This window comes from Cervus canadensis, chromosome 32 (assembly GCF_019320065.1).
Source record: "Cervus canadensis isolate Bull #8, Minnesota chromosome 32, ASM1932006v1, whole genome shotgun sequence".
NCBI lineage: Eukaryota > Metazoa > Chordata > Mammalia > Artiodactyla > Cervidae > Cervus > Cervus canadensis.
Window position 1 is genome coordinate 30,183,978 of NC_057417.1, and position 60,948 is coordinate 30,244,925.

General features: G+C 41.9%; 1 protein-coding gene and 1 non-coding gene across 2 annotated transcripts; both read right to left on the minus strand.

Moving 5' to 3' along the window:
- Positions 1-9,068: 9,068 nt before the first annotated feature.
- On the minus strand, positions 9,069-45,179 carry LOC122432817 (cytochrome P450 3A24-like). Its single transcript, XM_043455035.1, has 13 exons — positions 45,017-45,179; positions 41,098-41,191; positions 39,200-39,252; positions 36,780-36,879; positions 33,154-33,267; positions 32,816-32,904; positions 29,649-29,797; positions 25,778-25,905; positions 22,840-22,906; positions 19,111-19,271; positions 16,503-16,729; positions 12,029-12,191; positions 9,069-9,282 (listed from the first exon to the last, which is right to left on the minus strand). The coding sequence occupies exons 1-13, from the start codon at positions 45,085-45,087 to the stop codon at positions 9,187-9,189; spliced, it is 1,512 nt and encodes a 503-aa protein (XP_043310970.1). The 5' UTR covers positions 45,088-45,179; the 3' UTR covers positions 9,069-9,186.
- Positions 45,180-59,069: 13,890 nt separating this feature from the next.
- LOC122433699 lies at positions 59,070-59,178 on the minus strand. Its single transcript, XR_006267181.1, has one exon. It is a non-coding gene; the product is annotated as a U6 spliceosomal RNA (small nuclear RNA).
- Positions 59,179-60,948: the final 1,770 nt, after the last annotated feature.

Below are 60,948 nucleotides of genomic sequence, written 5' to 3' on the forward strand. Positions count from 1 at the left end.
AACTATGTGAGATACGCAGTGCTGGGGTTATTTGATTCCCACTTTACAGATGTAAAAACAGAAGCTCAGGGTAGGGAAGAATCTTGTCCAAGCATTAAACAATACATGTAGGGTGTGGAGCTAGATCTCGTAATTCTATATTGTGCCAAGTGACATGCTTGCCTGGATTCTGAGAGGCCTCTGGAAATAACTTGGCAGGTTGTGTCAACCTCTTATGGGATAAATATCTCCATCATGCTTCTGCTGTTGTTATAAATGCTAGAGCTGTTTGTGGCCACAAAAGAGAGAGCAGATGACTAAATGTATTCATGACTTATGGTGTCAGCAGATAAGGGATGTTGTAAATAGTCCTGATGTGTCACAGTCAGAATCATCTGGGTTTCCAAGAAAGCAGGAAGTAAAAGATCAATGAAACCAAGGAGTGAAAGAGGAATTAGAGGAGGCAGGCAAGTTTCAGAAGACCACAAGGAGGGGAATTAATGACACAGGAGGTGTAAAATGAAAGAAAAGATCAGCATCACAGGTTAGCTGCAAAAGAGGAGCAAAGGGTTGGCCGTCTCTCCTAATCAGCACAGTAACCTCCTAAGGAGTTTTATGTGACCCTAGACTGGCCTCACCCAGGAAAGTCCCTACTCTGCCACCTGACAGAGCCTGGTAAAACATGAGTCATGCATCATTCCTCTATTACTCAAATCTCTCCAACCACTTCCATCATCCACTGAATTAAACCCAAATGCCATGGGGCAGCTATTGAAGACCCATGTTGGATGTTTAGGTCACTTTCATATCTTGACTATTTCAAACAGTGCTGCAATGAGCAAAGGGCCTCAAAGTAGCCCTTTCTTGAGATAAATGGCCAGAGGTAGAACTGCTGGATTTTATGGCAGTTCTCTTTTGGTTTTTTGAGGCATCTCCATGCTGTCTTCTACTGTGACTGCACCAAGTTACATTCCCAGCAACAGTGCAGGAAAGTTCCCTTTTCTCCACACCACTGCCCACATTTGTTGCTTCTTGTCTTCTTTATAATTTGTCATTTGGACAGGTATGAGGTGGTATCTCATTATGGGTTTGACTTGCATTTCCTGATGATGAGTAATGCTGAGCTCATTTTCATGTGCCTGTTGCCATCTGTATGTCGTCTTTAAAATGTCTATTCAGGTTTTCTGCCCACTTTTTAATCAAGCTGTTTGGTTTTTTAGTATTGACCTGGGGTATTACACTAAGTGAAATAAGTCAGAAGGAAAAAAAAAAAAGAAACAAATACTGTATGATTTCACTTATATATGGAATCTAAAAAACAAAGTAGAATACAGAAAAAGACTGTATTACAAAAATACAAAAAAAAAATACAGAAAAAGACTCACAGATACAGAGAACAAACAGGTGGTTGCCACAGGGGAAGTGGGTTGAGGGACAAACAAAATGGATGAAGGGAATGAAGAGGTACAAACTTCCAGAAAATATATAAGTCACTGGGATATAATGCTCATACAGAGAATATAGTCAATAATATTGTCACGAATTTATACAGTGACAGATGCTTGCCGGCCTTATTAAAATAATCAAATTGCAATGTATTAAAATATAGAATCATTCTATTGCGTGCCTGAAACTAATGTAACATTGCATGTTAATAAGAACTCAATTTCTTAAAATAATTTAAAAATAAATTAATAAATAAATGGTGTAAAAAAGACCTGTGTGCATCTGGCCACTGCTGACTTCTTCAGGCTTGTCTTAGTCCACTTCCTGTGCAAACATGATGTTTTAAGAAAATGGCATGATATGCTGTTCCGAAGCTCCCCCCCCGCCCCCACAACTGGTCTTCTTGTGTCTATACAACCGTTCTTCCATCTGAAATGGGTTCAATCCATTTCCCATCGTGAATTCCTAGACTTCCTCTGGGAGTCAGCCAGGGCACCATCTTCCCCAGTGACCCTTGTCCTGAACATGTAGGTAGTGGGGAGGGTCCCACTTCTGCATGATCACAGTTCTCACGTGGAAACATACTAACTCTCAGACCATGATATCCATTGTAATTCACGGGCAGGGGGAATGTTAAAAACTACACAAGCCTGGGTGCACCTGGATATCTGAAATTCATGGGATAAAGTCAAATACAAGAAAATTGCGTCTATTACTTTAATTGTTGCTAAGAATTGTGAAAAACATTAGTTGAAATATTAAAAGCAATAGCCTAGATCCTAGGGAACATAATTGACCAAAACTAGCCAAAGAAGAAATAGAAAGCTAAACAGCCTCAAAATTCCTTTAAAAAGTAAGTGGAAGTCAAATCTTCTTGCAAGGAAACATCACATTCAGAGAGTTTTATGGTAATCTTCAAGAAACACATATGTCTTAGCCTGCTTTCCCAAGAAAGGAGAGCTTGAAATACAGGCTTTGGTGCCACTATCTTCTGGGGAATTTGATCCAGGGGAAAAAGAGTGAAGGAAAATAGGAATATAGCATGGAAGAAGCATCTATATCAGATTCATTACCAATCTGGCCAACATTTGGTATCAAAAGCAACCAACTCTTTGATCAACTGACCATCTTCTGAGAGGTCATATGACCACTCAGAAGATGTAGCCCATCCAAGGGATTGAAGAGGGAAGAGGGTATTCACTGGTTTCCCTTTCCCTTTGTGAAAATGTTCTTCACACAGGGAAGTAATTCTCGAAAACTTCTATATTACAGAAGAATTGTTAGGTTGAGAGGCACAGTCAGGCTTCCCTGCACAAATTCAGTTGGAATCTGAGCAAAGATGGTCCGTGTAGTTGTGGCAGGAACAGAGACCAGGGCAGGTACACTAGTTCTCTATGCCGTCGAGCAGATTATTCCCAAGTATAACCCCTTGAAACAACAAGCATTTACTGTGTCACAGCTCCTTGGGCTGGGAGTCCAGGTGTGGCTTACCTGGGAGCCTCTGGCTCAAACTTTCTCATGAGGTGACAGTCTTGCTGTCAGGCTGGGCTGCCTCTCATCCAAAGTCTCACCTGGGGAAGGACCCACTTTCAGGTCCTCCAGGTGGTCTGCCAGGGTTCAGATCCTCACAAGCTTGAGGATTCAGTTCTTCACTGGCTGTGGCCCAGAAGCCCCTCAGATCTCTGCCACCAGGGTCTCTCCACAGAGCAGCTCACCACATGGCAGTCACTTCCCCCAGAGTGAGGGAGTGAGGGGGCACCCAATTAATATTCTACTCATTAGAAGCGAGTCACCTATCCCAGCCTCACCAGTGGGAGGGGGTTAAATGGGGCATAAGTACTAGGAGGCAGAGCCATTGGCAGCCAACTGAGAGGACTCCATAGCAGAGGTGAAGCTAAGATTCTGTGTTGTCACATAAAATCAATGCAATCATGGCCAGCTCACTCTATGAGGACAGTATGAATTTGACTCAAATAGGTTAAAAATGGGACAAGAAGGAAAGACTGCATTTCAGTCTCACTCATGGGCTTCAACACAAAAATCCTGAGCAAAATAAAGCCAGTCAAATCCAGCAACAATGATACACCATGACCAAGTTGGATTTTCAAGGGATGGGAATACCAGACCACCTGACCTGCCTTCTGAGAAATGTGTATGCAAGTCAAGAAGCAACAGTTAGAACTGGACATTGAACTACAGACTGGTTCCAAATTGGGAAAGGAGTACATCAAGGCTGTATATTGTCACCCTGCTTATTTAACATATTGCAGAGTAATCATGCAAAATGCCGGGCTGGATGAAGCACAAACTGGCATCAAGATTGCTGGGAGAAATATCAATAACCTCCGATACGCAGATGACACCACCCTTATGGCAGAAAGTGAAGAACTAAAGAGCCTCTTGATGAAAGTGAAAGAGGAGAGTGAAAAAGCTGGATTAAAACTCAACATTCAGAAACTAAGATCATGACATTCAGTCCCATCACTTCATGGCAAATAGATAGGGAAACAATGGAAACAGTGAGAGACTTTGGGCTCCAAAATCACTGCATATGGTGACTGCAGCCATGAAATTAAAAAACATTTGCTCCTTGGAAAAAAAAGCTATGACCAACCTAGACAGCATATTAAAAAGCAGAGATATTACTTTACCAAAAAAGGTCCATTAATTCAAAGCTATGTTTTTTCCAGTAGTCATGTATGGATGTGAGAGCTGGACTATAAAGAAAGCTGAGCACTGAAGAATTGATACTTTTGAACTGTGATGTTGGAAAAGACTCTTGAGAGTCCCTTGGACAGCAAGGAGATCCAACCAGTCAATCCTAAAGGGAATCAGTCCTGAATATTCATTGGAAGGACTGATGCTGAAGCTGAAACTCTAATACTTTGACCACCTGATGTGAAGAACCAACTCATTGGGAAAAAAAGACCCTGATGCTGGGAAAGATTGAAGGCTGGAGGAGGAGAGGACAATAGAGGACGAGATGGTTGGATGGCATCACTGATGCGATGGACATGAGTTTGAGTGAGCTCCAGGAGTTGGTAATGGACAGGGAAGCCTGGTGTGCTGCAGTCCATGGGGTTGCAAAGAGTTGGACATGACTGAGCAGCTGAACTGAGTTGGATTTTACCCTGAAACTCTTGGGTGATTAACAAAGAATAAATATTAGTATTAGCTATCAGGTTAATTGATTAAAAGAGAAAGGTCTTATCAGCCCAATAGCTTCAGAAAACACATTTATTAATATTCAATATATCATTTATGATACAAGAATGCACTCCTAATAGCAAGGAATTTCCTTAATGTGATAAAAGTATCTACCAAAACCACCTAATAAAACATCATTCTTCATAGTATAAAAGCATTATCTGGCTATGCCATTTTACCACATGCACATACAGCCTTTTCAAAATTTGTAACACTCTTTAAGTATCTAAAATGCCATCAATTAATTTTATGCTGGAAACAAAAAGAATGTCATTACTTGGTTTTTTTTCAGAAACCCAGTTTGTAGATCCCAGGTGAACAACTGAAAAAAATCACTGAATAAATTAAATATTTTTTTACCCTTTGAGAACTGACCAACATGGGTTCATTCAGTGGGTTCATTCAACTGAGATCAACTAGGTTCAAAAGCTGAGTTCTTCACCTTTAGTTAGAACATAGGCTCCTATGATAATCAGATAGAAAAAATAAACCACCTCCCCAGAAAATAAACAAATGCTACTCATTAGTGAATGCAGTTCCAAGAGTTTTCTAAGTAGACATGTCAGCACATGCCTGCCAAGCCCAGTGATTTTTTCCAGGGGCCCTGCCCAGCCAATTCCAGCCCACACCTTGGATTCAACACAAGATGCCCTGTTCTGATTGGTCACACAGTTACCTCCATGGTCATATGCCCTGTGTATCAGTCTGAGCTGGTCTTTGCTGTGCCTGGTACTACGACACAACATGGGGACAAAGTATGAACAAGACTGTCACAAAGGGCGCTCACCTAGGTAGTGTGCTCAATGCACACAGACACCTCCAAAGGCATCGGGAGGCTGGGAAAGGCAGAGTTAGGTGGGATCCAGAGCCTCTGTAGGGAGGGGTGGGCTTCCTAGAGGAGGTGACATGGATGCAGTACCACGGACAGAGCAGAATTTGCCTAAGGAGAGAAGGAGAGAGGGCATGCAGGCTGTGAGAATGGTTCATCTTATCAAAATTATCATTGCTGAGTCTGTCATTTCTCGGTTGCAGGCAGTGTCTAAATCAACCAATTTTTATTACTGCTAATAAGGAAGTGATCAGATCACAGGCCAAGTTAGGGATCCTGTAATTCTAGGACCAAGGTTCCACCCCGGATAGCTCAGCAGGGACCTGAAGGATGTGTGGGATGTCTGGGAAAAGCCACGTGGCTTTCTGGTATTACAGTGACCTGTCTTGAATTCGTTAGGGTACAGTCCTGAGATTAAAAACATTTACCGAGGTCACACTGACACGCCATGACATCAACCATTCGGGGCCATTTAGCACATTCACAGTGCGGTGCCACCACCTCCTCTAGTTGCAGCACACTCCCCTTCCACCAGAGGGCACTCCTGAGCCCATGGGCAGCTCCTCCCAACTCTCTCCTCTCCCAGCCCCTGGCCACCACTCATGGACATTCTGTCTTCACGGCTTTGCCTCTTCCAAATGTTTCATGTAAATGGAATCAGGTAATGTGTGGTCTCTTGTGTCCGAATTCTTTCATTTATGCATTTTAAAGTTAATCTCTCTTATGCCTTGTATTAGTATTTCACATCTGTGATAACTGAAGAAGCAACTATTGTATGGCTACATCACGATCTGTTTATCCATTCATCCACTGGTCTGCCTTGTGTCTGCCCTTCAGCTATTGTGGAGAGTGGTGTTATGAACACGCAGGTGTATGTCTTTGAGAATTTGTGTTCAGTTCGCTTAGGCATCTACCCAGGAGTGCAATTGCTGGTAATTCTATGCTCAACGACTGAGGAACTGCCAAACTGTTCCACACAGTGGCTGCTTTGTTACATCCTCACCAGCACCTGCTGAGGTTTCCACATTTCCTCTACATCCTCACCAACACTTTCGTTTTCCCTTTTTAAAAAATAGCCATCCCAGTGGTTGTGATGTAGTAAAATTTCTGGGATTTTGACTTTGTGCTACCAATGTTAGTTAATAATCTGTAAGAATTCAACCAGAGGCAGAGAGGGCAAGCAAAGGGTGTGGTTGGGAACCTTGTCCACCAGGTCCCGGAGGCTTCTCTGGGCTCCCAAGACACCTGTTCTCTCTACTGTGTACACAGCTGCCTAGAAGGCATCCATAGAATGTGACTGATGTGCGGGCCCTAGGTGGGTTATTTAAACCTGCTCAGCCTCAGTTGCCTGATCTGTAGAATGAGGGTTAATAATTATGTCTTTCCCTTCCTATAGGAGCCCAGGTCAGACCAGACCCTGATCCGTGACCTGAGGGGCTTGGGGCCTGAACCTGCAGGTCAGGGTCCCAGTTGTCACTGGGGGTAGAGAACATGTGACCTTGCCCATCACACACCTGATCCTCAGCAAACCCTTAGAAATGTTCACTCACAGGAGCTCATATGAGTTTAAGTAGTAGCCAAAAGGGGCCAGCATTATAGAGTAAGCACAAGTTATGAACTGTGTTGTTTGTTAGCAAAAGGAGACATGAGTTCAAGTTGTAGTTGAAAAATAAATAAAAGGCTGGGAGTTTGCTGACTGAATCTTTACCTTTTCCTTTTAACTATGTTTAGATGCCTCCTTTTCCACCTGCCGTGTGAGGAGCCACTGAGTTGTAAATGTTCAGGACATTACATCCTGGATTCTAATTGGGGCTGGGGGGTGGGTCTGCCCAGCTGTCTGAGCTCAGGGCCCTGAGCAGGACCTCCAACCCTACCTTCCCCACCCACCACACAGATGCATGTTACCTATGTATAGCTGTCATCTATCTATCTATCTATATCAGCTATCTGATATAGTGCATCATCCAACTAACTAGCTATCATCTGTCTACAAAGAAAAGCAAGGATATTCACTGATCCATGCAGTTCCAATCTCTGACTCCACAGAGTTTCTTCTGGTTTCCCCTTTCCTGGACCAGGGACTGCCGTCTCTAACAGGGTAAACCTGTCTTCCATTATCCATAATATGTTTACTTAATCAATCTCCGTTTGTGTAGCTATTGCCACTCAGCCTCTTTCCACCCCTGATATCCTCCTCACCCTCCATGGTTCTCCACACCCTTTTTAGGCTCTGGATGCCCTGGCCAGGCCATTCTTCTGGGAAGACACTATTTGCTCCTTGCCTGGACACCCACACCCATGCCTACTGCTGTTCCTGTGGACACCGTCCCCCCTCAATCTCCACCTTGGAGCCACTGAGTCCCCCTTCTCTGCCCACACCCTGAAGGGTAAGGCTGTCCACCTTCTGTGCTCCCCCATCGGCTTTAGAACTGGACTATCCAGGAAAACACTAGCAAGGAAGGGGCTATGGATGGAAGGAGCAGAAAAGGGAAAGGAAAGGCTGTGTGCAGCTTCTGATATCAACTGAAACTGGCCAGTGACTGTAGCCTTTCTCCCCAGTCAACTGATCAATCAACCATCTTTTATTCCACATTCATTATGTTAAGACAGTTGGCAATTGAGGGTGGAAAACAAAGACACTTCAAGAAAACCTGTTTCCTGCCTTCAAGAAATATCAGGGGAGATGAGATGAAAACTTTTCATCAAAACTAATAACATAATTATGTGCATCTGTTGTTATATAAAAGATGTGCTCAAAAAAAGTAGATTTAAACCATGGAAGATAGCTCAGTTGGTAAAGAATTCACCTGCAATGAAGGAGACCCTGGTTCAATCACTGGGTTGGGAAGATCCTCTCAAGAAGGGACAGACTACCCATTCCAGTATTCTTGGGCTTCCCTTGTGGCTCAGCTGGTAAAGAATCTGCCTGCAGTGCAGAAGAGCTGGATTTGATCCCTGCGTTGGGAAGATCCCCTAGAGAAGGGAAAGGCTACACACTCCAATATTCTGGCCTGGAGAATTCCACGAACTGTACAATCCATGGGGTCACAAAGAGTTGGACATGACGAAGCAACTTTCACTTTCATACATTCTAAGAAATGGACAAAACACTGTGGAATGATTCTTACCTATGTAACATAACAAACAGCAGTTTTGAAAAAGGCCCCACCCACCAGGGATTGCGACAGCCAAGTGTTTAGTCACTGGCTCTCCCTGACTCAGTTGTACACATTCCCCCTAAAGTGCAGAATGGTATCCTAACACTTTTGTAAAGAGATGTTTACAGAGTTCCTCAATAGAATATTAGATTTGAAATATATAAAATAAAACCTGTGATATATTAAAAATGTCAGAACTTTAGTCACCACGATAATTCTTGTTTCTGATAATTTGCTGATAAAACTGTTGAGACATTTTCTTTCTTGATCAGTGCTCTGGAGGAGTAGATGGTACTAACTGGGGGTGGGTGGAGATGGTCCTTTGAGAATCAGATAAGCTGAGTGTACGTATCTGGCCCTCATTAGTTGCCTTGTTCATGTTACACAACATATAACACCACACAGACACTGAGAAAGCTAAACGAATGTGCAGATACCCTAGTCATCCAGCAAGTGCAATCGGTGAAGCCCATCTTTATTTCTGAGTTTTATCACAAAGTAAATCACGTCCTCTGAAATTCTGGGACACAGCTCCTTGAAGAACAAAGCCCAGGTTCTTAGGGGAAGTCAAGCTCCACTTATGGTCTCATCTCTGAGCACAACCTTCAGAACGATGGGTTTTTCCGGTCTTAAAAGTCCTTGACTGTTTATTTTCAAGGGGATCTGCAATAGTTAAGAGAACCAATGAATGAAGCACTGCCAACAACAGAAGCAAAATAGGCAAGATACATTACGGACAATAATGCTTTGCAACAATATACAAACTACTTTTAGCATCGTGTATCTTTGATTTTTTTTAACTACCAATTCAATGTGTTTAACAGCTATAGGTACGGACAGGCTGTCAATGTTTCCTTGATTAAACTTTAACAATTTATGACTTTCAGAAAATTGGTCTATTTAACTTACACTATAAAATATATGGGCATAAAGTCATTTCTAGTACTCACTATTCACTTTTTTAAATTGTTTTAATTCCTCTTTTACTGAGATATAAATGATTAATGGCAAAAACATTTGACTTACATATATGTGAAATTACTACCACAATAAGTTTAGTTAACATCCATCAACTCATAAGAGATAGAAAAGGAAAAAATATTCTTTCCCTCTTATGAACACTTTTAGGATCTACTGTCTTCTACTATATAAAAATGTCAACTGTAATAATCATGTTTTACATGATAGTGCTAGTATTTATTATCTATAACCAGACATTTATACCTTTTGATCATTTTCATCCAATTCCCCTCTTTATCTTTGATTCTCTGTACTTTGTAAGTTATGTCAAGACTGGATAGAGAAAGCATTCATTCATCATTCATTGCACAAAATATCGATTGAGCACTATGCCTATGAAGCATTATGCCTGTTTTTTAAACATGCCCTGGCTCCCAAGTGCAGTGAAAATGGTGAACTTTTGATGACCTACAGTGTTTTGTCTGAGATTTTTAGCCCATTTCTCACCCAGTCACTCCTTCTGTGTTGCGGGAACCAACAGAGTGACCTGACCTCAGTTGACTGAAGGACAAGCAAGGAGTTGTGGAGGGAGAAGCCCCAGCCCATGGGGTACTGGGTGGAGCTTGCAGGGGCATCTGCCCTTCCCAGGGGTGCCCGAGGCCCCTTTCTCTCAGGGCTGAGTCCCCTGCGTGTACACACTTACAGGACACCCACAAGTAAAATGGAAACATCTTTATCCTCCTCTTCCCTGAGAAAGCTACTCAAAGGGAGCAGCGGCTTATTAAATGTATGACTCCTAGAAATAAGCCTTATTTTAGGGATATGCTTGAGATGAATCAATGCCAACTGTTCTGTGTGCTCCTCAGAGAGAGATTTCAATTTGTTAACTGTAACAAATTGTTATTTTAAACTTTCAAATGGTATGCATTTTCCCTGCAGGTAGATACACATAAAACAAGGAAGCATATAAATGACATCTGTTAAATTTTTAAAGTTCAAACTCTCCTGTATTTGTGTCCAAGAGTTCTAATCAACTGCAAGTCACTTCTTAAACATTTGCCCGATGACATCAAGGCACCACTGGGCATTTATGGAAGGAATAAAATGAGGGGACAGAGTTAAAGACCTTCTTAGTTGCAAAGGAAACAAAGGAACCAAACTGGCTGGTTCAGGGACAAAGTATTGTTAGGTGGTAGGCCCCATGAGGCCAGCCTGTGGTGCCTGTAAACACAGCAGAGGGGAGAGTGGGCGCTGGCCTGGACGGGCAGGCTGCATGGAGGGGCTCGGGACTGAACTGGAACTCGAAGGGGGAGAACGGACTGGAGGGTGGACAGGAAGGACACACAGTCATTGTTAGAATGTAAAGGGGGCCCAGCTGGATGGCAGCAGGATCCCTGGCAGGTGAGGGGCTGTGGGAAGCCTTCCCATCCGGTAGAAATGCTTTCACTCAGGGACCACTGTGGCTGCACAGGAGGATCAGTGGGGGTGCTCTCAACGCCACACTCTGGGGGAATTATTTTAGAGAGTCTGAGATGACCTCAGCATCGGGATTTTGCTCCCCAGTAATTTCTTTGTACAAATAGTGGCTGAGAATCACTGTCAGGAGAACTTCTGTAAGTTCCCATGGAGAAGGGCATCACTGAAAAGTCATGACATGGTCATCACTGCTCTCAAGACTTTGTACAACATTTTCCTTCCTTCCAGTGGATATGAAACCAAATTTTAAAAGTTGCTCAAATTCAGCTTTTATTTTCCATGTTTATGAACACATATGCAATATAAAGCAATGCATGGGAGATACCATCACATTCAAGGTGATATTGTCTCTAGGAAGAAGGGGACAAGAACTGAGGGGGATGTAAAAGGGATGCCTTTTGTATGTGTAGTAGTTTTTTACTGTATATATTTTTAAAAGACTTGAAGTTAACGTATCAGAATGTCTGGGACTTCCATGGTGGTCCAGTGGTTAAGAATGTCTTGCAACACAGGGGACGAGGGTTCAATCCCCAGTTGGGTAACTAAGATCCCACATTCTGGGAAGCAACTAAACCTGTGAGCCACATCTTTTTACGTGCTGCAAAGAAAGATCCTCCATGACTCAGAGAAAATCCCACATGCCACAGCTAAAACCTGATGCAGCCTAACAAATAAATATTCTTAAAATAAATAAATAAATAAAAGTTGCTCAAATTCACTGACTTTGTACAGTCGTGTTGTGTTAACTGCCTTGACTCTAGATGACCTTTACAGTTGGGTCTTTATGAAGCCACAGACTTAGCCCTCCAGGGATGAAAGACAGTTAAAGCTCACAGGTGGATTCAGACAGATTCTCTTTCTAGTAAATTAAATTATTATTTGAATAGATCACAACCTTATAGACACAGAGAGATACACCTCAGTTAAAAAATTCTCAATAAAACATTATTTATGCAAATAATGAACTGCGAACCTGTGTTTCTTTACAAGGTTTGAAGGAGAAATTCTGCAGGATTCTGACAACAGCAAGTTTCATATTCATGATGGCAAACCTCATGCCAATGCAATTTCGGGGTCCAATTCCAAAAGGCAGGTATACATAAGCATTTATGCTGTCCTTGTTCTTCTTACTGAACCTGGATCCACAACAGTAGATGAAACAAGTGAATGAAACAGAAAAATCACAGAAGCTCCAGGTGTGAGATTTTAACTTAAACCCTCAACCAGTACCATAAGGGAGACTCCTGTGGTCAGGTGACTGAATCCTGCTGTGTTGATTTTGCTGTATGAAAGGTAAGCCCCAGGGCCTTCCCATTCCCCGGACACCACAGGAGCTTTCAGTTCTGGTGAGCTGATGAGATGAAGACTGTTTAAAGAAAATGTATCTTTAAATATGAGATTAATATTCAGGGTGGTGAGATGTTAGGAAATGAGACTGACTGCAGGAAGAGTGAGTTTCTGCCTCCACGAACGCTTATATTGGTCATGTGCTCAGAGACTAGGAAGCAGGGAACGTCTCTGAATATTTAAATTGTTAGTTTTCTATTGTTTTCCCCTTCCTTGCTCTTGTGTGGGTATGTCTCTCCCTCACACAGAGGATGCTGAGGTCAGTAGATTTATGAGGGCATATGACTCAACTCAATCTGGTTCAATCACTGATTTCCTTGTCTGTTCCACAAACTGATCAAGTCCTTGATGGCTAGACCTCTGCTTAATTCAAATTTGACTCCTCAAATTTGGATTTGGAGAAGTGATAATGGCATTGTGGTTGTATATATTTTCAGTTCAGTTCAGTTCAGTCACTCAGTCATGTCTGACTCTTTGCGATCCCATGAACCGCAGCACGCCAGGCCTCCCTTTCCATCACCAACTCCTGGAGTCCACCGAAACCCATGTCCACCAAGTCAGTGATGCCATCTAACCATCTCATCCTCTGTCGTCCCCTTCTCCTCCTGCCCCCAATCTTTCCCAGCATCAGGGCCTTTTCCAATGAATCAGCTCTTGGCATCAGGTGGCCAAAGTATTGGAGTTTCAGCTTCAGCATCTTCCTTCCAATGAACACCCAGGACTGATCTCCTTTAGGATGGACTGGTTGGATCTCCTTGCAGTCCAAGGGACTCTCAAGAGTCTTCTCCAACACCACAGTTCAAAAGCATCAATTCTTCAGCACTCAGCTTTCTTTATAGTCCAGCTTTCACATCCATACATGACCACTGGAAAAACCATAGCCTTGACTAGATGGACCTTTGTTGGCAAAGTAATGTCTCTGCTTTTTAATATGCTGTCTAGGTTGGCCATAACTTTCCTTCCAAGGAGTAAGCATCTCTCTTTTTTTTTTCCATTTATTTTTATTAGTTGGAGGCTAATTACTTTACAGTATTGTAGTGGTTTTTGTCATACATTGACATGAATCAGCCACGGATTTACATGTGTTTCCCATCCCGATCCCCCCTCCCACCTCTCTCTCCACCCAATCCCTCTGGGTCTCCCCAGCGCACCAGGCCCGAGCACTTGTCTCATGCATCCAACCTAATTTCATGGCTGCAATCACCATCTGCAGTGATTTTGCAGCCCAGAAAAATAAAGTCAGCCACTGTTTCCACTGTTTCCCCATCTATTTCCCATGAACTGATGGGACCAGATACCATGATCTTAGTTTTCTGAATGTTGAGCTTTAAGCCAACTTTTTCACTCTCCTCTTTCACTTTCATCAAGAGGCTCTTTAGTTCCTCTTCACTTTCTGCCATAAGGGTGGTGTCATCTGCATATCTGAGGTTACTTGATATTTCTCCTGGCAATCTTGATTCCAGCTTGTGCTTCCTCCAGCCCAGCGTTTCTCATGATGTACTCTGCATATAAGTTAAATAAGCAGGGTGACAATATACAGCCTTGATGTACTCCTTTTCCTATTTGGAACCAGTCTGTTGGTCCATGTCCAGTTCTAACTGTTGCTTCCTGAGCTGCATACAGGTTTCTCAAGAGGCAGGTCAGGTGGTCTGGTATGCCCATCTCTTTCAGAATTTTCCACAGTTTGCGGTGATCCACACAATCAAAGGCTTTGGCATAGTCAATAAAGCAGAAATAGATGTTTTTCTGGAACTCTCTTGCTTTTTCGATGATCCAGCGGATGTTGGCAATTTGAACTCTGGTTCCTCTGCCTTTTCTAAAACCAGCTTGAACATCTGGAAGTTCACAGTTCACGTATTGCTGAAGCCTGGCTTGCAGAATTTTGAGCATTACTTTACTAGCGTGTGAGATGAGTGCAATTGTGCGGTACTTTGAGCATTCTTTGGCATTGCCTTTCTTTGAGATTGGAATGAAAACTGACCTTTTCCAGTCCTGTGGCCACTGCTGAGTTTTCCAAATTTGCTGGCATACTGAGTGCAGCACTTTCACAGCGTCATCTTTCAGGATTTGAAATAGTTCAACTGGAATTCCATCACCTCCACTAGCTTTGTTCATAGTGATGCTTCCTAAGGCCCACTTGACTTCACATCCCAGGATGTCTGGCTCTAGGTGAGTGATCACACCATTGTGATTATCTGGGTCGGGAAGATCATTTTTGTACAGTTCTTCTGTGTATTCTTGCCACCTTTCTTAATATCTTCTGTTTCTGTTAGGTCCCTACCATTTCTGTCCTTTATTGGGCCCATCTTTGCATGAAATGTTCCCTTGGTATCTCTAATTTTCTTGAAGAAATCTCTAGTCTTTCCCATTCTATTGTTTCCTCTATTTCCTTGCATCAATTGCTGAGGAAGGCTTTCTTTGCTCCTTGCTATTCTTGGAGCTCTGCATTCAAATGGGTATATCTTTCTTTTTCTCCTTTGATTTTCACTTCCTTTCTTTTCACAGCTATTTGTATATATTTTAAAGAGTCTGTATTATAAAAAATATTCTGGAAGAATATTTTGGAAGAATACATTAAACATGATTCATAAAACTTGTGCTTATAAACTATACTGTGCATGTGTCAAAAACTCTTTATAATCTGCTTTAACATTTGGATTTCTCACTCCCTCGACCAGACCCTGACACACACATGTGAGCACTAGGTCTCTGCTTGACGGCTGAGTGAATCAAAGGGAAGTAGAGTGAGTGGTCTCTGGTTTTAGGTTTCTGACGCTGCAGGAGGGGAAGTTGCTGAGCTTGAGGCAGACAGTGAGTTTCCCTGGTCCAGAACAGAGGACTTGGTGGACTCTGACTCTTCTTTCAGCAATGCTATGGGTACAGGTTATGCTAGTGCTAGAGACACCAGGGTGAACAAGACACAGTCCCTGCCATCACAGAGCTTATAGTCAGGGGCTCATAAAATGCTAGATCCGAGATAGTGCCTAAAATGTTCAATCCAAACTTTGCTCACCATAAAATAAATGGGAGAGCATCAACTCTCTCCAGAGTCCAATGTGCCCAAACCAGACCCTGACTCTGAATTCCCAGAAGACAATGCTTAACCTCTCCAAGGCAGGTGTCTAGATGACTAGACAGCAGAGGACTTCTCTTTGGAAGGTCAAAAAACATGGAGGCAAAAGGGAGCTGGCCTAGGTCTACAGCCACAGATGGAAGAGGCCACCTATGTCTCCTCCATCCTCACCAAGGCTCCTGGAACCACTTGGGATGACTACAGCCCCACAATAATAATAGAGGAAACAGCAGTCAATGTTTAAAGAAATGGAAATGTGGGAACATTAGTGATGAATTCAAAGAGCTAAAGAACAGACAGGAAGATTTAAAAGACATAGAAACCAATACACCTAAAATAATATAGCTGTTAAGTAAATTATAGCAGGTGCAACAATTAAATATATATTATATATATACAAATTATATATATATATATAACACAGAATTCCATTTATACTTTACTGTTAAATATAGTAAGCAATTGAAAAATAAACTATATATAATGACATTCTAAGTTTTAACAATCTGTATATGCATAGAGAAATGTCCACAAGACTTACATTGCACTATTAATGAGGCCTATCTTAAGGTATTGGACTTCCCTGATGGCTCAGTGGTAAAGTATCCACCTGCCAACGCAGAAGACATGGGTTCGATCCCTGGGTCAGGAACATCCCCTGGAGAAGCAAATAGCAACCCACTCCAGTCTTCTTGCCTGGAAAATCCCACGGACAGAGGAGACTGGTGGGCTACAGTTCATGAGGTCACAAAGAGTTGGAAACGACTTAGTGACTAAACAACAAATAAGCTTAAGTTTTTAGGAATGCACACAACTAAAATTTTCTGTTTTTTTTTTTTTTTAGTTTATGGTTGGTAAAATTTTTAATCAAATAATATCATTCTTGGAAAAAGTAAAGACATTTAACAATAAAAGATGTAAAATAAAATGATTGTACAGTCACATATTTGTCACCCATAATAAGGGTTGTCAGAATACGCTCTGAGCAACTGGATCAGAGAGGGTCCCCTTCCCTGGGGTCTTGTACCTTTCAGGACAGAACTCCTCAGGCTCTGGCCAGAACTCTGGGTCTCTGTGAAGCACGGAGATCGGCACTGTCATTGTTGTCCCTTTGGGAATGGACACCCCATGGATTTCCACATCCTTCTTACAGAACCTATCAATCCTAACAGCAATTGGGAACATTCTGAGAGTCTCATTCACCACCATGTCAAGATACTCCATCTGTGCCAGGACTTCGTAGGTCGGAGGCGCCTGGGAAGAAAGAAAGAGATTTTGATAAATTAAGATATCAGATCAACCTTCAACTCCATCTATGTAGACCTATTGGAATGTTAGGAGCTCCAGGAAATAATTTAAATTGGTAAAGGACCTTAGCATTTATAGACATTACTATCATGTCCTTTGACCAATGCCCATTGAGATGTACCTGGTGGTGATCAAGTAGTCGTGATAACAGAAGAAAATTGGGACAATCGTCTAAACAGTGTGAAACACCACAGGTTATCAGGGAGTGTATTTTCTCTCTCATGAGAACAAACATGACCAACAGACTAGGACCCTTACTCTTAAGTGAAAGTCCAAAGTCAATGTTTCCTTTTAAAAGTGAGGCTACACATCTGTACCAATGCAAGAACGTGTAAAAGAGCAAATCCCCTATCCTTAGTTGAAGACTCCTGACTGCTCATTCTCTTCATTATACATGTATAGTCTGGAAACAATATATGAAAACTCTATAAGTAATTTGGGGAGAAACAAGTTCCTTTCTAAACCAAATATGCAAATGAAGAGTAAGATTTGGAACACAATTTTAGATGCAGGGAAGTTACAAGAGGATCAGAACCCCAACCTCTGCTGCTAGAAGAGTCTCTTATTATCCCTACAGGTGTGACCCTAAGGTCTGAAGGTCTAAACAAGCCGTTGCAGCCCCAGGGGCCAGGTCTCCGCACACCACAAAGAACTCCAGTTTTGGCTGAGATCTGAGACCACTGGGGGGTGATACATGGCTGTCACGTGGGGTTGTAGTCAAGGAGCAACATTGTGGAGGGTAAGAGTGGCTCAGGAGCCAACACCGTGGATCACAGCTTGACTTGATCACCACCACGTACACAACTAGTGTCTGGAAGTGTTCCATCTCCCTGTCGCTCAGGTTTCTCACGTGTCACATGGAGACAGAGGGAGCTGACCCTCCAGAGGGTTGTGTGGCAGAGACACTCACTGCTCACCCAGCATCCATGTAGGCCCCATGTTTCCCAGCCCACTTGAGGTTATGGCCAAATCACCCGTGCCAACAGGCTGTGAACTTAGGCGATTATGTCAGTTCAGAGACAAATCAGTTGAAAACCCAGTAAGCAGCTCTTGAGTTCCTTATTCCACAGCAGACAAGAAGGCCTCATGTTTCAGATAAGGCAATTATAAGACGGTGAAGGCTCTGAGCCAGTTTTCCTGGGTGACTCTATGAAGCAGAGCTGTCCACTCCATCCTCCACTAACAATCCATGTTCAGCGTGTCCACGTGGGTGATGGAAAACTTTGCTATGAAAGCCCCTGAGATCCCAGGGCTTGTCTGTTACTGAGGTATAAGCTAGCCTCTCCTGACTAATAAAGAATTTCTTCAAAATTAAATGCATTTATAAATAGAAAGTATTTAGACCAGACATACAAAGTAAGAAGCACATATCAGCCAATAGTACTAGTATTATAAGTATTCTTATGAAAAGGAGAGAATGCAATGCCTTAGCTAGCCTCGGTCTGTTAGTGATCTTTCAATTTTCTTGTAATCAAAAGAATCCCAATATGGGGTTTATCAGAGAAGAAATATCATCTCTAATTTATGCAGGCCCTACAAAGTATTTGAAGGACCTAGGATTTGAAAGGTCATAAGACTCGTCCAAAACCAGTCAGGTCTCATACTCATGTCCTCTGTTTCCTACTGTATATCCTTTCTTGTACACCAGGCTCCACCTAGGCTATAGTTTACTCAGGGCAGTAGATTGAATTAATGGTCCCAATTCTCCACCATTTCCTCTGTCCATTCTCTTTGCCATTAACTCTGCGATGCCCTCCCATTCTGACTCAGGTTGGTCAGGTGGCTCACTTTGAACCTGTGGAATACTCGCTAAGTGTAATGCTAGCAGAGTTTTGAAAGTCACACACTGGATTAGGCCTCTTGCTCATGACATCTACCACTGCCTTGAGAAGCAGACATGTGGAGAGTGAGACACGTGAGGAGCAAAACGTGTGGAGTTGAGTCAGTCCAACCGCTTATCTAAGGCCAGCCTAGATCAGCCAACACCCAGACCACAGCAAGTCCAAACAATATCAATAGATAAATATGCAGACACCATGAACTTGGGCAAACTCTGCGAGATAGTGAGGAACAGGGAGGCCCGGCGTGCTATATTCCATGGAGTCACAAAGAGTCCAAAATGACTTAGCGACAAAACAACAACAAACGCAGACACCAGAGAGATAAGTGTTTACTGTTAGTTTGGATTCTTTTCTACTGCACCACCTGGGAATGGACGTAAATGATTTGATGCTTATGCTTTGGGCAAAAACCTCCTAAGTAGTGGAGAGAAGACAATCATGCTAAGCTTTCACCTTGCCCCTCTCTCTCCGGGTATCATCACTCACCTTATTGGGGAAAGTTGCATCAATTTCCTCCTGCAGCTTCTGCTGGACATCAGGGTGAGTGGCCAATTCATATATAATGAAGGAAAGAGTACTGCTAGTGGTCTCATAGCCACCAAAAATAAAGATAATACTTTGGGCCACGAGTTCTTGGTCAGAGAGAGCTGAAAAGAAAGTCAAGACATTTTAGGTAAAGCATAGCAATGTAAAAATCATAGTTTAGATGATGAGACATTCCAGTGAAACTCCCAAACCCCTAGGGGAAATCAGGTAAAAGTAATTTAGACTCAAACTGAGAGTGATTTCTACTCTGTGTCTGCCTCACAGAGCCCAGAAAAAGCCAAGAACTGTCTTAATTGAGTTTTTCCCAGGTCTATACTATTCTTGGCTTCTGTTCCTGGCAATTCCATGCCCCCACCAACACAGCTGGGTATTTCAAGTGATAGCACTTCTAACATTTCCAGTGTTATCAGCCTGTCCCTTAGAGAACTGTAAAAGAACTTTAGCTCCAAGTAAAATGGAGTAGCATTCTCTTCTAGAATATTTTAAATTATTCTAGTTAAGGTGTAGCTTGATTTAAGAGATTTATGATACTAAGGCTATATGATAGGGGAAATTGAATTATATTTTATCAAAACATTTCCAGGAACACAAGAGTACAATACTGGGCTACAGCTAAACTCTTGTTACTCAAAGAATGGTCCATGGACCAGCAGCATGAGCAGGATCTAGAAGCCTAATACAAATTCAGAACTATGGAAACAACATGTGAAGTTTCATGAGATGTGGAGATGTGTGTGCACAATGTAGCCTGAGAAGCATGGATTATGCCCTTGAGAGGCATCAGGTGATACAAGACCTGGGGCACAAGCCTTCAAGGGGATGATCGAGATATGTATAGAAGCTACAGAAATCAATAAAAAACTTGAAGAGTTGTGATGATCCTAGTCTAATCATTGGCATTAAAATAGCAGAAGAAAGAATGTGTGCATATAAGGACATAGGCCAGTGTGAAATACAGAAAAATTAGGTCCAGGGAGTAGAATTAGCAATGCTAATTCAACTCCAGCCTGAAAGTCATCCTCTCAGTTTACACCCCCACTTTCTGCTCTTCTTTATTCTTACCAAACAGCCCTGTGATTATACACTGGTCTCCATTTTTATTTTCTCCCGAGAGACCAAGCATGCTCAGGCTCTCAGCTATTTGATGGGACTGAAGTAGGATCTTTGTTACTTAGAGCACTCAACTCAACGTGGTACCTGACCCAACCAACTGACTAAAAATAAAAGCAATATAAAATGAGTGTAATAAAGATCTAGAAAGTTCTAGTTCCCCAATGATGATATGTGTGATGTTATCGTGGATAAATTCAACCATCAAATTCATTCCCAGTTAGCATAAACCACAAAATACTCAAAGTTTAGAGTTGTGCTATCTAATATATGACTCTTCAAATTTTAATCGATTAAAATTAAATACAACTTATCATTCAGGTTTCAGTAGCACTAGTCATACGTCACAGGACATCCCTGGTGGCTCAGATGGTAAAGTGTCTGCCTATAATACAGGAGACCCAGGTTCAATCCCTGGGTCAGGAGGATCTCCTGGAGAAGGAAATGGCAACCCAATCTAGTATTCTTGCCTGGAAAATCCAATGGATGGAAGAAACTGGTAGGCTACAGTCCACGGGTCACAAAGACTCAGACACGACTGAGCAACTTCATACTCACTGACTCAGTCTCATGTCAAGTCCTCAACAGAAACTTATGTCTAGTGATTACTATATTGAACAGAGCAGATATAGAATATTTCCTTCATCATGGAACATTGTATTGAATAATGTACTTGGAAAAATGATAAATGATAATAATAGATAGATAGACATAAGTAGGTGTACACACAGGAATAGACATAATGAGAATGGGCTGGAGTCAATTTATCCCTGCTTTCAAGAACCAGTTTTATACAGATCACCAGCCCAGGTGGGATGCATGAGACAAGTGCTAGGGCCTGGTGCACTGGGAAGACCCAGAGGAATCGGGTGGAGAGGGAGGCGGGAGGGGGGATCGGGATGGGGAATACATGTAACTCCATGGCTGATTCATGTCAATGTATGACAAAACCCACTGCAATGTTGTGAAGTAATTAGCCTCCAACTAATAAAAATAAATGAAAAAAAAGAACCAGTTTTATAAAATTAATAATTTTGTGAGGTTATCACAAATTATCACAAATATTGAGAGGTTAACAATCCATTGGTAGCTTCAGATTAATCATCTAGGAGTATTCATGTCATGGAATTAAAACAAATCAGGGTCTTTTTGTTTGAGAGAGAGAGAGCATATTTATATCAGTGATTTGAGGTAGATATAGAAATCTTTTTTATTTTTACAACTGGGTTAAAAGTAGTTGATCTTCTGAAAGTTGTCCACTGAGGATCTAGAAGCAAAGAAACCCTAGTAGCAATGAATATTCCTAGAACCCAAATTTTGGATTCTAAATACCATTTCTCACTAAATGGAACCTGAACTTCTTAGAGAAATGGCTTATTCCAGGGGAAATAGGAGAGAAAGCTGGAATGCCTTGCATTAGGAAGTGAGGAAGTTCTTAGAAAATGATAAATGAAAAGGATACAGGATACTCTGTATATGACAGTGGTAGACACACATCATTATACATTTATCAAAACCCATAGAATATACAATACCAAGATTGGACCCAGGTGTGAGCTATTGTCTTTGGGTGATAATAATGTATCAGTGTAGGATCATTGATTATAACAAGTGTATCACTCCAGTATGGACTTCAGATATTGAGGAAGGCTATATGTAGGTGGGGGCAGAATGTATATCGGGAAACTCTGTATTCTTCACTCAATTAAGATTTTTTAATTTATGCTAAAAAATGGCCTATTGAAAAAATTTTTCAGGAGAAAAAGTAATATGTATATAGGAGCCTACTTGAAAGGGCTCCAGGGGAGAAACCTGAGAGAATTTGAAAATCAAAATGAAGAGTGATGTGAGAGAGTAAGTTAGCTGTACATGAGATATACTGACATAAATAAATAAATGATGGGGGAGAATGGAGAGCTCTCCCTGTGAAAGAACATCAGCTGATAAGTATAGAAGAATGATGGGTTTTGAAAGGCATGTTTTAATCATCATAGTAACAATGGTTTCGGTCAAAAACCATCCATGAATGATAAAACCAGTGGGTGACAATTTGAAGAGGAACAGAATATTTACAGTCTCAAAGGCTTCTCCAAGAAATTACCTATTAATAACAAAGGGAAAAACAAATACACTTTACAGTAGAATAAGCCGGTGAACACAAGTTTAAAAGTGTTCCAAGTTAAGGTCACCAACACTGGGGCAATGTGCCCCCTGAAGAATGAAAGGATGAAGCCTTGATGCAAATTTCCAGGCAGAGGTTCTGACTTGGTGGGTCTGGAGGAGCCTGAGAACTGATGTTGGAACCAAGCTCCCCAGAGGTTCAGCTGTAGTGATCCACATCATAACTGACTTCTGGGCATGACATCCTTGTTATACTTGCCCTTCGAGCACTGAACAAAGTTATGCCTGCAAACTTCTAGAAAGTACCACAGTCTACTCTTTCTTTCTGCACAAGTGTCTTTCTTCAATTTGGCCTAAATTCCCATCTGCCTGGAAATATTCCTGCACATTTTCAGAACTTCCCCCTACCTCTGTGTCTCCCCAGCTCTCCTTGGTTACCTTTATGATTGTCTGTTTCCTTGGAATTCTGGGAGTTAATCATCAGCTGAAGAAAATCCACTCGTGGCTGTAAGCAGAAAGAAATTTCTATGAAAGAAAGTTACTTGTGAAGTCACAGACAAATCAGGAGTGCAGTATTTAACCTCTTTCCTGAGACTATCGCCCCTTAAGTAGCAGAAGTCTGACTAGTATTGCCTGATTCCTCAGTGAACTAATATTCTCCTGTAGACCTTGGAGAACATGATGTTTCTCAGAGAGAAAACCGCCATCATGTCAACACTTTTTTGGTCCTCAGTCTCTCTGATTTTTGGTTTCTCTGGCGTTTGAAACAGCTTCCTTGCCCAAGAGTTGCCAGCTGTCTCTTCTGTCACACCTGTTTGTTCTGGAGAAAGTCCATGACTTGGATCCTTTTTTCCTTCCAATTTTAATTCCCTTTTTTTTTTTTTCCATTTATTTTTATTAGTTGGAGGCTAATCACTTTACAATATTGTAGTGGTTTTTGCCATACACTGACATGAATCAGCCATGGATCTACACGTGTTCCCCATCCCGATCCCCCCCCTCCCACCTCCCTCCCCATCCCATCCCTCCGGGTCTTCCCAGTGCACCAGCCCTGAGCACTTGTCTCATGCATCACACCTGGGCTGGTGATCTGTTTCACCCTTGATAGTCAATGCTATGACTATTTCAGTAGATGCAGAAAAAGCCTTTGACAAAATTCAACATCCATTTATGATAAAAACCCTCCAGAAAGCAGGAATAGAAGGAACATACCTCAACATAATAAAAGCTATATATGACAAATCCACAGCAAACATTATCCTCAATGGTGAAAAATTGAAAGCATTTCCCTTAAAGTCGGGAACAAGACAAGTGTGCCCACTCTCACCACTACTATTCAACATAGTTTTGGAAGTGTTGGCCACAGCAATCAGAACAGAAAAAGAAATGAAAGGAATCCAGATAGGAAAAGAAGAAGTAAAACTCTCACTGTTTGCAGACAACATGATCCTCTACATAGAAAACCCTAAAGACTCTACCAGGAAATTGTTAGAGCTAATCAATGAATACAGTAATGTTGCAGGATATAAAATTAACACAGAAATCCCTTGCATTCCTATACACTAACAATGAGAAAACAAAGATAAATTAAGGAAACAATACCATTCACCATTGCAACAAAAAGAATAAAATACTTAGGAATATATCTACCTAAAGAAATGAAAGACCTATATATAGAAAACTAAAAAACACTGATGAAAGAAATCAAAGAGGACACAAATAGATGGAGAAATATACCGTGTTCATGGATTGGAAGAATCAATGTTGTCAAAATGACTATACTACCCAAAGCAATCTATAGATTTAATGCAATCCCTATCAAGCTACCAATGGTATTTTTCAGAGAACTAGAACAAATAATTTCACAATTTGTATGGAAATACAAAAAACCTCGAATAGCCAAAGTAATCTTGAGAAAGAAGAATGGAACTGGAGGAATCAACCTGCCTGACTTCAGCCTCTACTACAAAGCCACAGTCATCAAGACAGTGTGGTACTGGCACAAAGACAGAAATATAGATCAATGGAACAGAATAGAAAGCCCAGAGATAAGTCCACGTACCTATGGACACCGTATCTTTGACAAGGGAGGCAAGGATATACAATGGAAAAAAGACAAACTCTTTAACAAGTGGTGCTGGGAAAACTGGTCAACCACTTGTAAAAGAATGAAACTAGAACACTTTCTAACACCATACACAAAAATAAACTCAAAATGGATTAAAGATCTAAATGTAAGACCAGAAACTATAAAACTCCTAGAGGAGAACATAGGCAAAACACTCTCTGACATAAATCACAGCAGGATCCTCTATGACCCACCTCCCAGATATTGGAAATAAAAGCAAAAATAAACCAATGGGACCTAATTAAACTTAAAAGCTTCTGCACAACAAAGGAAACTATAAGCAAGGTGAAAAGACAGCCTTCAGAATGGGAGAAAATAATAGCAAACGAAGCAACAGACAAAGGATTAATCTCAAAAATATACAAGCAACTCCTGAAGCTCAATTCCAAAAAAATAAATGACCCAATCAAAAAATGGGCCAAAGAAGTAAACAGACACTTCTCCAAAGAAGACATACAGATGGCTAACAAACACATGAAAAGATGCTCAACATCACTCATTATCAGAGAAATGCAAATCAAAACCACAGTGAGGTACCAATTTTAATTCCTAATGAATTACCACACAAATTAATCCTCTCACATGTGCAAAGTACATTGGCAGCTGTTACAGAAGCATCTTCAAGGCCTTGACCCTTTTCAGTGACATCCTGGGTACAAAACCCTCTGTTCCCCTGACCTGCAGACAAGCTTGCGTCTCAGGCCTCATGGAGGTGAAGGTGGGTTAACTAGCTTGCAGCTTCATGGCCCAGAGAAGATCCCTGCCCATGCCAGACTAGCAGAGGGCTCAAATTTAACAGAGAATACACTCCACCAGCTGACAGATGGGGCTTTCCATTGCACAACCTATAAAATAGGAGTCTTGGAAACAAAGTGATTCTTTACCAGTATAACATGTGGGGAAATTATAATATCAGTAAAATCATTTTTAAACTAATTTTTATCCTTTAACAGTTTATTGAATGGAAGTGGTAAAGCATTTATCTCAACAATACATATGCAATGACATACTAATATGCATTCCTACTATTAAATTTAAACAGCACTCTCTGGCTCATTTTCTTATTTTTTCCCCAACCTCCACCTTCCTCATCACTCCACAATGGTATATTAATAACTCCCCAGTTCTAAAATCTATACTTCTCTACCTATCTTTTAAAAACTGCAGAGAAGTGCACAAATCATATGTGTGGAGGTAAATAAATTTTCAAAAAGTGAACCCCCTCGCGTAACCATCACCAGATTTTACCTTTTGAATATCTTTGAGGCGACTTTCTTTTATCTTTTTTACGGATGTTGTGAAAAAATTCACAGCGCTTTTTGGAAACATGCTGATATTTAATACTTCAAAGACTGGGATAAGGAATGGAAAGAGTGCTGAAGAGAAAACATAAAAGAAAAGCAGAGTAAAAAATCAAAATTTACGCATTAAGTATAATTTGCACTATCTGTCAGAGAAAGATATCAGAATCACTCCCGCTGTGACCTTTGCTCAGACTTCCAAGCCAGTGACTGAGCAAGGCCAAGTCCACTTATGGGGCCTTCACTACAGTCGTGAAACCAGTGGTCCCTCTGCCTTTTGGAACGATCAAGGAAACAGAATTATATTCCTTAACTTGTTGGCTTTTTATCTATTTGATTAGAGTCTCTTCGGATACACCACACTATAGTCTGCTACTCTAATTAACCTTTTCATTCAAACAACAATTCAAGATAGAAATAAAACAGTGTGTGCCTCTCAGCCATAATTGAATTAAATGAAAAATCAATAACAGAAATTGGGAAATTCACAAATAATGGAAATTAAACAATACACTCTTAAATAACCAAGGAGCTGTATACTATATCAAAAATGAAACCAGGAATTTCTTTGAAATGAAAAATGAAACTATTACTTACTAAAATGAATGGAACATAGGAAAAACATTGCTCATGGAAAACTTTAAGGCTATAAATGTCTACTTTTAAAAAGAACAAAGATCTCAAAGTCATGAACCTAACTTTCCACCCTAACTCACTGAAAAAAGAAGAGCAAACTCAACCTAAATCTAAACGAAAGAAGAAAGTAATGAAGATTTTGTATTTCCATACAAGATGGGATGGGGAGGGAGGGGGGAGGGGGGATGGGGATGGGGAGCACATGTAAATCCATGGCTGATTCATGTCAATGTATGACAAAAACCACTACAATATTGTAAAGTAATTAGCCTCCAACTAATAAAAATAAATTTAAAAAAACCTGAAAATAGAATTGCCATACCACCCAGCAATCCCACTGCTGGGCATACACCCCGAGCAAACCAGAACTGAAAGAGACACATGTACCCCAATGTTCATGGCAGTACTATTTACAATAGCTAGGACATGGAAGCAACCTAGATGTCCGTCAGCAGATGAATGGATAAGGAAATTATGGTACATATACACAATGGAATATTACTAACTATAAAAAGAAATGCATTTGAGTCAGTTATAATGAGGTGGATGATCCTGGAGCCTATTACACAAAGTGAAATAAGTCAGAAAGATAAAGAAAAATACTGTATATTAATGCATATATATGGAATTTAGAAAGAAGGTACCGACAATTCTACATGCAGGGCTGCAAAGGAGACAGATGTAAAGGAGAGAGTTTCAAACTAAGTGGGAGAAGATGGGGGTGGGATGATTTGAGAGAATAGCACTGAAACATGTACATTATCATATGTAAAATAGATGACCAGTGCAAGTCGATGCATGAAGCAGGGCACCCAAAGCTGGTGCTCTGGGATAACCCAAAAAGATAGGGTGCAGAGAGATGTGGGAGGGGGAGTCAGTATGGGGTGGACACATGTATACCTGTGGCCGATTCATGTTGATGGATGACAAAAACCTCACAATACTGTAAAGTAATTATCCTCCAATTAACATTATTTAAATAATTGGAAAAAATATTAAACAGAAACTACTCAAAAAGAAAAAGACAATGTGAATAGATCTATAAGAAATACAAAGTTTGATCTGATAATCAAGAAACTACCCACAATTTGACAATGAAAAGCTCAGGTGCAGATGGTTTCAATGCTGAATACTACTCAAATAATTAAAAAATTAATATCAACTTTTCACTAACTCATCCAACAAATAGAAGATGACAGAATACTTTGAAAGTCATTCTTCAGGATCAGTATTAACCTGGTGTGAGAAAGAGAGTAAGATAGTAGAGGAAAAGAAAACAACAGACCAATGTATCTTATGATAATGGATACACAAATCCTCAAGAAAATACTAGCAAACTGAACCTACGAATATATACAAAGATGTATACACCATATATAAGTGCACTTTATCCCAGGAATGCAAGGTTGTATAATATGCCATTTCAACAGAGTAAAAAACTAGGACCACACAATTATCTAATACGTGCATAAGAAGCATGTGACAAAAATCCAATACACACTTGTGATTAAAAAAACTCTCAGCAAACAGGAAAAGAAGGGTCTTTCATCAACCTCATAAAAGGAATCTATGAAAAACCCACAGTTAACACTAATACTTAATAGTGAAAAACTGGATGGTTTTCTCTAACATTAAGAATAAGACAAAAACCACTACAATATTGTAAAGTAATTAGCCTCCAACTAATAAAAATAAATGAAAAAAAAAAAAGAATAAGACAAGCAAGCCTTCTTCATCACTTCTACTCAAAACTGTACCTGACGTTCTAACCAGAAGAATTAGTCAAGAAAATTAAAGAAAGTATATCCATATAGGAAATGAAGAATAAAACTCTCTCAGATAACATGATCTTGTACACAGGGAATCCTAAGGAAGTCACTAAAAACCTATTAGAATTAATAAACAAGTTCAGCCAGGTTTCAAGATACAAGATCAAAGTACAAAATCAATTGTATTTCTGTACATTGCAAAAAATAATCTGAAAGTCACATTGAAAAAACAACTCCATTTATAATAACATCAAAAAGAATAGAATAAGTAGAAGTAAAATATGTAAAATTTACACCCTGAAAACCACAAAACCTTGTTGAACTAAATTAAAGAAGATGTAAGTAAATGAAAAACATGCCATGTTCATGAATCAGAACATTTACATTGTCAAGATGGCAAATTGACTGACATAAGGCATTTCCTTTCAGAACTCTAGCTAACCTCTTTGAAGAAACTATCTTAGATTAAACTCATATGAAATTGCAAGGGGCTCATAGGAGACAAAACATTCCTGAAAAAAATAATAAAGCTATAAAGACTCACATTTCCTGATTTTAAGATTTACCATAAAGCTACATTAGTCAAGGCAAAGTGGTTCTGGCCTAAGGATGGACATACAGATTCATGGAATAGAGTTTTGAATACAGAAATAAGGCCACATGCATATGGTCAACTGAACACTGAAAATCTTTCTAAGACCATTCAACAGAGACAAAACAGTCTTTTCAATAAGTGGTGCTGAGACAATAGGATCAGTTCAATTCAGTTCAGTTGCTCAGCCGTGTCAGACTCTTTGCAACCCCATGAACTGCAGCACGCCAGGCCTCCCTGTCCATCACCAACTCCCGGAGTTTACTGAAACTCATGTCCATTGAGTCGGTGATGCCATCCAACCATCTCAAGCAAATTATACCAGGACTATTGATTTAAGTAATAACTGAAATTTGTACCTTTTGACCACCATCATCCAATTCCATCTCCCAAACCCTATCTTTGGTAACCAAAAATCTGACATCATTTTTCTATGAGTTTGGATTTCTTCCTTTGATTCAGCATGTAAGTGTTTGTCTTTCTCTGTCTGACTTATCTCACTAAGCATAATACCCTCCATTGAGGTCCAGACACATTGCTGCAAATGGCAGGATTTCCTTTCTTTTCATGGCTAAATAGTATTCTGTTGTGTGTGTATATATATTTTCCCTCTATCTTTATCCATCCATGGACACTTAGGTTGTAAAAACCATTGTATTGTATATTTTAAATTGGTGAATTGATGGTATTGAATTATATCTCAATAAACCTATGAAAAAGAAGGAAGGAAGGGAGGGAAGGAGGAAGGGAGGAAGAAAGAACAAGAGGGAAGAAGGGACGGAGGGAGAAATACAGAAAAAGGAATGTAGTAGGACACTTACCTACTGAGAAAAGAAGTGGATCAAGGATATCAAATCTTAAGAGCTTCTTGGCATTCTCCACAAAGGGATCTTGTGGGTTGCCAAGGGAATCAATATTCACTCCAAATGATGTGCTAGTAATCACATCCATGCTGTAGGCCCCAAAGACCCTGAGTAGAGAAAGATAAACACAGACAATTACAATCGGGACCAGTTGACTACCCATATCCAACACAGTCAAAAAGAAAATCAGATGCCCAGGCAAGACAGGTCAAGAGCCACACTCTCTCAGAACCACCTGCTGGATCATGAAAGACTGTCTGCTGCTCTCACTCACTCCTGAGGTGTGTATGAGGTGTGGATGATGTAACCGCCCCTGAGCTGGGGGGATGGGGACACTAAGGCAAGTTAGGACACCCCCCCTCCAATCAAACTAAAGGAGCTCAGTCATAGAAGGATAGAACCCATAATCTGACAAAGCACAGTAGTGTGCTTGAGTATGGGCAATAAAAGGTGTATAAGGACTGTGTCTGAGCACAGCAAAGGGAGCAAATTCACTCTTCCTGGGGAGTCAAGAAAGGGGACATTGATCTGGGTCTCACCTCACCACAGAACCTGTGCTCAGAGATGATTCCTTTTTAGTGCAAAAGCAGAGTTGATATACAATATCACATTAGTTTCAGGTGTACAAGAGTGATTTTAAATACTTCATTTAAAGTTATTATTAAATACTGAATACATTCCTTGTTATGTACAATCTATCCCTGTAGCACAATTATGTTATACATTATAATTTGGACCTTTTAATCGTCTACCCTATCTTGCACTCCCCTTCCTACTTTCCACTGGTAACCACCAGTTTGTTTTCTATATCTGTGACTCTGTTTCTGTTTTGTTATATTGATATTTATTCACTTCATTTTTAAATTCCACATATAAATGATAACATGCAACATTTGTCATTCTTTGTCTAACTTATTTCATTAAGCATAATACCCTCTAGGTCCATAAATGTTGTAAATGGCACAGTTTCATTCTTTTTTATGGCTCAGTAATATTTCTTGGGGGGGGCGGTGTGTATACACACATGTGCCACATCTTCTTTAAGCATTCAGCTGCTGACAGATACTTATGTTGCTTCTGTATCTTGGCTATTGTAAATAAAGCTGATATAAACATTGGGGTGCATGTACCTTTTCAAATTAGTGTATTCATTTTCACGAGATGTATACCCAGGGTGGAATTGCTAGATCATATGACAGTTCTTAGCTTCCTGGGTGGCTCAGTGGTAAAGAAACTGCCTGCAATGCAGGAGATTTGGGTTCAATCCCTGAGTCAGGAAGATCCCCTGCAGAAGGGAATGGCTACCCACTCTAGTATTCTTGCCTGGGAAGTCCCATGGACAGAGGAGCCTGGTGGGCTACAGTCTGTGGGGTCACAGAGAGTGGGACATGATGGAACACAGACAATAGTTCCCTTTAAGATTGTGGAGAAACCTCCATACGGTTTCCCACAGTGGCTACAACCAACCTTGTACCAGGGTTTCCTTTTCTCCATATCCTCACCCAAACTTACAGGTGTTGGCTGATTTTGGGATTTTGATTTGCATTTCTCTGATGATTTGCAATGTTGAACATCTTTTAAACTGTATATCTTCCCTTGAAAAAATGTCTATTAAGATCCTCTGCCCGATTTTCGTTGGGTTGCTTGTTATTTAGATTTTGAGTTGTATGAGACATTTATATATTTTGGACACTAACCTCTTATCATCACATCATTTGAAACTTATTTCTCCCATCCATTTAGTAGGCTGTCTTTTCATCATATCAATATTTTACTTTACTGCATAAAAGACTTTTAAGTTCAATTAGATAAAAGTAAAAAATTAGGTCATTTGCTTATTTTTGCTCTTGTTTTCTTTGCCTTGAGTTAAATCCAAAAACATATTGTTATGATTTATGTCAAAGAGCATTCTGCCTATTGTTTCTTGTATGTTTTTATGGTCTCCAGACTTACATTTAGATCTTTAATCCATTTTGAGTTTGTTTTTCTATAGGGTATGAGAAAATATTCTATTTTCATTCTTTTACATGTAGTTATTCAGTTTTCCCAGTACACTTATTGAAGAGACTGTCTTTTCTACATCGCATATTCTTGCTTTCTTTATCATATATTAATTGATTCTAAGTATATGAGTTTATTTTTGAGCTATCAATTTTATTCAATTGATATGTGTCTCTTTTGTGCCAGTGCTCCCTAAAATCAGGAATAAGACAAGGATGCCCACTCGTGCTCCTTCTATTCAATAAACTATGGGACGTCCTAGCCACAGGAATCAGACAAGAAAAAGAAATAAAGGTCATCCTAATTGGAAGGAAACATGTAAAACTATCACTATTTGCAGATGAAATAATACTTTATATAGGCAACCCTGAAGTTCCACCAAAAATCTAGAATAAATGAATTCAGTAAAGTGGCAGGTACATGATTAATATGCAGAAATCTGTTGCTTTTCTATACAGTAATAAAGAACTATCAGAAAGAGAAAATAATAAAACAATCCTGTTTAAAATCACATCAAAAAGAATAAGACACTGAGGAATAAACTTAATCAGGGAGGTGAAAGACCTATACTATGAAAACTATAAAACAACGGAGGAAATTGAAGGTGATAAAAACAAATGGAAAGATATTCCATGTACATGGATAGGAACAATTAATATTGCTTAAATGCCCATATTACCCAAAGCAATCTATAGATCTAGCATGATTCCTATTGAAAGACTTGTGGTACTTTACACAGAACTAGAACAAACAGTCCTCAAATTTATATAGAAACATACAAGACCATAAATAGCCAAAGCAATCTTGAAAAACAGGACAGATGTTTTTCTGGAGATGGAGTCATCATGCTCCCTGATTTAAGGCCACACTGTGTATTTTTATTTCCCAGAATATCCAAGGTGACAGTTAAGCAGATAAGTTAACCCTGGCTCATGTACCCAGAAGATACCTTCTGATATTTTCATGAGCCACCACTCATTCTTGGGTGGCCAGTCGGAGTTGTAAACCACACACCTACTTCTATTCGGTCACTAGAGTAACTCAGCAGTGGGAATTTGGCTCCAAGGCAGGCAACAGAGGGGCTCAGTGGAGCTCCAAGGACCAGCAGCTTCACCCCTACTTACTCTTTTAAGTCGACGGACGTGCCTTTCTCTGCTTCCTTCCTCAGGTTCCTCACCAACACATCTCCATACTGCCTAATGATAGGGAACATCTAGACACAAAACACAACAGCGCGGGAAGTTAAATGTGGAGACTCAAGTTTTAGAAGGACCTGGTTTTCAGGGGCATGGAGCCATCAGTGACATTTTACTCTGAATCTGACGATGTCTCTTCTAGGATGTGAAGATAAAAACTATTTTAGGAAACTCAAATTTGGCACACCACTCCTTGGACAGGGATATGAATTTATTTTCTACCTTATTCTTTAAGTTGCTCATGGAAAACCCTCTTCTTTTCTTACCTCCTTGAGCTTCCCACTGGTGAAGGTTGGAGACAGCAATGTCCGTATTCTCTTCCATTGTTCATCCTCAGCCACAGAAACAGCATTTTTCATAATTCCCAATGGACCAAAAACCTAGAGTTGAAAGCAAATTTTACCCTACCTAAGTGTTTGAAGTCTCAACAGTTGTGGAAAATTTGTTAATAATTTGGGAACAATGTATTCAACAAATATTTAGTGACTGTCTACTTAGTACCAGGCCCTATGCTAGATGCACAATAAACATTTATCCTGAATGTCTAGGTTCCTGTGAATGTGGAAGAGACATCCAGCCACTTGATGTGTTTCCAGCCTTCATATTCCAATCTCCTTTTAAACGCAAATGACCATGTAGTACAGAAAGGGTTCTTCCAGGGGATAGAAGGGAATAAGATCGAGTTCATCTTCCCGGGCTATGGAGAGAAGGGATTGGTGACAGTCAGCCAGATAGCCTTGGCAGACTGCATTTTGCCTCAGATTACTTTGGTCTTTACATATATTTACAGCCTGATCAACTGGAAAAAGGAATGTGCTGACATGGTGGGGGCTTTTTAAGTAGTACTAACTACGCAAAAGTTTATGGATCTACTTTATATTTTGAAAAAAAAATGTGCAATGACATGGAAAACATTTCCCCCTACATTTTCCCCCAGGAATAGAAGAGGTAATAAGACAACTCTATTTTTCAGCTTGGGACATGTGTATGAAGCCAGCCGGTTTGAAATTTTCCTCAATCGTTTAAATTTATATTTCATTTTAAAATAGATTGCTCCAACACTCATTCATGATAAAACTCACAAAACAGGAAGACAAAAAAAATTTCCTCAACTTGATAAAGAACATCTACAAAAAGACCTACAGCTAATATCACTTTAATGATGAAATACCAAAGTGACATCTCCAAGATAGACTCATCATCAGAGTAGGAGACTCCAGACTTTGTTGTCTCACAATTAGACAGCTCACAGTAAATGAAAGTAGGTCAAAAAAGTGTCAGCAATATAACAGAGCACACTTGAAAGTAACTTGCAGAAAGAGTAAGGAGAAGAGCTACATTTTGTTTGCATCATCCCTTCCCCTAGGCCAGCACTGCTCAGCATCAAGAGGAAATTCCCCAGTCTGAGACATTTTCCCTTGCTGGAAAAAAAAAAAAAGACTAAAAGAGACAACAGGATCAGTGACCAGTTTCTCCAGCCTTTCAGAACATTGCACAAATGACCTGCTTTGCTTTTACCCCACCCAGAGACGAGCAGAGCTGAGACATCTAGAGACAACTAGGAGCAAAGAAGAAGGGCAGGGACTACCAGTGTCAACCACACAGCAGGAGTGACTATGGGTCTCTGTATCCTGCTCAGCAGAAAACCCCAGAAACTTTGCTATGATGAAACCAACTGCCAGCATAGTCATTGAAAAACCTCTGAAAATTTTGGTGCTGATCACTCCCCAGGGTTCTACATTAGCAGACTCCAATTGCCTGAGCCCTGTCTTTCCCCTCCACCCTCAATAGAGCTGCACCAGCCAGTGATGCCCTGAGACCCAGGATCCACACCAGCTGCCAGCCCCGATCTCCTTGGCTGGGCATGTGCAAAACCCCATCCCAGACCTCTGCAGCTGCTCAGGTGTCTATACTACATCAGTAGAAAGCAGTAGGTATTATGTGCTTTTGTAGCTACACACACACACACACACACACACACACACACACCCCTATCTGTCTATATCTGCATCTATCTATCTCTCATCTGTCTATGTCATCCGGCCTGTTATCATCTATCTACATACAAAAGCATGGATTTAGACTAATAATTCAGTCGATGACTCCACAGCGTTTAGTCTAGTTTCTCAGTCTCTGAACCTGCGACTTCTTCTCCAATGGTGAGAATGCTGGCTTCCATCATCCTTTCTATATTATTACTTGATCAATCCTCCTTTATGGAGCAAGTCTACAATCCATCCCCTTCCACTCATGATGCCCTCTCACCCTATGAACTACCGCTACAAGTGAGTATTTTGGGTTCTCTTACCAGTGAAAGTGAAAGGGGTTTCCCTGATAGCTCAGTTGGTAAAGAATCTGCCTGCAATGCAGTAGACCTTGGTTCGATTTCTGGGTCAGGAAGATCCCCTGGAGAAGGGAAAGGCTACCCACTCTAGGATTCTTGGGCTTCCCTTGTGGCTCAGCTGGTAAATAATCTGCCTGCAATGCAGGAGACCTGGGTTCAATCCCTGAGTTGGGAAGATTTCCTGTAGAAGGGAAAAGCTACCCACTCTAGTACTCTGGCCTGAAGAATTCTATGGATTCTATAGCCCATGGGTTCGCAGAGTCGGACACGACTGAGTGACTTTCATTTTCACTTTACCAGTGCCTGGCTACCATCCCTGTGGACACCCTCCCCTCCCTACTTGGTCTCTGATTCGGAGCCACTGTCCTCCTTCTCTGGCCCTACCCTGATGTGTGAGGCTGCCCACACGTGGCCCACCTCCGGGTTTAGGACTGGAATATCAGGAAGAGATGGCAGGCAGGGGTGAGGTGAGGGAAGGAGCAGGAAAGGGAAAGGAAGAGCCATGTGCGGCTTCTGACGCCACTGAAACTGACCAGTGTGTGCAGGCTTTCTCCCAATCAACTGATCAATCAGCCACCTTTAATTCAACATTCATGGTGTTAAGGCAGTTGTGTGAGTCCTACCCTACTGCCTCCAACCCCACTAGAGCTGCCCAGCTAGAGCCACCGCTGATGCTATAAGACCCGAACGCCAGTCCCGACTACTGTCCCTCGACTGCACTGACCCACCCGTCCACAGCTAACCTCTGCAGCCACACACCTGCACACTGCCAGGCTCAGGTCTGAGCACAGCGATGAAGACCCAGGGCAGCAAAAAGTAAAGTGAGTAAATACTAAATAAATAGATTATTTTAGATGGATAGTCTTTCCACAAATGGTGCTGGAGCAATTCAGACATTTAGATGTAAAAAAAAAAAAAAACAAAAAAAAACTTAACCTTACATGTTACACAGAAACTAACACAAAAGGGGTTATAGACTTAAAGGTAAAACATAAAGTGATTTAATGCTTAGGGACAAAATAGGAGAAAATCTGCAAGGCCTAAGGCTAGGTCAAGATATTTTGGACTTGACAACAAAGGCAAAATCCATAAAAGGGAAAACTGCTAAGTCACTCATCAAAGTTTAAAGAGCAGTATTTGCTATGCTGAAGATCCTGATAAGAGGAAAAAACAAGCTACTTGCTGCAAATATAAAAGAATAGTAAGAAGGAGCCTTGTAGGGATGGGACAGTTCTATCCATTGATTGCCGTGGTAGCTATACAAATCTACATCTAGGACTCATTTTCATAGAGCAAAACGTACAAAACGAGTGAGCATGAAACTGAAGAAATCACAATAAGCTCTGTGGATAGTATGAATGTCAGTTCTCTGCTTTGAAATTGTATTCTAATTAATCAATGTATTGCTGTTGGAGGAATCAGGACGAAAGGTACATGACATCCAGCCTCTCTGCGTTTTTCTCTTTTGACAACATCCTGTGAATTTATAACATACTTCAAAATGCATATCTAATAAGCAAATTGCAAATTTAAAAAATGGATGCCTACCCTCCGGTTTGTGAAGACAGAATAACATTCTTTCACTAGTACTGTTTTGATCACGTCTGGATCTGTGATAACCAACAGAGGATGTTTACCTTCAAAAATCCTGTGTAGGGAAAACAGAGCTGATTAAACTTAAGGAGCCATTTTCTGCAGCTGGAGCCATACCTGGAAGTCCAGATGTTTATCTTAACATTATGTAATCCATCCTTCTAAGGTCATCATTAAAAATACCATGAAAACACTACTACTTCTAGGTGGTAGGTATATGGGTATTTCTTATATCATTTTCCATAATTTTTATAGGTTTAATATATTTATTTATCAAGAAGGAAGTTAGGTTAGAAAATAAATGAAGAAAGCAAATTATCTGAAAATTAAAAAATAATTAAGGGGAGACCATCTACTCAGTCATTTTTGAAAATATACCCAAAGCATGAAAATGTATATAATATTAGATGAAAACTGTAGACACATCTATCATAAATATGTAACAATATATCTGCAAATGGAAGAAGATTTAGAAAGCTCCACAAGTGACAGTGGGATTATGAAAGATTTTCTCTTTTTTCCTATTTTCTAAAATTTGCTTATTAGTTTATATTTTTTAAGGAAAAATTTTAAATAGTGAGATATCCTTGGTAGCATCAAGTTCAGGATAATTTGAGCAAAAGGAAAAAGAGAATGAAAAAAATCAGAGAAGCATGTATAATTCAGCTTTTAAATATTTTCTTTTCATTTCATGGGTCCCGTGGGCCTCAGGCTCCATGTAGGTAACATCTGTCAGCAGCATGGCAGGCCCACGTTTGACCCACCTATCACACAAGGCTGACTCCTCAGATGTGAGACGTCACTGTTTGACCTGATCTCCTAACTGTCAGGATGTCCCTTCATGGGACTCGGCCACTGACATGAGATTTACTCTGAGTTATTTACTGTCTTCTGACATTTTGGTTTCCCTGTCAACCACTTGCAATGGCTAGAACGAAAGATTTTCTACATGTTCCCTATTCTTCCTTTAACTCCACAGAAGAACTTCAGATCGTTTTGTGATTGCATATAAAAATCACAGAGAAACACTGCACTTACTTCTGCCCATTTCCAAAAGCTGTTCTAAAACTCAGATGGTGTAAGAGGGTTTCAAGAGCATTTAGTGCTGAAGCAGTGACAGGAGGGATTGAGGAGGCACTTAATCTGCTCCTCCACCTTATTACTCAGACGATTCCCTTCTTCCCATCATGGTTTTGCAACAACACTTGGGTGGAGAAGAGATAGTGGTTTGGGGTGACCCTTTATATTAATGATGTCACTCCAGGCTTAATAATTTCTCTCACTAACAGTTCAATCAGATTTTTGAATCCACCTCAGATCAGAGTGATTCTGTGCACTGATGAGTGGGGTCAAAATCTGTATTTATAACAAGCTCTCCCAGGTGCTCCTCATACATCCAAGCATGAGAACCACTTTCTAAAAAGAGAACTGGGATCCACGATGAAAAAGGGACTCCATCCAGAGCTCACAAGTACTAAATGTTGGAGGGGCAGTTGGAGCTGGGCCAGGAGTGTCCCAGTGCTATGGATTCTTTCCACTCAACCAGGTTGACGTCTGGGGCCATGGCAACTCACAGGGTCCCATGGTTTCTGAGGGCCTGATGAGAGAAGATGAAGAGGTCCGGACAGGTAGAGCCTCTGCCACTTGCTTTTGGCAAAGAAGCCCCACAAGACACCCCTTCCTCTGCTCACCAAACCTCCAACAGCTCCTAAAGCCCACCCGACACACTCTGGGCTAGATATATATATCCTACATCTCCTCAAAGTCAGAGAAAACCAGTAGAGAAAACAATCATTGAGTACAATTCTGTTGGAAAATCTTACCTGAAAATTAAAAAACAAACAAACAAACTCCATACATGCAGAGAAAGTAAAAACTGAGCATATATGATTTCCCATTATGTTAACCTATAACCCTCATCTCTTTTTCCAAAAGGACATATTAAATCCAGAATTTAAATAAAGGATATTGGGTTTAAATTAAAAGAGAGTCATGTGGGAAAGGGTCATAAGATACATTTATGAGCACATATTAGAATGTTCTTGGATAATGCATTTTATGCAATTAAAGGTAACCTAAGGAGAGAAAAATGGAAAAGGGAAGGAAGAGTGAGATCCTGGACAGAAAGTAATGCTAGGAGTCCCTGGGCCTCAAAGTCTGGAGAAAAGTGACGACCTGTGACTCTCCAGGCCTGATTCAGACTGCGGACCTGGATACCTGTGGCCTCTAGGATCTCTGGTAGAGCAAGCCTGCAAGCTTTACAACACATGACTTCATTCCAAGAAGCTCTGGACTGAGACTGCCCTCCACGCCACCAGAGGGAGGGGAGGACTATTGTAACAAGTGTGTCCGATGGAAGTTTTCAGAATACTCACCCCCACATTTTCCCGTACTTTTTAAAACATTCTTCATCAAATTCACAAATACCCTATAAGGAAAAACAAAATTACATTATTAATATACTGTATGAACTTAGCTCTAATTCATAAAACTATTTTTCACTGGCAGTTGGAGGGAAGTTTTTATTCACAAATGTCTTAAGGGAAAGGAGAGAAAATAGAGGAGATATTTGTAACAGAAAATTTAAAATCACTCTTGAATTTTCTTTGAATATTATAGATACTAAACACTTACCCCATCAGTGAATACTAATTGCTCCTTGTCATCCTGAAGGTTTTTTGCTTGTGCATGGGTTGTCTAAAATCTCTTAATCTCTAATCCACCGTGGACATGTGAGAAAACTGGAGATGAGGGAAGTAAGGGTTTCCTACACACACTTTCATCTCCTAGTTTAGCAGCCTTTTCATTTACCTCATGAGCTCTTTCTAGAATTTTAGCAGAATAAGGAAGTTAAAGCACCAGTAATGTCTTCTAATCTCACAGATTTAAAGAAGTCTAAGGGGTGTATGTTCCATGAGAAAGTGAATGAGTGATTGAATGAATGACAAAGTGAACATGCCTTCTAACTTTCCAGCTCAACACAGAAAAGATGGGGCAATGCTACAAATATACAAAGAACAGTGTGTTTTAAACACCTGGCCTGAATTTTTACTTTTATAACTTAAAAAAAAAGCCTGTCCCTAAGTTTCTATCATGATATTTAATGCTTTAACAAGTAAATGAAGGTCTCAGAAATGTGGGTTGGGGTGCATCTACTAAGGAGTTCATCTGGGAAAGGTGGAGAGGAAATTACTGCTTCTTCAGATGGGAAAAAGTTCAGGAAGTTCTGAGGCAGTAATGAGACAGTGAAGACCTCAGTTGGGAGAATCAGGATCTGAGAAACAAGCCTCATGTCTGCGGGACAGGAAATCTGAGCCAGACAGCAGCCTGCACGCGGGGCTCTGCCCCTGCTCATCGGAACGCAGCTCACGACCTTCAGTTCAGGGGCAGGGCCCTGGGGGAGGCACCAGAGCTGAATGAATATCAGAATTCACAGTCCATCTGCCACCTGGTACATTCCTTTCAGTTAAATTAAACGTCTAATAATTTTGTCAAATCATATCCTTTCTAGTGATTTTTGTATATGTGATTCTGCCTTATTTAAAAAAAAAAAAGACACTCCACAACTTATTTACTGGTAAAATATCTGAAGTAAATAGACAGACTTGCCTCAGTTACAGTCATTCCCTGCTCAAACTCACCCATGAGGTGCCTGCTTTGAAGGCACAGAAGAAAAACAGAAAGCTTTTGGCCCATTTTTTTATATCCCAAAAGATGTCATGCGTAGCAAGAGGTGAGGTAGAACATGGAAAAAAACTGTAGGCATTAGCAGTTCTTGAGAGAATCCAAGTATGTGCAAATTACCTGATACATTAGAACTGAAGCATCCAAGCAATTCAGGAGAAAAGAGAAAAAAGGGTACCCAGAGCTTATGCAACCAACAGGACACATCTGACTCTACTATGTGCTGCTTAATGAGCCACGACAAGGCATCCCTTCATGCTTTTCTCCCGACAATTAGCAGGGCTGTGCCTTGCTGGGAATCTGCACCTGGCATAGAGATCCTCTTCACAAAGCTTACAAGATGGAACTTCAAGTCCTGTGCTGACTCAGCCAAGAGAGCTTGACTGTCTGAGGAGGCAAACCTGAGGCTCTTAACAGCTGACAATAGAGGCCTGGCATAAAGAGGGCATATGTAGGGGGGGCCTACGATGCCATTTCTGGGAAATATGAAAGCTGACAACTGCCTACTGAGGAGGAGAATTTTTACTATGGAACTCAGCTGGGATTTGAAACCATAAGAAGCAAAAAAGGGACATCAAGCAATATGCACCTTTCGGTAGGACAGAATGTTTCCAAAAAGAGGCAGAGGTCTTGGGCCAGGAACCCCCAACTTCTTAAACAGTCCATGTGAATAAGTTCCATATCTATAAAGTGAAAGAGAAAATCCAGGTCAGGGATTGTGGAGTAAGTGCTGGAGCTGGCTACTCACTGACTCAGAACTGGAACCATCAGCCTAGAGAAGTAACATGTAGGTGATAAATAATACCAGCAATTCCAAAAGCAATAATTACTTTCATTCATCTTCTTCTTTCCCTCCTCCACAGTGAGACCATAAATAGCAGCTGAAATCCTGATGGTCCCAATCCTAGAGTGAATGCTTGATAAATGTTTACTATTTCAGAGCTCCTGAGAAGTTTAGGCTAAAATTCCTCCAAAAAATTCATTCATATACAAATTCATTCATTAGTAAGTTGACTCTTCCATGGTTTAGAGATTCTCATTCTAGATACAAAGGAGAAACTTTCTTTTTCTGTATCAAACATGAGATTTTGGATAACTGCATCCACCCAATGACAGAGTTACTAGACTCTACCTTGGCATTGTTCTCATCCTTTTCCTTTCCTCTGATGTTTTGTTGTTTAGTCACCCAGTCATTTCCGACTCATTATGACCCTATGGACTGCAACATGCCAGGCTTCCCTGTCCTTCACTATCTCCTAGAGTTTGCTCAAACTCATGTCCATTGAGTCAGTGATGCTATCCAACCATATCATCCTCTGTGCCCTCTTCTCCTGCCCTCAATCTTTTCCAGCATCAGGTTCTTTTCCAATGTGTAAGTTCTTCCCATCAAGTGGCCAATGCATCAGAGATCCCTCCATGATCTGACCTCATTTTAAGATCTGATTCTTCTTAACTCTGTCTTCAAGAGCAGGCCTTAAAGCAAGCACAGTGTTCTTATCTGTAGAATGAAAACTGTGTTCAAGTCTTCCACTGCCATCATAGAAATTGAGCACCTTTCAGCTACACCCATGGCTCTGTTGTCAGGCAATTTGGTTGACTTGAACGACACATAAGTTGTAGTGATTGAACCTTTTGTTCCCTGAAACTGTATAAATGAATCAATGACTAAAGGATCTATCTCCAGACCATTCCCCACCTCATGATATCTGGTCCTCCAACCACCTGCTAAGCCCAGTGCCTGAAATACACTAATTTTTCTAAAGATGCTCAATCACAAAGCCTCTGCACTTCAACTATCTTAAAAACCAGTTAACCTGGTGCTCCCTATAGCAGGCCTGCCTGCAGGTTATCCTTTATGTATTATGTGTGCAAGCCCACAACTCCAGGTTCTAGATCTTTGCAAGCCCGCTCACTCTGGTGTTGCTGAGAGATGACAGAGTGCAGGAAAAGAGAGGCTGAAGGAAGAGACTGCCATCAATGATTTAAACGTGAACTTGCTAGGCCTTCAAGGCTAACTCTGTAGAGTCAAATTAGTAAGGTATGGTTGAAAAGCATGCTGTGTGTAAATGGTTCAAAATGCCCTACAGGCACTTTCAACAAAGAGATATTGGGGTTCCCAGTCTTCAGTTAGCTTCCCATGTAGAACAAAAGACACACAAAAAATGAGTGACCATAAAAAACTTCAGAATATTAAATGAAGATCTTGCCTCTCCTTCTTTGGAAGGTAGCCTTTAAGGTAGCACAGGTTCAAATTTCTGTATAAATCCAGCAATCTCACAATATGTGATAAGAGAAACCCAAAAAATGTCACGGAAGGACCTATGCTGGAAGCACACACAGAGGTACATTGTCCAAGCGCAGTTGGCGATACCTCTCTTTCGTCCAGAGCAAGTGGTGGAGGTGTGAGCACCAACTGCCACCAAAGGGGTGGCCGGGGCAATTCCCACCCAGTTGCTTCCCCTTTTGTTTGTCTTGCTTTCCTTTTTCTCTTCACAAACAGGGCAAGTCAATTTCTGCTTCTGAACCTTCAGTGTGCTACATGAACTCAACAGTGAGGCCAAGCAATTGAGTGACCATGTTGGCAACACAGGTCCCACAGAAAGATCTGGTCTAGTGTCTAAGGTTCCACCAAGGCAGCAGGTGGACTGAGTGAATTATTTGACTTCTTTCTAGCTCTTCACTTTGGTTGGTGCAGTAATGCTCTTTTCGGTAAAAAGGAAGGGGCTAAAGATAAAGCCAATCATTTTTTAAGTCTTTACATCATGTCAGCATAGTGAGACCATGCCTGCAGCGGCTGATTCCAGGCTGCACCAGTACCTTCTCAGGCTACAGGGATGTTTGCCTGGTGGGGACACTGGCTAGTACCAGCCCCACTGTCAGACGGACCACACACAGTGTGACTGAGATTGCGTCTTGTCCCCAGGCTTCAAGCAGATGAGATGCCAACCCTGTTGACCTCCTGTGGGACCAGGTCTAAGGAGAATCTCGGGGTGGGGGGGAGGTTCTGCTCTGAGGAATGAGGAATAGTCTCCCCTCCATCCTGATCTCTTTCTGGATGCCTCTCATATCATCACTGGCTCCAAGGCATGTATACTCATCTGCCCTGAAGATTAAAACATCTTGCTGGACATGTATATTTAAAAACATATATCACAGGAATATTTTACTACACTAGATTCATATTCCAGGCATTATTCTAGAGGGTGAATTTATTTACATACCTTTCTAGGTACTGGACAATAGTCCTCTTTTATCCTTCAGGGAAAAAACACATGCTGGAAATACTTGTATCAGTTTTTTAAATCTAGTCCTAAATAGAATGAAATTAAGGTATTGCAATTAATTATTGTACCAATTAATTTTATAATATCAGGCAGAAAATATGTTGCTGCAATACCTTAAATTCCTAGTATTTCGTTCAAGTAATTTAAATGAGGTTAATATTACCCATGTACATGTCATCATGATTTCCTACACTTAGTGAAAATGAAATGGACAGAACCCAAATGTGATTTGTAGGGGTATCTCTAATTCCTCACTGGAAGTAACTCCTGTCCCAACCTAATGCATGATAACAGAATCTCAACATTGACAGGAATTGGTTTTGATTCAACATCCTGTGCCACACTCATACAGAGAAAAAACACTTAAAACCCAAATTGGACTCTGGGCTTGTGCCTCTTGTAGGCTTAGCAGATTTCGAATCCCAGGGAAAATAAATTTGTACACTGATTCTAACCCATCCAGAGATTGAAAGAAAAGGTGAAAAAAAATGAATATAATGTCAAAATTTCTACAAAGTCTCCTCAAACCTTAAGATTTCTCATCTGGAAACTAGATAATTTCTGCAGAGTACAGAGTGCAGGAACTGAGTCTTAGGAAGTGATGCCCTGAGGAGGGGCACAGAAAAGGGGGACGGCTGAGTGTGAAAAAAAGAATTGCTCAGTCTCAGGCCTCCCAACAAAGTCTGGGTGTACCCAGTGCCTTGTGTAAATGACACCTGGAAGGAGGGTCCGGAGCAGTAACTCCTGAGTGACAAAGGGGCCAATCCTTCCTCATGTCTCTTGCAGCAGGTACAGAATCCAGAAGCTGGAGAGAATGAAGCAAAAACCCAGGTTATTTCTTGCCTCCAGGATTCCCAGCCATGGGAATCAGTGAGGACTACACTGCACATGGGCCAGTTGTTTTTAATTGGCCTACTTGACTTTGCCTACTTTGCCTGGTTGACTACTCTAGGTCCATGCAAACTGGTAGTCAATCAGAGGGTCATTCACAGGAGCAAATAATGTCACAAACCCTCCTAACTATACTAACAGCAACTCAGGAGTAAAGTTAACTCCTTCAACAGATGTGGGTAAGATCAATAATAACCCATTTGGTGCCCCTAGCACCTGATGCTTCAGCAACTTCTCCATTTACATTGAACTTAAAAAACTAAGGGAACCCCCTTTTATGCTTAGCACCCCAAGACCCAGGTTACAGAGGAGATGAGCCTACTGGTTACTCACACATAGAGAAGCACCAGGCTGGTAGCCAGGAGAACCCAGGTTTCCACGGAAAAGCTTGGGATCAGCTCCATGGCCACTTTCTTGGCGATTCCCTCCTCTGAGTTTCCTCTCAGCTGTGTGTGCTGCTCTCTGCCTGCCTCTGAGTGTGGAGCTTCTGTTCACATTAGGCAGAGATTCAGTCTGGTTGGGAGATTTATGTGCTGAGAAAGGAGGTAGAGCTGGAGCTGCAACCAATAGAAGGGCCACCTGGGCTCCACCTGCAGCAGCCCCCTCTGCCTTGGTAGTTGGCCGAGCATCACACGCACTTCAGTTTGATCTCCCTTGAGTTCATATTCTGTAGGAAATCAATAAAGAACTCAATCAGTGTTATCAGTAAGCCCAAAGGTTACAGAAACTCAAATAAAGCCACCGGCTTTAATTTTCCTCAAAACTGCCCCATCTCTGTGGTTGCCTGCAGTCCAAAATGTTTGAAATCCTTCAAACAAGATGGTGGTGGTGGTGGTTTAGTTGCTAAGTCGTGTCCCACTCTTTGTGACCGCATGGACAGCAGCCCGACAGGCTCCTCTGTTCATGGGATTTCCCAGGCAAGAATATTGGAGTCAGGTGCCATCTCCTCCTCCATGAGGTCAAACAAGATAGCTGTGCTGATTGTTACTCATACCATTCTTTTTTCTGCCTGGAAATGCCCCTGTGTCCCTTGTAGGCTCTTAATTATCCTTCCAAATAAAGCTCAGACAGAACATCTGTGTTAGAGATTTCCCAAACCAACCTCCTTCAGCAGATATAACAATTTCCTCCTCTGGGGAACTGTCCCCTGCACACAATTCTACTATCTCCCACACCACAGTCAGTTTCCCAGTCTAGTCCCTTCAGTGGATCAAGAGCTTGGGCACATGCTGGATACTAGCCACAGTCACATACCAGGTACCTAGCAGAGTGCTTTCTGTAGAGTGGGCATCCAGAAAGGCAGATGGATTGAGTTGGTAGAGGTAAAACCACTGGGCACCTGTGTGCCCTCTCCCTGTGGCTCTTTGGTGACCATGTCATCTTCCTGAATTGTTGACACACCAAGAGGGCCTGGCTGGGCCTTGGTCACTGTCTCTGTATTTTCAGAAGAATCCACCAGGATCCTGTTGACAAGAGGGCCCCAGAAGGAGAGGCAGGACATGGAGGAGAGGGTGATGACTGCACCAATGGTATCAATTCAGGCTCATTCCTGTCCCACCCTCAGAGTATCCTTCAAGTCAGACTCTAGCTCAAAGAATCATCTCCTCTCTCTGGAAAGGTTGCAATCCAAGATCAAAGGGTGTAAAGAGAGAAAAAAGCAGCCCAATGGCCAAGAGGACCCCAACATCCTTAGCCACCAGTGATGTGGCACGTACAGCAACAGGACTTCAAAAAGATCACATGAGGGCATGTTATCTCTGGGGTATGTGGGGTGTTGGTGGGTCAGAACAGATGGGCTCCCACTTTTGGACAGGTAGGGCATTTGGGGGCTTCCCAGGTGGCACTAGTGGTAAAAGAAAAACAACCCACTTGTCAATGTAGAAGACCTAAGAAACACAGGTTCAATCCCTGTAATGGGAAAATCTCCTGGAGGAGGAAATGGCAACCAACTCCAGTATTCTTCCCTGGAAAATCCCATGGCAGAGGAGCCTGGAGGGCTACAGTCCACAGCATCGCAAAGAGTTGGACACAACTGAGGCAACTTAGCATGCACAGACAGGGAATTTTTATTGGGTAACAAGGAGCTGATACAGAGGAGGCCTAGAGTAGCAGTTGGTATTACCTGCTGGTGGGCCTCCCCTTGTGCACGTAAGTCGCTTTAGTCATGTCTGACTCTGTGACCCATGGGCTGTAGCCCACCAGGCTTCTCTGCCCATGGGATTCTCCAGGCAAGGATACTGGAGTGGGTTGCCATGCCCTCCTCCCAGGGATTTTCGCAATGCAGGGATCGAACCAGCGTCTCTTATGTCTCCTGCAATGGCAGACGAGTTCTTAACCACTAGGGCCACCTGAGAAGCCCAGGCCTCCCTCTACACTTGCTGAATTCCTGATGGGAACGGGATGAGGGCTGAGCATCAAGAAATTACACTTGCTCATTTATCAGTACTTTGAATCATGTCCTGTGTCTGCCAGACCTGAATAACCACGGATTATGTGAAAAACAAAACCTCAAAGGTTCTTAAAACTTAATAGAAACATAAGACATGTAAGTTGTGTTTGTTCCTCCTCCCTTTATCCTTTCTCACTTTCACTCCTTTGCAGAAAGTGATACTCACCTCTTGCAACCTCTAGGGTGAGGTAGGGGGATGTTCTTTCTGACCCACACACATCTCACCATGAAGAAATACTCATACGTGTCCCTCACTCTGGCCTGAGAGTTCCCAGTCTGTCCCACACTGGCCAGAGTGGGTGGAATTCTCATTAGTAAAATGCAGTAAGTCCAAACTATCTCTCCTGCACTTTTATTTCTTTGGGAGTTTCTCATGGAGCATGAAATTTTTACCATCAAAGTTTGTCTACTTGGGGTTCACTTCGTCCAGGAGGCCTTTGTTAAAATCCACATTCCGATGAGAATTGAAATGTCTGAACACATTTATCTGTCCATTGCTTCAATCCAAGTGAGTTAATTCAGGTGCCAGTATTGTGCTGGACTATGGGCTAGAAGCCATAAAGTCCCCTCCCTTGGGAGCAGCCTCTGGGTGGAGGGAGTGAGACGCACAGTACAAGCTCAGTACAGTGCATACCTCTGGAATCCTTGGGGAAATGAAGCCCTAGAGAGAGGCAGCAAAGGAGAGAAATGGATGCAAGCTTGAGTACCAACAAAGGACAGACCTGGGAAGCTGGAAGATGATCTTCAAGGAAAGTCAGAAAATCTGAGGGATTTTGATACATCTCTGCCCGCTTTTGGTACCTTCCCTGGTGGCTCGACTGTAAACAACCTGCCTGCAATGCAGGAGACCCAGGTTCCAACCCTGGGTCAGGAAGATCCCCTGGAGAAGGAAATGGCTACCCACGCCAGTATTCCTGCCTGGAGAATCCCATGGCCAGAGGAGTCTGATGGACTACTGTCCATGGTGTTGCAAAGAGTGGGACATGATTGAGTGACTAAGCACACACTCTTGCTGCTGCTGCTGCTGCTGCTAAGTCACTTCAGTCGTGTCCGACTCTGTGCGACCCCATAGATGGCAGCCCACCAGGCTCCCCCGTCCCTGGGATTCTCGAGGCAAGAACACTGGAGTGGGTTGCCATTGCCTTCTCCAAGTACACACACTACGTAGCTTTGAAGAGTCATGCTACAATCCCTCATTTACAGATATATAAAGTGAGGCTCAGTGACTGCAAGTAGCTTCCCAACAGCTATTGGTCAAAACATGTTATAAATAATATGAAGAAAGACGGCAAGTCTTCCGCTCTGAAATGCCAATACTCATCGTTTGCCTTTTCATGATGAGAGTCACTGTGTGAAATAGTGAAACCCAAGCCTGAAGCAGCACATTGGTTACAATTCTGGCTTCTATCCCCATCTCTACCCCTGCCCAGGGGCTCCCCCATGGGTCTGAAGAACCCAGGACTTCATGTCACCTCAGCAGGAACAAGGACAGGTGCTTGTCACAAGGACCCAACTGTCTACATTCCCCACTGAAAGGAACACAAAATACATCCCCCAGGAAGAGATTACGGTGTCATCTGATAACTAGTAACAACTTAAAACCCACAGCCTTCATATTCTTCTTGGAAACAATCCTTGTGGAAACTACGTACTTTCACCTTTCTCCAAAACATATGCCAAAATGATGGTTTTCTCACTAAGTGTTACACACCATCACCTTCCCAATTCACCTCAGGGTCTGGTCCAGCTGTTTGGAATCTATCCCAGTGTCAACTGTCTAGTCAAGTCCTGAGAAAAATGTGTAGCCAGAGCCACGTCCTAGCAGAGGCAAACAGCCTTGCTCTACAAGGGGAAATAACAGAAGGCATGATCTTTGTTCCCTTCGTTCCACAGCAGACACACCTGACTTGAAAAGTCTCACATATGAAGACCGTGAAGGAAGATGTATGCCTGAAGAGCACCCCGCACCTCACATCTCTCCTCTGGTCATTTGTGTACCAATGGCCTTGGCATGGTCAAAGCTCTATTCCAAGTGTTTCATATGCAGATTTGACCAAGATCCAGATATTCCAGGTGGAAGGTAGAGAGAAATAGTTATAGTACAGCCAAAGTAAACTAATTATACATGTTTTGAAAACACACTGTCCTTATCAACCTTTCATGGCTTATCTTTTCAGACCTTAGCAATCAGTCAGAGATGGAAATCAAAGAACACTCATGGAATTGGGCATTAGGCTCAGATATCAGGAGAGGTGAGCAGGGTGTCAGGGACTCAGTGATGCAAGAGGCCCCATCAGTCTGCTATTCCTGTCTTTTTAGAGGTGACTCCTCTTCTGGGAAGCCTGTCTACTGGCTGAGAGAATTGCTCACAGTATGGGGAGGCCGTGTTGCTCTGGACTGATTTATGCGTTAGATTCCAATTTCACAGATCATGGTTCTGTGACCAGAGCTCTGCCCCAACACAGAGACAAGGTGAGGGCCCCTAGCAAGCCAGTCAACAGGGGCTGGGGTGAGGTACGGGGATGTTCTTTCTGACCCACACACATCCCACCATGAAGAAACACACATATATGCCCTTAAGCAGAAGCACTTCCATGGACTTCACAGCAAAGGGATGGGAAGGACCTCATGGCTGCTCACTTTCTACTCCATTCCTGAGTTTCTCTTTCTTGATAAATGAATCACTAACATATCTACTGCACAGTACACTTTAGAAAGTTCTTTCAGGAATAGGAAAGTGAAGTTGCTCTGTTGTGTCAAACTCTTTGAGACCCCAAGGACTGTAGCCTGCAGGCTCCTCCATCCATGTGATTTTCCAGGCAATAATACTGGAGTGGGTGCCATGTTCTTCTCCAGGGGATCCTCCAAACCCAGGGATTGAACCTGGGTCTGCCACACTGCAGGCAGACTCTTTATGGTCTGAGCCACCAGGTAAGCCAAGAAAGTTTTTTCACATCTCTCTTAACTGATTTCCCGAAAACTCTGAGATAAGCAGTGCTGGGGTTGTTTGATTCCCACTTTACAGATGTAAAAACAGAAGCTCATGGTGGGGAAGAATTTTGCCCAAACATTAAACTGCGAATGCAGGGCATGGAGCTAGATTTCATAATTCTAAATTGTGCCAGAGACATGCTTGCCTGGATTCCAAGAGGCCTCCTGAAATAACCTGGCAGGTTGTGTCAACCTCTTATGGGATAAACATCTCCTTCCACACCATCTGTCATGCTTCCACTCTTGCCGTAAGTGCTGAAGCTGTTAGTGGCCACAAAAAAGAGAGCGCGAGACTAAATTTTATGTATTCATGAACTCATGGTGTCAGCAGATAAAGGATGTTGCAAATAGTTCTGACCTGTCACAATCAAAATCATTTGGGTTTCCAAGAAAGCGGGAAGTAAAAGATGAATGAAACCAAGGAGTGAAAGAGGAATCAGCGGAGGGGGGCAAGTTTCAGAAGACCACAAGGAAGGGAATTAATGACACAGGAGGTGTAAAATGAGGGGCTGGATGAGCATCACAGATCAGCTGCAAAAGAGGAGCAGAGTGTTAGCTGCCTCTCCTAGTCAGTGCAGTAACCTGCTAAGGAGTTTTATCCGACCCTAGGCTGCCCTCGTGCAGGAAATCCCCTACTCTGCCACCAGACAGAGCCTGGTAAAACATGGGTCAGGCATCATTCCTCTGTTGTTCAAATCTCTCCAACCACTTCCACTGGGGCAGCAATCAAGACCCATGTTGGACGTTTAGGTCACTTTCATATCTTGACTATCATAAACAGTGCTGCATTGAGCATAGGGGCACATATTCAAAGTAGCCCTTGCTTGAGATAAATGGCCAGGGGTAGAACTGCTGGATTTTATGGTAGCTCTCTTTTTGGCTTTTTGAGGAATCTCCATGTTGTCTTCTGCTGTGGCTGCACCAAGTTACATTCCCAGCAACAGTGCAAGAAAGTTCCCTTTTCTCCACATCATCGCCCACATTTGTTGTTTCTTGTCTCCTTGATAATTTGTCACTTGGATGGGTGTGAGGTGGTATCTCATTAAGGGTTTGACTTCCATTTCTTGATGATGAGTGACTCTGAACACATTTTCAAGTGCCTGTTGCAATCTGTATGCCATCTTTAAAATGTCTATGCAGGTTTTCTGCCCACTTTTTAATCAAGTGTTTGGTTTTTAAACATTGACCTGGGTTTGATGCATGAGACAAGTGCTCGAGCCTGGTGCACTGGGAAGACCCAGAGGGATCTGGTGGAGAGGGAGGTGGGAGGGGGGATCGGGATGGGGAACACATATAAATCCATGGCTGATTCATATCAATGTATGACAAAAACCACTACAAAAAAAAAAAACTGAAAAAAAAAACAATTGCAGTATAATTTCATTTATTTGTTGTTTCAGAAGACCACGAGGAAGGGAATTAATTAATTAAGTTGTTCAGTTGTGTCTGACGCTTTGCAACCCCATGTGCTTCAGCACGCCAGGCTTCCCTGTCCTTCACCATCTCCCAGGATTTGTCAAACTCATGTCCATTGAGTCAGTGAAGCCATACAACCATCTCGTCCTTTGTCGTCTCCTTCTCCTGTCTACGTCTTTCCCAGCATCAGGGTCTTTTCTAATGAGTCAGCTCATTGAATCAGGTGGACAAACTATTGGAGCTTCAGCTTCAGCATCAGTCCTTCTAATGAATATTCACAAATCAAATAGATAAAGAGAATTAAGAGGTACAAACTTCCAGATAGAAAATACACAAGTCACTGGGATATAATGTTCACATAGGGAATAAAGTCAATAATACAGTCACAAACGTATATGGTGACAGATTCATGCTGGTCTTATCGAGGTGATCAAATTGTAATGTATTATAATATGGAATCACTATGTTGTATATCTGAAACTAATACAACATGTATGGAAGTTTGTACCTCTTAATTCCCTTCACCTATTTTCTTTGTCCCTCAAGCCTCCTCCCCTGTGGCAACCACCTGTTTGTTTTCTGTATGCCTGAAACTAACATAAAATTTTATGTTAATAATAGGGAAAAAATGGAAACAGTGAGAGACTTTATTTTCTTTGGCTCCAAAATCACTGCAGATGGTGACTGCATACATGAAATTAAAATATGTGTGCTCCTTGGAAAAAGAGCTATGACAAACCTAGAGTGTATTAAAAAGCATAGACATTACTCTGCCAACAAAGGTCCATATACTCTAAGCTATGGTTTTCCCAGTAGTCATGTATGGATGTGAGACTTGGACTATAAAGAACGCTGAGTGTCAAAGAAATGATCCTTTTGAACTGTGGTTCTAGAGAAGACTCCTGAGAGTCCCTTGGACTGCAAGGAGATCAAACCAGTCAATAATAAAGGAAATCAACCCTCAATATTCATTGGAAGGACTGAAGCTGAAATTGAAGCTCCAATACTTTGGCCATCTGATAAGAAGAGTTGACTCATTAGAAAAGTCCCTGACACTGGGAAAGATTGAAAGCAGGAGAAGAGGACCACAGAGGATGAGATGGCTGGATGGCATCACCAACTAAATGGACATGAGTTTGAGCAAGCTCCAGGAGTTGGTGAAGGACAGGGAAGTCTGGCATTCAGCAGTCCATGAGGTTGCAAAGAGTTGGACATGACTGAGTGACTGAACAGAAACAATGTTTATAACAACTCAATTTCTTAAAATATTTAAAAATAAATTAATAAATAAATAATGAAAAAAGACCCATGTACATCTGGCCACAGCTGACTTCTTCATCCTTGAGTCAGTCCACTTCCAGTGTAAACATGATGTTTTAAGAAAATAATATGATGTACTGTCCCCAAGCTCCACAGACGACTGGGTCTTCATGTGTCTGTACAACCATTCTTCCATCTGAAATGGGTTCAATTCATCTTCCATCTGGTGAATTCCTAGACTTCCTCTGGGAGTCAGCCAGGTCACCATCTTCCCCACTGACCCTTGTCTTCAACATGTAGGTGGGGGGGAGGGTCCCACTTCTACATGATCCCAGTTCTCATGTAGAAACATAGTAACACTCAGAACATGATATTCATTATCATTGAAGTGCAAGGGGAACATTAAAAACTACATATGCCCATGCCGACCTGAATATCTGAAATTGATAGGTTAAAGTAAAACTCAAGAAAAATCTTATCTATTAATACAATTGTTGCTAAGAATTGTGAAAAACATTTGCTGATATATTAAAAGCAATAGGCTGGCTCCTAGGAAAACAAAATTGACCAACACCAGCCAAACAAGAAATATAAATAGTACAAAAACTTCTTTAAAAATAAGTGGAAGTTAAAATCTTCCCACAAAGAAAAATCACATCAGACGAGTTTTACAGTAACCTTCAAGAAACACATAGGTGTTAGCCTGCTTTCCCAAGAAAGGAGAGCCTGAAATACAGGCTTTCGTGCTACTATCTTCTGGGGAATTTGATCCAGGGCAGGAAGAGTGAAGGAAAATAGGAACAAAGCGTGGGAGGAGAATCTATACCAGATTCATTAACTAACCTGGTCAACACTTGGTATCAAAAGCAACCAACTCTTTGATCAACTGACCATCTTCTGAGAGGCCATACAGCCACTCAGAAGATGCAGCCCATCCAAGGAAAGAAAGGGGGAAGAGGGTATTCACTGGTTTCCCTCTCCCTTTGCGAAAATGTTCCTCCCATAGGGAAGTAATTCTCTAAAACTTCTGTATTACATAAGAACTGCTAGGTTGAGAGGTACAGTCCGGCTTCACTGCACAAATTCAGTTGGAATCTGAGCAAAGATGGTCCGTGTAGTTGTGGCAAGAACAGAGACCAGGGCAGGTACACTAGTTCTCTATGCCATCTAGCAGATTACCCCCAAATACAACCCCTTGAAACAAGCATTTACTGTGTCACAGCTCCTTGGGCTGGGAGTCCAGGTGTGGCTTACCTGGGACCCTCTGGCTCAAGCTTTCTCATGAGGTGACAGTCTTGCTGTCAGGCTGGGCTGCCTCTCATCCAAAGTCTCACCTGGGGAAGGACCCACTTTCAGGTCCTCCAGGTGGTCTGCCAGGGTTCAGATCCTCACAGCTCGAGGATTCAGTTCCTCACTGGCTGTGGCCCAGAAGCCACAGGGTCTCTCCACAGAGCAGGGTCTCTCCACAGAACAGGACCAGGGTCTCTCCACAGAGCAGCTCACCACATGGCAGTCACTTCCCCCAGAGTGAGGGAGTGAGGGGGCACCCAATTAATATTCTACTCATTAGAAGCGAGTCACCTATCCCAGCCTCACCAGTGGGAGGGGGTTAAATGGGGCATAAGTACTAGGAGGCAGAGCCATTGGCGGCCAACTGAGAGGACTCCATAGCAGAGGTGAAGCTAAGATTCTGTGTTGTCACATAAAATCAATCCAATCATGGCCAGCTCACTCTATGAGGACAGTATGAACTTGACTCAAATAGGTTAAAAATGGGACAAGAAGGAAAGACTGCATTTCAGTCTCACTCATGGGCTTCAACACAAAAATCCTGAGCAAAATAAAGCCAGTCAAATCCAGCAACAATGATACACCATGACCAAGTTGGATTTTACCCTGGAACTCAAGGGTGGTTAACACAGAATTAATATAAAATTAGTTATCAGGTTAATTGATTAAAAGAGGAAAGTCTTATCATCCCAGTAGCTTCAGAAAATGCATTTGTTAATATTCAATATATCATTTATGATAGAAGAAGAATGCAAACTACTAATAGCAAGGAATTTCCTTAATGTGATAAAAGTATCTACCAAAATCACCTTACAGAACATCATTCATAGCATAAAAGCATTATCTGCTTATGCCACTTTACCGCATGTACATACAGCCTTTTCAAAATTTGTAACACTATAAGTACATAAAATCCCATCAATTAATTTCATGCTGGAAACAAAAAGAATGTCATTACTTGTTTCTGGCAGAAACACAGCTTGTGGATGAACCAGGTGAACAATTCAAAAAATCACTGAATAAATTGAATATTTTTGACTATTTGAGGTTGTTTGAACTGACCAACATGGGTTCATTCAGTGGGTTCATTCAACTGAGATCAACTAGGTTCAAAAGCTGAGTTCTTCACCTTTAGTTACAACATCAGTTCCTGTGATAATCAGATGGAAAAAATAAACCAAATCCCCAGAAAATAAACAAATACTCCTCATTAGTGCATACAGTTCCAAGAGATTTCTAAGTAGACATGTCAGCATGTGCCTGCCAAGTCAAGTGACTTATTCCAGGGGCCCTGCCCAGCCAATTCCAGCCCACACCTGGACTCCAACACAAGATGCCCTATTCTGATTGGACACACAGTTATCTGCATGGTCATATGCCCTGTGGATCAGTCTGAGCTGGTCTTCGCTGTGTCCAGAGCTATGATGCACCAGGGGGACAGAGTGTGAACAAGACTGTCACAAACGGCACTTACCTAAGTGGGGTGCTCCATGCAGGCAGACACCTCCAGAGGCATCGGGAGGCTGGGAAAGGCAGAGATGAGTGGGATCCAGAGCCTCTGTAGGGAGGGGTGGGCTTCTCAGAGGAGATGGCACTGCTTGCAGTGCCAGGAACAGAGCAGAGTTTGCCTAAGGAGAGAAGGAGAGAGGGCATCTGAGGCTGTGAGAGTGGTCTGTCTTATCATTATCATCGCTGAGCATGTTTATTTCTTGGTTGCAAAGCACAGTGTCTAAATCAACCAATTTTTATTACTAATAATGAAGTGATTGGATCACAGGCCAAGCTACGGATCTTGTAATTCTAGGACCAATGTTCCACCCCAGATAGCTCAGTAGGGACATGAAGGATGTGCAGGATGTCTGGGAAAAGCCACGTGGGCTTTCTGGTATTACAGTGACCTGTCTTGAATTCATTAGGGTACAGTCCTGAGATTAAAAACATTTACCAAGGTCACACTGACACGGCATGACATCAACCATTCGGGGCCATTTAGCACATTCACAGTGCGGTGCCACCACCTCCTCTAGTTCCAGCACACTCCCCTTCCACCAGAGGGCACTCCTGAGCCCACGAGCAGCTCCTCCCCACTCTCTCCTCTCCCAGCCCCTGGCCACCACTCATGGACATTCTGTCTTCATAGCTTTGCCTCTTCCAAATGTTTCATATAAATGGAATCACATAATGTGTGGTCTCTTGTGTGTTCAGTTCAGTTCAGTCGCTCAGTCGTGTCCAACTCTTTGCAACCCCATGAACTGCAGCACGCCAGGCCTCCCTGTCCATCACCAACTCCTGGAGTCCACCCAAACCCATGTCCATTGAGTCGGTGATGCCATCCAACCATATCATCCTCTGTCGCCCCCTTCTCCTCCTGCCCTCAATCTTTCCCAGCATCAGGGTCTTTTCCATAAGTCAGCTCTTCTCATCAGGTGGCCAAAGTACTGGAGTTTCAGCTTCAGCATCAGTCCTTCCAATGAACACCCAGGACTGATCTCCTTTAGGATGGACTGATTGGCTCTCCTTGCAGTCCAAGGGACTCTCAAGAGTCTTCTCCAACACCACAGTTCAAAAGCATCAATTCTTCGGCGCTCAGCTTTCTTCACAGTCCAGCTCTCACATCCATACATGACTTACTGGAAAAACCATAGCCTTGACTAGATGGACCTTTGTTGGCAAAGTAATGTCTCTGCTTTTTAATATGCTGTCTAGGTTGGTCATAACTTTCCTTCCAAGGAGTAAGTGTCTTTTAATTTCATGGCTGCAGTCACCATCTGCAGTGATTTTGGAGCCCAGAAAAATAAAGTCAGCCACTATTTCCCAATCTATCTGCCATGAAGTGATGGGACCAGATGCCATGATCTTAGTTTTCTGAATGTTGAGCTTTAAGCCAACTTTTTCACTCTGCTCTTTCACTTTCATCAAGAGGCTCTTCAGTTCTTCCTACTTTCTGCCATAACGGTGGTGTCATCTGCATATCTGAAGTTATTGATATTTCACCCAGCAATCCTGATTCCAGTTTGTGCTTCCTCCAGCCCAGCGTTTCTCATGATGTACTCTGCATATAAGTTAAATAAGCAGGGTGACAATATACAGCCTTGATGTACTCCTTTTCCTACTTGAAACCAGTCTGTTGTTCCATGTCCAGTTCTAACTGCTGCTTCCTGACCTGCATACAGGTTTCCCAAGAGGCGGGTCAGGTGGTCTGGTATGCCCATCTCTTTCAGAATTTTCCACAGTTCATTGTGATCCACACAGTCAAAGGCTTTGGCATAGTCAATAAAGCAGAAATAGATGTTTTTCTGGAACTCTCTTGCTTTTTCGATGATCCAGTGGATGTTGGCAATTTGACCTCTGGTTCCTCTGCCTTTTCTAAAACCAGCTTGAACACCTGTAAGTTCACAGTTCACGTATTGCTGAAGCCTGGCTTGGAGAATTTTGAGCATTACTTTACCAGCGTGTGAGATGAGTGCAATTGTGCGGTAGTTTGAGCAGTCTTTGGCATTGCCTTTCTTTGGGATTGGAATGAAAACGGACCTTTTCCAGTCCTGAGGCCACTGCTGAGTTTTCCAAATTTGCTGGCATATTGAGTGCAGCACTTTCACAGCATCATCTTTTAGGATTTTAAATAGCTCAACTGGAATTTCATCAACCCCGCTAGCTTTGTTCATAGTGATGCTTTCTTTTTTTTTTTTTTTTTTTCATAGTGATGCTTTCTAAGGCCCACTTGACGTCACATTCCAGGATGTCTGGCTCTAGGGGAGTGATCACACCATCATGATTACCTGGGTCGTGAAGATCTTTTTTGTAGAGTTCTTCTGTGTATTCTTACCACCTCTTCTTAATATCTTCTGCTTCTGTTAGGTCCATACCATTTCTGTCCTTTATCAAACCCTCTTTGCATGAAATGTTCCCTTGGTATCTCTAATTTTCTTGAAGAGATCTCATTCTGTTGTTTTCGTCTATTTCTCTGCACTGATTGCTGAGGAAGGCTTTCTTATCTCTTGTGTGTGAATTCTTACATTTCTGCATTTTATTTTTTCCATTTATTTTTATTAGTTGGAGGCTAATTACTTTACAATATTGTAGTGGTTTTTGTCATACATTGACATGAATCAGCCATGGAGTTACATGTATTCCCCATCCAGATCCCCTCTCCCACCTCCCTTTCCACCTGATCCCTCTGGGTCTTCCCAGTGCACCAGGCCTGAGCACTTCTCTCATGCATCCAACCTGGACTGGTGATCTGTTTCACCCTAGATAATATACATGTTTCGATGCTGTTCTCTCGAAACATCCCACCCTCGCCTTCTCCCACAGAGTCCAAAAGTCTGTTCTGTACATCTGGGTCTCTTTTTCTGTTTTGCATATAGGGTTATCGTTACCATCTTTCTAAATTCCATATATATGTGTTAGTATACTGTATTGGTCTTTATCTTTCTGGCTTACTTCACTCTGTATAATGGGCTCCAGTTTCATCCATCTCATTAGAACTGATTCAAATGAATTCTTTTTAATGGCTGAGTAATATTCCATTGTGTATATGTACCACAGCTTTCTTATCCACTCGTCTGCTGATGGGCATCTAGGTTGCTTCCATGTCCTGGCTATATAAACAGTGCTGCAATGAACATTGGGGTGCACGTGTCTCTTTCAGATCTGGTTACCTCAGTGTGTATGCCCAGGAGTGGGATTGCTGGGTCATATGGCAGTTCTATTTCCAGTTTTTTAAGGAATCTCCACACTGTTCTCCATAGTGGCTGTACTAGTTTGCATTCCCACCAACAGTGTAAGAGGGTTCCCTTTTCTCCACACCCTCTCCAGCATTTATTGCTTGTAGACTTTTGGATAGCAGCCATCCTGACTGGCGTGTAATGGTACCTCATTGTGGTTTTGATTTGCATTTCTCTGATAATGAGTGATGTTGAGTATCTTTTCATGTGTTTATTAGCCATCTGTATGTCTTCTTTGGAGAAATGTCTGTTTAAAAATATGGAACGCTTCACGAATTTGTGTGTCATCCTTGCGCAGGGGCCATGCTAATCTTCTCTGGATCGTTCTAATTTTAGTATATGTGCTGCTGAAGCGTGTACACATTTATGCATTTTAAAAGTTAATCTCTCTTGTACCATTATTAGTATTTCACATCTTTGATGACTGAAGAAACAACTACTATATGGATACATCATGGTCTGTTTATCCATTCATCCACTGGTTTGCCTTATTTCTGCCCTTTAGCTATTGTGGAGAGTGGTGTTATAAACAAGCAGGTGTATGTCTTTGTTTGAGAATTTGTGTTCAGTTCGCTTAGGCATCTACCCAGGAGTGCAATTGCTGGTAATTCTATGCTCAATGACCTGAGGAGCTGCCAAGCTGTTCCACATAGTGGCTGTACTTGTACATCCTCACCAGCACCAGCTGAGGTTTCCACCTTTCCTCTACATCCTCACCAACACTTTCGTTTTCCCTTTTAAAAAAATAACCATCCCAGTGGTTGTGACATAGTAAAATTTCTGGGATTTGACTTTGTGCTACCAATGTTAGTTAATAGTCTGTGAGAATTTGCCAGAGGCAGAGAGGGCAAGCGAAGGGTATGGTTGGGAACCTTGTCCACCAGGTCCCTGGGGCTTCTCTGGGCTCCTGGGACACCTATTCTCTCTACTGTGTACACAGCTGCCTAGAAGGCATCCATAGAATGTGACTGATGTGCAGGCCCTAGGTGGGTTATTTAAACCTTTTCAGCTTCAGTTGCCTGATCTGTAGAATGAGGGTTAATAATTATGTCTTTCCCTTCCTACAGGAATGCAGATCAGACCAGACCCTGATCTGTGACCTGAGGGGCTTGGGGCCTGAACCTGCAGGTCAGAGTTCTGGTGTCACTGGAGGAAGAGAACATGTGACCTTGTCCATCACACACCTGATCCTTAGCAAACCCTCTAGAAATGTTCACTCACATGAGCTCATATGAGTTTAAGTAGTAGCCAAAAAGGGCAAGCAATATAGAGTAAGCACAAGAGGGCGGTCCTAAGATGGCAGAGGAATAGGAAGGGGAGACCACTTTCTTCCCCACAAATTCATCAAAAGAATATTTGAACGATGAGCAAATTCCAGAAAACGACTTCTGAATGCTGGCAGAGGACACCAGGCACCCCAAAAGGCAGCCCATTCTCTTCGAATATAAAAGATAAAAAGAGAGACAAAAGAGTTAGGGATGGAGACCCGTCCAAGGGAGGGAATAGTGAAGGAGGAGAAGTTTCCAAACACCAGGAAACCCGCTCACCAGCAGATCTGTGGGGAGTTTTGGAATCTCAGAGGGCAATATAACCAGGAGAGAGAAAAACAAACAAACAAACAAAACCCACAGATTACATGCCTAACCACAATTCCCAGTGGAGAAGTAGCCCAGATGCTTGCATCTGCCACCAGCAAGCAGGGGCTAAACAGGGAGGCGCGGGCTCCATTGCTTAGGGTAAGGACTGGGACTGAATGCCCTGAGGACAATCTGAGGGAGCTAGCATGAGATAGCAACAGAAACTGTGGGATAGCCAGAGATAGAGAAAAAAAGAGAGAAAGAGAGAGAACTTTCCCATGAAAAGCTCTAACCTAAGGCACTGCTGGCCCGCTCACAGAACAAAGGACTGAGTGAATTAACAGAGGAGAGCTAGCTGGCTGCAGACCCGCCCATCCCCCACCGAAGGCAGAGAGACAGGCGTGCGATAGCCAGAGCCGGAAGGTAAGAGGCAATCTCGAGTCCAGAGACAACATCCTCTACCAAACTGCGAGCAGGCTCCCAGTTTCTAACCAAGTCTTCCTGGGATCCTGGACGGTTGACATCCAGCAGGAGGGCCGCAGCCAGAGATCAGCT

What these genes read in the sequence shown, in the direction of transcription:
- LOC122432817 (XM_043455035.1), bottom strand. Translation starts at nt 45,087, where the DNA reads ATGGAGCTGATCCCAAGCTTTTCCGTGGAAACCTGGGTTCTCCTGGCT. An exon ending in AGCCTGGTGCTTCTCTATGT is followed by an intron (nt 41,192 to 45,016) that starts GTGAGTAACCAG and finishes TTCACTTTATAG; the next exon opens with ATATGGAACTTATTCACATG. An exon ending in AAGTACGGGAAAATGTGGGG is followed by an intron (nt 36,880 to 39,199) that starts GTGAGTATTCTG and finishes TTCCCTACACAG; the next exon opens with GATTTTTGAAGGTAAACATC.